The 60,948-nt window shown below is 46.5% G+C and overlaps 4 protein-coding genes across 8 annotated transcripts; all 4 read right to left on the bottom strand.

The window, feature by feature from the left end:
• Positions 1 to 4,656: 4,656 nt before the first annotated feature.
• Positions 4,657 to 8,859, bottom strand: DHH (desert hedgehog signaling molecule). The gene is made up of 3 exons (XM_065888179.1): positions 8,557 to 8,859; positions 5,546 to 5,807; positions 4,657 to 5,282 (listed from the first exon to the last, which is right to left on the bottom strand). Exons 1-3 carry the CDS (start codon positions 8,857 to 8,859, stop codon positions 4,657 to 4,659), a joined length of 1,191 nt encoding a protein of 396 aa, XP_065744251.1.
• Positions 8,860 to 11,046: 2,187 nt separating this feature from the next.
• On the bottom strand, positions 11,047 to 23,705 carry LMBR1L (limb development membrane protein 1 like). Of its 5 annotated transcripts, none has more exons than XM_065888278.1 (17): positions 23,346 to 23,705; positions 20,348 to 20,432; positions 19,014 to 19,047; positions 17,826 to 17,965; positions 17,535 to 17,638; positions 16,759 to 16,885; positions 16,175 to 16,243; positions 15,973 to 16,037; positions 15,554 to 15,626; positions 15,377 to 15,460; positions 15,205 to 15,281; positions 14,563 to 14,640; positions 14,339 to 14,412; positions 14,014 to 14,104; positions 13,864 to 13,930; positions 11,844 to 12,005; positions 11,047 to 11,643 (listed from the first exon to the last, which is right to left on the bottom strand). In XM_065888278.1, the coding sequence occupies exons 1-17, from the start codon at positions 23,415 to 23,417 to the stop codon at positions 11,576 to 11,578; spliced, it is 1,470 nt and encodes a 489-aa protein (XP_065744350.1). In that variant the 5' UTR covers positions 23,418 to 23,705; the 3' UTR covers positions 11,047 to 11,575. The 5 variants fall into 5 exon arrangements, with proteins under 5 accessions (XP_065744350.1, XP_065744351.1, XP_065744353.1 ...); XM_065888279.1 differs by having other exon boundaries at positions 11,576 to 11,643; positions 14,014 to 14,110; positions 14,285 to 14,352; positions 23,346 to 23,417; XM_065888281.1 differs by having other exon boundaries at positions 11,576 to 11,643; positions 14,339 to 14,352; positions 23,346 to 23,417.
• Positions 23,706 to 36,174: 12,469 nt separating this feature from the next.
• LOC136130418 (tubulin alpha-1B chain) lies at positions 36,175 to 40,027 on the bottom strand. Its single transcript, XM_065886736.1, has 4 exons — positions 39,811 to 40,027; positions 37,985 to 38,207; positions 37,694 to 37,842; positions 36,175 to 37,337 (listed from the first exon to the last, which is right to left on the bottom strand). The coding sequence occupies exons 1-4, from the start codon at positions 39,811 to 39,813 to the stop codon at positions 36,357 to 36,359; spliced, it is 1,356 nt and encodes a 451-aa protein (XP_065742808.1). The 5' UTR covers positions 39,814 to 40,027; the 3' UTR covers positions 36,175 to 36,356.
• A 17,049-nt stretch (positions 40,028 to 57,076) lies between these two features.
• LOC136131219 (kelch-like protein 8) lies at positions 57,077 to 58,493 on the bottom strand. The gene is made up of 2 exons (XM_065887995.1): positions 58,281 to 58,493; positions 57,077 to 58,114 (listed from the first exon to the last, which is right to left on the bottom strand). Exons 1-2 carry the CDS (start codon positions 58,491 to 58,493, stop codon positions 57,077 to 57,079), a joined length of 1,251 nt encoding a protein of 416 aa, XP_065744067.1.
• Positions 58,494 to 60,948: the final 2,455 nt, after the last annotated feature.

Below are 60,948 nucleotides of genomic sequence, written 5' to 3'. Positions count from 1 at the left end.
ATGGGAGATGTTCATCATTAACCAAGTCACATATAGAGACAATAACAGGGAGAGGAAGGTTTGAATGTGATAATTGACCACAAAATCCCCCACAGGAAAATACCCTAACCAGCCATAGGCTGCTTCCCATAGACAGCTGCCTCAGTTACCCAAACAGGGAAGAAAGCTTCCTCCAATATAGCAGGAACCACAAAAGCACAGTCAGGGATAAACATCTCAAGGCTCTAGGTCAGAAATGCTAATTTTTCAAGCAGAGTTGTTTATCTTCACTAAGGACCCCATCTTAGCACTGGCCTCTTCTTATTTCAAACATTTCTGGAAGCTTATATTATTCTGCTAGAGCTGCCATAACAAAATATCACAGACTGGGTGGCTTAGACATCAAACATTTATTTTCTCATAGTTTTAGAAGCTGGAAAAATCCAAGATCAAGGTTCCAGCCAATTTGGTTTCTGGTGAGAGCTCTCTTCCTGGCCTGCAGACGGCTGCCTTCTCACTACGGCCTCACATGGCCTTTTGTTGCACATGTGAAGAGAAAGAAAGCAAGCTCTCTCCTATGTCTTCTTGTAAGGACACTAATTCTGTCAGATCAAGGCCCACTCGTATGACCTCATTTAACCTTAATTACTTCTTTAGAGACCCCATCTCCAGATACAGCCACATGGGCATGAGTACTTCAACATATGAATTTGGGGGGAGACACATGCATTCAGTCCATAACAAAGTGCAACATTCTCCTCCTCTAATTCAAAAAGAGCTGAGAGTCTTCTCATGCTTTCTGGCTTGGTGTACCAACCTGCCATGGATGACTGCCAGAGAGTTGCACCCACATCTGTATTTCCTTAACTGGTAGCTAGGTTGCTTTAGTTAAGGAAGCCAGTCATCCAGGCAGGAGGAAGAAGAGCCAATGAAAATGAGAGAGAAATAACTGTCAGAAAGCTAGACTTACTAGTGACCCAATGGAGGGAATGAGGAAGAGTCAAAACCAGCTTAAGGTCCCATAGGATGTGGCCCCATCCATCAAGGCATTCTTTTTTTTTTTTTTTTTTTTGCGATACGCAGGCTTCTCACTGTTGTGGCCTCTCCCGTTGCGGAGCACAGGCCCCGGATGCGCAGTCTCAGAGGCCATGGCTCACGGGCCCAGCTGCTCTGCGGCATGTGGGATCTTCCCGGACCGGGGCACGAACCCGTGTCCCCTGCATCGGCAGGCGGACTCTCAACCACTGCGCCACCAGGGAAGCCCCCATCAAGGCATTCTTATTTCGTTATGCCTGCCCCAATTTTCCTTATCTGTAATACAATCTCATAGGGTTATTGTGAGGACCAAATGAGAAAGTATGTAAAGTGCTAAAACAGGGCCTGGCCTGCAGTAAGTTCTCAGGAAATTTTAGCTATATATAGTTACATTTCCCAATTTCCTACTCTAACCAGCCTGCACATCTTCATCCCAGATTCCAAGTCCTCGCTCATGTTGGTACTTCTGTCTGGAATGGCCTTTCTAGTCTCCTCCACTTACACAGGCTACAACATCCTATTCAGGCCCTACTTTCTCCACAAGGCCTTCTATGTACAAATATGACATTTAGCACCCGTTCAACTCATCTTGATTAAGTAACAATGTTGCTTTGGCAGCTAACAGTCTTATACCTTTAAGAAGCTATCTCTTAACTTTGGTGTGTTTTTCAGTGCCTAATACGGTGCTACACTGTAGATGTTCAGTAACTCCTGCTTGAAGAAAGGAAGGGGAGAAAAATCTGGATTCTGGGCAATAAAAAGGTCACCTGAACCTTAAAGCAGTGCTTCTCAACTCCGGTTTTCCCAGTATGTGGAGAGGTCTTGCCAGGATGATCACAAAATGCTCTGCAATTCTCAAAACAAGATTACTTTTAATTATACTTTAGTTCTAAAGCAAACCTAAATCTGTCACACAGCACCTTCTGAAGAACGGAGTGTTATGAAATCAAACAATTATAGGGACAACACAATCCCCAAAGGTCTGGGAACCATTGATAATGCTGCATCTGGTAGAGTGGTAAGGACAGAAGCAGACAGACAGCAGACAGCAGCAAAGGTAGTGAGAAACGGGTGCAGAGTATATAAAACTCAATGGTATCTATTCCACATTGGGCACATACATGGATATTGTCAACAATCCTGTCAGGGAGGGATCATTATCTCCAGATCTGCCTGACTTCCTAGCCATGCCCTTCCTTTCCCTAATCCTCCTTGCCAATTCTGTTAATGAGAAGGGGTGCTGCATTTGGAGATGTTGTGTGGCCAAGTAAATATGCCTTCCTGGCCATCTTCATAGAGATGGTACTCTTTGCTGCTTGAGGGAAGGGAATGGAAGGAGACAAGAATAAGGAGGGATGGAAGTTGAGGGTGAGAGGTGAGCCTCAGGCCTGGGGAGTAATCTACAGGATGTAGTTTAAGGGAAACCAATTAGTTCTCCTTGTCCCCAGATATCTCCTGCCCAACGTATTAAGGTGCTAGGAATCAGCACCATTATGGTCTTATGGTTTAAGGCCTTATTTTCAGCAGGCCTTTAAGATATATGCATTACATGATCTTTTGATCATGTAATAGGCCTGTGAAAACAGGCCTACCAACGTAGGAATACTAATTAGTTTATTAGATTAGTCATCACCTGGAGTGACATGACAGTAGGGCATCAGGATCTGATGGAATGAGACAAGAGCAGGTTTAGAAAGTAGGAAGGAAAGGTCCACAGCTTGGACTGTGTTTCTGAAATCCCTCTGAAAGGGGGAGGGTGGTGGTAATGGGCACCTGGTGTGGACTGAGGGAAATGGGAGGTGGAAAGATTCTAAAGGTAAACTTAGCCTGCTTCCAAATGTCGGCTTTATCAAGCACTATCTGGAACCCTAAGTATGCTTTCACCTCCAGACACTGAACTCAAAGTGTCACAGGGTGAGGGAGGTGAGTGGGCAACTTGGATGCACATGGAAATCTGGAATACTACAGGCTACAACCATACCTCCAGCTTCCAGGAGCCACAGAGCTAAACCAGGTGCAAGGGATACAAAAGTGCCACTTTCCAAATGAGAGGCAGGTGGGTTCCTCGCCAGCCCCTGATACCTGTGGCTAAGCCCTGGCAGCTTAACAAGTACCATCCACCATCTCTTGCATCCTGGGAGAAGGCTCCTCTGCACAAATCCAGTCCACCCTCTGCGCAGCACTTTTCCTTTGGCCGGGAAGGGAACCGATCCTGAAGGCCACTAGAGGGCAGTATATAGCAGGGACCCTGTGCAGGAAGAGCATAGCCGCTACAGGGAAGGGTGGGCTCCTGGTGGTACCGCCAACCCCTACCATCCCCCGGGCCCTGACACTCTCCTTCCAGTGCAGTCCAACTTCCTCGGAGCTTCCATTCTTAACTCAGGGGCACTTGCCTGCCTGGATTCCAGGTGTCTGCTGCGTTGGACCCAGAGGTTCCATAAACACCCAGGCCAGGAAAGCAGAGCTAGAAATAATGGGAGAGGGGAGAGGGGAACGGTGGAGGAAGCCAGTAGAAACAGCAACCAGGACAGGTGATCAGGAAGGGGGCTCAGGTTTTAATTCCTATGTGCCCTCGCTTGGAGAGCCTGTGCCCCCTCTACCCCCATACATCTGGGCTCAGCCCATCAGGAGGGATGGGTTCTAGCCCTCTGTCCAGGTTCTTTCTCTTGATCAAGAGTGTGTGGGGACTATCAGTTATGAATTAGCTAGGGATTCCCATGAGTCATCAGTTGGTCCAGTTACATCCCCCCCAAAAAACATCAGCTCCATGTAGACCCCTTACACCAGAGTAGGATGGGGATTACGGTGATTCTTGAGGGAGGGACCAGGACTGCAGGCTAACAATTGGGGGCCAGAATTCTTTAAGTATCAGTACCCACAGTGGCCTGAGCCACCTCTGGAGCCCCTATGAACAGAAAAAGGACGTTTTTGGGTTTTCTTGTTCCTTGGGTAACCCTGGTCCCTCCAACAGTCGGTATGCAAACACGTGGGCAGAATGCTAGTCCTCTCTGGGTGGGAAAAAGAACTAGCAGCCTAGAAAAGGGCAGACTCTTCTGGTCTCTGTTGCTGGTCGATTGGGATGCCTCCTCTGAGAGGAGGAAGCAGGGTGGGACGATCTGCTGGGGAAGGAGAGGGGAATGGGAAGTAAAGTATGGTTCCCTTTCTCCGTACCCCCCTCCCCCAATCTGGAGGTAAATCACCATCTGAATAGAGATATTTCCCAATAAGCTCCTGGAAGCCTTCCCTTTATTAGCCCACTTGTAGGAAAATGTCAGATGTCAGATTGGCTCCCATGTCAGATTAACTGTTAATGCTGTGCCCCAGCCCCTCATCTTGCCAGGCGGGGCAAGCAGATTATTATATTACAATTTATAAATAGAAAATAAAATAAAATAATCGGGTGGGGCTGAGGCACTGGGGAAGAAGAGGAGAAATAGTCCTCGTCGACGAGTACCCATCATCAACCCCATCTACTTTAGGACCCAACCTCTCAGTTAGAGGTTGCTCCTAAACCATCGCGTCCATTTTTCTCCCTATCCCTCCCTCCCTCCCAATCAGCATCGTCTGCTGCCCACATCTCCAGATCTCAGCCCGCACACTCCCGTTTAGGCGGATGCCACGAGGTTTCTATGCCTGGAGCGCTCAGTCCAGCAGCTCCTCCGCCAAGCGATAGAGGAACCGAGAGTACCAATGCATGCCAGTTGGCTGGACGGCCCCGCCCGGAAGCAGCGCCCCCAGCGCGTGCAGCAGGCGCAGAGGAGCAAAGGCGCGGTGCGCCCACTGGTGACTCTCCAGAACCGCGTAGCACGAGGCCAGGACATCGTTGACCAGCAGCGTCCCGTGCGCTGTGAGCGGTGCGAACACGCCAACAGCTTCCTCCCGCGCCACTCGGGCCACCCGCGCAGGCCGAAGGGCGTCCCCGCCTGGCGCCAGCACCGAGTCCCCCGCGCGCAGCCGGCGCGCGAACACCGGTGCAAAGTCGCCTGGCTCGGGCGCAGGCCCTCGAGCGGCGAACACCAGGTGCCAGGGAGTGAGCAACAGCTTGCGCGGGGGCCGCTCGGTCTCCACAGCCACGAAAGAGGCCCGGCGCTGCAAGTCCCGGTCCAGGAAGAGCAGCACGGGCGTGGGCACCACCCGGCCTGCCGCGTCTGCCGCCAGCACCCAGTCACCGCGGTGCAGTTCCCGCAGCCCCTTCCGCTCGCCGCTCCGCAGGCGCACGGTGGCATTTCCCGGAAAGCAGCCGCCTGCCCTGACCGCCAGTGAGTTATCTGGAGGGGACAAGCAGAGAGAGGATTGCATGGAGACCAGTTCCAGAATGTTAGTACAGATTGTCAAAGACGTGGGTCAAGCCCAGCGCAGACCTCACCAGTCCCGGAACAACATGCAAGTTCCCACGGATCTGGTCCTAACCTGGGCAGAAGTGGAAGGGGGGTTTACAACACTAACGCCCGCCTGGGGTCCCCTAGAGTCGCAACAGGGCTGCGTACCCTCAGTTTCCCGGAGGGACCTCACCACCCACCCCGTACTGTACCGGCTTTGACAGATACGTGGACGTGGTTGCGGGACTCGTAATAGACCCAGTCGAAGCCGGCTTCCACTGCCAGGCGCGCCAGCAACCCATACTTATTGCGGTCGCGGTCGGACGTGGTGATATCCAGGGCACGTCCTTCGTAGTGAAGTGAGTCCTGAGCGTGGTGGCCGTCCTCGTCCCAGCCCTCGGTCACCCGTAGGCGCACTCCCGGCCACATGTTCATCACCGCAATAGCCAGCGCGTTCACCCGCTCTTTACAGCGCTGGCGGGGAATAAAGGAGTCAGTCTCCTCAGTACCACTACCACCAGCATGGGGGCTAAAGCGACCTGGACGGGCGGGTTAATTCTTTGTTTTCCCGACACCCCTCCAGTCCCTCCCAGATTTTGAGTGTCCTGAGGAAGTGAGAATCTGAATGGGTGTAGTCGCTAATCTATGCTCTCCAGAACGTCGTTGGCGAACTGTGGGGTCACCCCTGAGATTGAGAGGGAGCGCCCAGACCTAGTTCTTTCCCCCACTTTTAATTTCCGCCCCTCATCCCTAGTTGTTCTGGGACCTCAGTTCAACCTGGGAGAGGGCAAGAGTGGAGAGAGCGGGTGTAAGCTTGGTCAGGGAGGGGTTGAGCAGCCCGGCTCCGCGAGAGGAGCCCCTGTTTTGGCCTGGCCCCCGCCCCAAGCCCCGGCTGCCCTCCCTCCGCCTGATTCATCTTTTGTTTCGTTGCCTTCCCTGGCACCGGGCATCGCTTCCTTCCTTCCTTCCTCCTCCTCCTTTCAGCCCCTAGCATTAACCCTTTCGTGGTGCGAGTGCCCCCCACAGAGGTGCCCAGGCGGAGCCGTGCGGGATCTAGGCTGCTGGAAAAAGGGTTGGGGCGGCGGGGGCTGCGCGAAGTACAATGGCCATTCTCCCGGATGACTTAACCGAGCGAGAATCCCGGGCCGAGGCCGGGGACGCGCCGGGAGAAGCGGACTCAGCAGCTCCATCCACAAAGGCGCTTTTCAGCCGCCCCGGCTCAGAGAGAGGAAAGGGCAGAAAGCCGCGCCCCCCATCCCTGCTCCGGCCCGCCGGGTCCCCTCCCCCAGCGCGGCCAGCCGTCCCAGTTCCAGCTCGGGCTCCGCCAGCCCTGAGAGCCCCCCCATCTCTCCGTCTCTGCTCCGGAGGCAGCGCGGAAAGGCGTGGGAGTAACACCTGAGAATAACGCGAGCAGCCCTTGCGCGGATCTGGGGGGCCCCCTGCAGGGTGGGAGTGGAGAGGAGGAAAAGCAGCAGCGGCTGGAAGCCTGCGCCGGGGGAGTGAGACCACGGTTATCTCGGCCGCTCCAGTCTGGGAGCCGGAGACCTTGGCGCGCACCACAGCACGGACCTCGCGGGAGGAGGCACAGAGAGGACAGCTTCCTTTTCTTCTCCCCGCTCTGACCTCTCCTCGGACTTGGTTTTCTCCTAACTGCCAGAGGGACGTTTCCCCCCTGCCCTTCTTCCCGAGTCTTCTACACCTCCGCAGGGTTGGAGAGGAGGGGAGGGGGAAGACAGGAAAAGTGGTAACTCCTTCCAACTTTTTGTCGTTTTGTCCCCTAAGGAGGCCCTGAGGCCTTGACCTGCGGGGGCAGCAGCCCAGTGCAGAGCCAACTCAATGGAGGCCTTTTGCAGCCAGGGTGTGGGAGATAAGCAGGACCGAGGGGGGTTCCCAGGCCTGTCAGAGCCTCTCCTGGGCCTATCCCTTGTCCTGCCCCCTCTGCTGCAGGTGGAAACCAGAGGAAAGGGCCAGTATATTCCATCCCTGGCCAGGAGGGAAGGAGTATCCCCTTCCCAATCTCTGGGTAGGAGGAATGCTTCAGGGCAAGAGCGAGAAGGAATTCTTTCTCCCCTGGACAGGTTTTCCTAACAAAGTAACCTGGAAAACTATGGCAGTTAATCAGAGGAAATCCGTACCCCTCCCTCTCCCCCCACCTCCCCACTCCATACACAATTAGGTGGTGTAATGGAAAGTGCATAGGACTTAGAATCAGGAGTCCTGAATTCTAGTCCCAGGCATGCCACTAATTAGTTTCAAGATTTTGATTAAATCACTTTTCCTCCTGGGGCCCAGCTCTCATGTAAAAATGGGAGGCGGGGGTGGGGGTGGGGTGGGGGGGTGGAAGAATGTGACCTCCAGGTTTCCTTCCAGCTCGGACACTTGAGATCACAGGGCAGAGGTGGTCCTTCACACCTCACCATAGGTTGGTTAGGTTCTGGTCTGCAGCAGGTGCTTAATACATGGTAGTTGAATTCATTTTAACCCTTTAATTCCAAGGAAAGTCCCTGAGCTACACTGAGTTTGAGGGACACAGGAACCCTTTGATTCTCAGGTGGGCCCCATCTGTTCTTCCCATCAAAGATCACTTTTCACCCCAGGACAGTCGTTTAGACTCTAGAATAGCTTTACCTTGGTTCTGAGATGCCTCCCCCATGCCAAAGACAATTCTTGCCCAGCCCCTCCTCAGGTAGATGGCCTGATGACCTGACCCTTGGTCACCCCTTTCCCAGCCCCTTCAGTCTCTTTAGCCCACAGAGCTTTAACACAATCAGGTCAGGAGCCAGGCTAAGGGTAGAGCTTTCTGTCTGCTGCCTAGCCAGCTCCTGGCCCCCAGCTCACCCCAGCCCTTCCTGCCTGGCTCGGTAGCTGACCCCCGGTCCACGCCTCAGCCATTTCCCGTCTCGCCTGCCGCCATCCTCCTTTCCCCGCCCTCCCTGTCTCTCCCAGCTTCACTCTCACTAGTCCCTTCTCCCCCTCCCCATGCAGCCTCTCCCTGGATCCCTCCTGATCACTCAGTACAGCCAGCAGAGGTGTGTGTGTGTGTGTGTGTGTGTGTTTTGGGGTGGGGGGCGGGTGAGGGGTGAGGAGTGTAGGTAGGTCCTTGAGATCAAGGTCCCTATAGATGAAGTCCAGCTCACACCATCCCCCGTCCCCTCCGCCAGCTGCCAGAGGAGAGCAGAGAAATTGGCGGTGCCCTCGAGCAGGTGGGGAGAGGCCTCCTTACCTCGGTCATCAAGCGGTCTGCACCACTGTTCTCCTCATCCTTGAAGATGATGTCGGGGTTGTAGTTAGGCACCAGGTCCCGGAAGCGCTCAGAGCCTCTTGTCACCCTCCCCTCGGCCGGCCCACTGGCGCCCAGGGTCCGCTCGGGCACGCTGGGCACAAATTGCTTGTAGAGCAGCGGCACGAGCTGCTTGCGCACGTAGCGGCGCCGGCCAACCGGCCCCCGGCCCGGCCCGCAGCTCTGGGCCGGCAGCGCCAGAAGTGCCAAGCAGCACAGGGGCACCAGACTGGCCGGCAGCGCCATGGATGCAGCGGACTCGGGCCAAAAGGGAACGTTCTTGTCCTCACCAGCTCGCTCGTCAGTTGGGCATCTCCCCCTGCACCAGAGAGCGCAGCAGGCAGAGCTGCCCCCAGAGTGCCCTAGAGCTCTTGTGGCTCAGCACACCTGGCCGCCGCCAGCTCTGCCTACATACCCCCGGGGGGTCTGGAACCTGCTACTGACCGGCCATCATAGCAGGGAAGGGGGGTCGTGGGTAAGTGCCAATCCTGCCGGGCTCTGCCGTCAGGCTCCGGCTCTGCCAGAACGCCGGGGCTCCGCCTTAAGTGGCCCCTGGCCCCGCCCCCCGCCCTTCTCCCAGGACCGTCCCGCCCCCTACCACCGGGGCGGGGGCTCTAGTCGGCCACCGCTGGTTCACTTCGTTTCCACCCTGGAAACCAGGCAGGCACCTGCCTAGGAAATTCTAACAGCTGTACAGTCCTTGGCTGCCTGGATAAGCATCCCTCTACCTCTAAGCCTATGTGTGGCACCAAACCACCCTGATACTCGAATTGGATCTTTGCTCTCCCCAAGCCTACCTGGCAGGCCATGTCCCCGCGCTATCATCTAGGAGCTATGGGATCCAATTTCTGCCCAAGGCCAGCCAAGCCCTTTGGGCACACAACCAGAGCCTCCCTTCTGTGGTCCTCCCCCAACCTCCCCCACTTCCATCTCTCCTCCTTAGCAGTAACCAAGACTGGAAGGGCTGGATACCAGGGGACCATTTTCCCTGGTAGCTTTGCAGTCTTCTGCTGGGAGCTTCCCCAGAATCAGGAACAGAGCTTCATACCTATAGTCTGGTTTAGGACTTCAAACTTTTGTCCCCTCTCTTATCCTTGCCAAACACCCAACTTGTGGATTGGAAACTGCTGGAGGGCAGTGGGTACTTAAAGTCATAGTATCTAACAGTCTGATGATCTCTTCCCTTTACCCTCCATCTAGTCACCTCTTTATCTTTCTCCTTCTCTGCCCCCGCTGGAGCCATTCGGGTCTTATCTCAGAGGCTCTGAGCCTGCAACACTTCACCCATTAATCTACTATCATTTAGAAATCTTTCTCTTGGGCTTCCCTGGTGGCGCAGTGGTTGGGAGTCCGCCTGCCGATGCAGGGGACGCGGGTTCGTGCCCCGGTCCGGAAGATCCCACATGCCGCAGAGCGGCTGGGCCCACGAGCCATGGCCGCTGAGCCTGCGCGTCCGGAGCCTGCGCTCCGCAACGGGAGAGGCCACAACAGTGAGAGGCCCGCGTACCGCAAAAAAAAAAAAAAAAAACACCTTTCTCTAAGAAGCCCTCCCTGATGTTCTGACACTGGACCTCTATGTTTCCTTGAGAACCAGTTATTAACTGCCATCCACTGTGGTATGGTATTAAAATTATGTCACCCTTACTACACACAGCAGTTCTTAAGCACAAACTTAAACACAGTCTTAGCTGATCACCTGGCCTATAGTAGGGTGCTCAGCAAGTATTTGTGGCACTACACTTTTTTTTTTTTGGTATTCCATACTCACTCCTCACTCAGCTCTATGGCTAACATTCACAGTAACTGTGTACATTAGAAAAAAGCAGCCCTTCCTCAAGCCACCTGATTGCCATTTGCAAGAAAAGTCATAGTAACTATACATACAGTGACTGTGAGGTGAATGGTGCCTCTAGCAGTTGGGCAATGTACAATCTACATAACCATGAGCGGAAACTTTGCCTCTACCCCCAACATAGCAGGGGGGCTTGCAGAGTATTCAAGACACTGATAGCCTTGGGAAAGATCGAGTTAGGTTCTTCTCCGAGAATCATAAACCCTTGTCAGGCAGCCACTTCTTTTACTCTACATCCAATAGGCAGGTCAAGGAGGAAAGGGCTGGTGTAGGGGGGAAGGGGATATTATACAGGGGGATGTTATCCCATTCCTACACTGATGCCCACCTACCCCCAATAACCAAGGCACAGAAATAAGGCCTGGGCATAGGGAAAAGTCAGGTGACCAGCCAGCTTTAAGGAAGGCTAAGGGAAGAGGAGCTTCCCACTGCCTAACACCAGACCCAAGTCCCCAAAGGTCACTGAGGATACGGATGGAGGGGAAGGGAAAGGATGGTGGCAAGGACCCCTCTGTTTCTCTCTGCAGACTCAGGACTGGTGGGAGCAAAGCTGTTCAAATAGACAGAGACAGGCCCTTTATAAAAACAAAAGCAGACCCTGGGATCAACTTTATTGCTGATGGTTGTGGCCTCTCCTCCCTATGACCCTGTCTCTCCAGTGGTCCATAGCTCCTCCAGGATAGCACAGGGCTTAGGCTCTGCTGGGCCAGAGGCAAGGGAGACAATCTGCCTCCCAAGTCTGCCCCCAGCACAGTCCCTCCCCTGCCCCCACCCCACCCTATTGCACATCAAATCATGTAAACATGGCTATGGGCATGGCCCGGAACAGCAGTGAGGCAGATTGATGTGTAAACGAATTTGGGACCGGGAGCCAGACCCAGTCACCCAGCCCCACCTCACGCTGGGGCCCACAGTTAAATCTGGAAAAGCTGGGGGGCCTGGTCCCAAACTCTGGCTCAGATGATGCAACAGTGCAGACAGCTCAGCTCCCCTCTGCCACCCACCCTCTCAGATTCCAGGTCCTGAGGTCCACCCACCCCTGGGCACCCCTCCAGGCCTGGGCAGCAGATGGCAGTGTCCAGTTTTCTCCCTCCCACCCCCAGCTGGAGGTCACTGGTGCTGGGTCTTCCTAGATGCCCGGGGGAAACCGGAAACCGGCAACGGCAGTCTGTCCAGCCCTGTGGAAGAGGCAGGGTGGGCAGTCAAAAGCGGGATATAGGTTCAGTCCTCAGGGATAAGACAACCAAGCCACAGAATGGGTGGATGAGATACGCTGCAAACAAAGCAGACAGCATGCCATCTCCCCTGCTTGGGATGACCACTGTTCCAGAGGGCTCCATCCCACAACCCCACCAGCCTCACCCCCACTCCCTCTCACCAAAGGCCCGGATCAGCTCTGCCCGCACAGCTGCGGTGAAGGTTTTCACCAAACAGAGAGTGGTGAGGCCCGCGAAGGCTGCGTTGTAGAGGAACACGATGTAGAAATTGCCCAGCCAGTTGAAGCGTCCGAAGTCACCCAGAAGGTCCAAACGAGTGAGCCCTGAAGTACAAAGGCCAGGATGGGAGGTAGGCTCCCCAACCCTTCCCTGGCTCAGAGCCCAGCTTTCTGCTGCCTCCTGGTGGCCACATCTCAACACTGCAACTAATAGGTTGGCTTCTATTCATTCGTTATTCCTATCTCCCAAGCTCTGTCTCAGGGACAGTTCAGGGCTATTGAAGAAAGTGTCAGCAGCTAGGCTTGCTTTAACTTCCCTTCCAGAGTTTGGCATCTTCTCCCATGGGGGGGTGCCCTCTGGCTCCAGGAGTCCTGAGGAGCATCCTGGGCCTGCTACTTGTTCCTGGGCCAGGAGCCTACAAGCCAAATGTCACCAAATGTTTTTTTTAGTAGACAGAGCAGTGTGGAGGCTAAGACCTCTGACTCTGGTCATGGCTGCTTTGGTTCATATCTGAACTCCACCCTATCTAACTGTGTGATCTGGGGCAAATTCATTAAATATCTGTGCCTCAGTTTCTTCAACTATAGAGAAAATAATGCGACTGTGAGAATTAAATGAGACAACACACATAAAGCACTATATGTGCCAGGCACTATTCCAACACTTACCGAGCCCCTAACAGTAATAATATAATCATCACAAATTAAAATTCTGGACGGCTTCCCTGGTGGCGCAGTGGTTGAGAGTCCGCCTGCCGATGCAGGGGACACGGGTTCGTGCCCCGGTCCGGAAGATCCCACATGCCGCGGAGCGGCTGCGCCCGTGAGCCACAGCTGCTGAGCCTGCACGTCCGGAGCCTGTTGCTCCGCGGCGGGAGAGGCCACAAGAGTGAGAGGCCCGCGTACCGCAAAAAAAAAAAAAAATTCTGGAGCCCCGCCCCCCCCCACTTAAAAAATATTCCTACCAGCATCCAACCTTAAAGGAACTAACTGGTGGACCCACAGGCCAAGTTTCCTAAATCACCATGGCATAAGTACAAATGGTAGAGTAGAGAGAATATGAACTTAAGCATCAAATAGAACTGACTTAAATACTAAATCATGTACAGTATATGGATGATGATGGTGGGGAGGAGGGGAACCTATGCAACTCCCCTACTACCTTGGGTGAACCAGTTACACTTTTGAACATTTTTACCAGGTAATGCTAGATCATAGCTAAAGATGGGAGAAGAATTGAGCATGTTATTTGATGCCCAGTGTGTAGAAAAAGCACTGGACACTGGACTGGGGTTCAGGAGACAGAGGTTCTAGCCTGACTTGGCCTTGCTTCAAACAAGCTGTATAACTCTGGGTAAATCAGTTAGCTTTTCTGTTTCTCTTTTTTTTTTTTCTTTTTTTATCTTAGTTTGGCCACGCAGCGCGGCAAGCCAGGATCTTATTTCCCCGACCAGGGATGGAACCCACGCACCCTGGAGTATAAGTACGGAGTCTTAACCACTGGACGGCCGGTAAAGTCCCTATTTTTCGTCTTTTAAATGAGAATGTTGGGACTTCTCTGGCAGTCCAGTGGTTAAGACTCCGTGCTTCCACTGCAGGGGGCAAGGGTTGATCCCTCATGCCGCAGAAAAAGAAAGAACTGTTTATCAGATGATCCACCGCAAAAGAAGATTTTGGGGAAAGTGGTGCTTCTCCACCAAAAAAAAAAAAAAAAAATGGAAGTAAGTAGGGGAGGCTGTGGGATGGATGTAGCAAATGGAAAAAGTATGAGCTTTGAAGCAACACTACTCTGAAGCTCAGCATAGCATTTTATAGAGCCTCTGTTTCTCCATCTGTAAAATGGAGATAATCCCTCCTCATAGGTTTGTTGTGGGAATTAGAGAGAGCATGAATATAATGTGTCTGCTTAGTACCAGTGGGTACTCAAAAAAAGCCAATTCTCTTACCTCCTTTTGCTACTTACCCAGGGTTCGAGAGAAGACAGGAAGTGCTGAGCTTAGGACCAGGAGACAGACACAGTTGCCAATTATCTGGGTGGGATTAAGGAAAGGGCAGGTCAGGGTAGCAGAGCTGCCAGCACCTAGTGCCCAGGCACGCCCCCCAGGCCAGCTACCTGCGTCATGGCTGTGTCATGCCATCTGGGCCGCAGTCCCCAGAAGAGTGGAGAGCTGTAGAATCCCATGACCGAGGAAACCATCAGGTAACTGTCACTGGGTTAGGGAAGAACTGGTCTGCTCCCAAGGATTAATGCCTCATCTCAAAGGGAACAGACCTCTCTCCCCCAGCGCTCCTTTCAAATCAAGTCTTTTCCTTCTTTCTGAACCCCGGGTTGGCCAAGTCTTGCCCCCTTCCCTATCACTCCCACTGTAGCTCTGCCCAGCAACCCAGAGGAGACAGGTTTGGTGAAGAGAGGCAACGGTGGGTTTCCAGAAAGATACAAGATGAGTACGACCTGAACGACGGCACCAAAGGAGCCCAGCTTGGAGAAGGAGACCTGGCCCAGGGAGGCACCCTGAGAGATGGAGCAGTGTCACTGTGCAGCATGCCCCACCATCATCAATGCCACCCGCACCCAGCCTACCCTCTGGCCTCAGCTTCTGCCCCCTCACCCAGCCTTTCTTAGGCCCTCCCCAAAAGACACGGTGGGAGGGCAGCCCAGTACCTGCATGCCCCGGGGCATGGCAGCCTCATCGATGAGCAGCTCCAGGATGTGGATGGCCACAGTGAGCACAGACAGACCCTGTGTGAGGCAAGGTCATGGACTCCCATCCCTGTCCCAGCCCACGGTTGTATCCAGAGTTGAATGTTAAGAGCAGACACTCTGGTCCAACATTTTCAGTTTCCAGTTAGCTGTGTGGGACCTCCTGAAGGCTGATGCTAGCAAGAGAGCACCTTTGAGGGTATTATAAGATGCACCCTCTCCAAATGGGAAAGATTGCAAAAAGGCCAAATAGAAAAATATACCTCTTCCTCCAGACAAATAAGACTTATTCCCAAGTCCAGGATGTAGCAAATGGGGGGATGGACTGGATTTCGACCCTTATTTTCACCCCAGAGCAAAGCTGCAAAACTGTTTAGGCCCTGCGTGGCCTTGGGCAAACTCCTTAACTTCTCAGTTTCATCATCTACAAAATGGGGACGGATGTGCTCAGCACAAGGCGGGACACAAAGTAGATACTAGTTGAGAGACAACTACTATTATTGATGATAACCAGGTCCTTGCATCTCCTCCCTGCTCCCTGAGAAGGTCTAAGGTACTCAAGGGCCTACTACCTCCCACCCCCACCAAGGCTGGTATCCGTACCGTCAGTACCAGCAAGCACAGCATGGCCAGTGGGTAGCCCAGGTTCCGCTGCCAGGCTGAAGCCTTCCGCCGCTTCTCTGTGCAGGGATGGGAAGCAGTTAGCAAGGGCCTGGAATGAGGCTCTCTTCTCCTTGGGGAAAGCAGGCATCCCAGTGCCTACCAACCCACATACCCAGCAGGACCCTCTGTGTCTGCAGAGCCAGGACCCGTCTGTGCAGCAGTTCCATGTCCAAGGGCAGCCAGCAGGAAGTGGGATCTGAGGGCAGAGAAGATGGTGCTGTCCCCGAGTCCTGCACAGGCCCTGCCCAAGCCACGCTCACCATCCCAACTGGGAAGAGCTGCGTCTCACTGCAAATCCTGCGGGTCAAAGCTGCCTCCTCAAAGGCCGAGCAGTGCAGCTGCTCCTCCAGGTCCTCCAGCAGCTGTGGGCAGGGGAAAGGGAGGGATGGGCTGTCAGAGGCTCCCTGATCCCAAAGGCCCCAGGCGAAGCCTGCTCACCTCAGGCCTCCTTTGTCCTACTCCTTCCCCTTCCCTCATTCACCACCCTGCGGCCAGGCTCTTTATGCAGTCCCTCCCAGCTGCCATGTCTTCTGCTTTGTATGCCTGGTGACCAGCTCCAGGTGATGAGGGTCAAGGATACAGGAGCCAGCAAAGGCTGTGGCCCTCTGCAAGGTGTGCACTGCACAACTGTAGGGTTGCTTCATTGTTTGGCTCCAGCTTTGCAGGAAGCCCGCCCTGCAGGATCAAAGGACAAGGGGCACTACATACCCGGGGCTTGACCAGCAGCTTCCCAGTGACCGAGAACATGCGGGCGAGACCTAGCGGAGTACACACTGTGGGGACAGGAGCCAGTCACCTACCAGACCCTTCTCTCTACCGCTTCCCCGTCCCACCCTTCCATTCCGTCTTCCACCCTGGTTGCTCTGGCCTGAGGACCTTACCCATTCCCTCCCAGGTCCTGAACACTCACCCAGGAGCAGCAGGACCCCGAGGAAGGAGATGCAGGAGTAGAGGTAGGGGAGGTAGTACTCCCAGAAGTCTAAGGGTTAAAAAAAAGTATGTCAGCCCATCTCTCTCCTCCTGCTTACTGGGGGATGACAGGCCTCAGAGTCTAGGCAAAGGCACAAGACAAAAGCCTATAGGGGTTAGGAAAGTAATGTAAATGAGGAAAGCTGGCCAGCAGAAGAAGGAGCGACAGAGACTATAGCAAACTGGAGATCCTATCTAAAGGGCACAACCACTATTTGGCCCAAGTCACTGGGGCCTAGTGTGGCCAGATCCTCAACCTTGTCAAGCAAAGCCAGAAACCTGGATATTAATGTGAAATCTCCCCGTTTCAACGGACTCACATTCTTTGTAATCATTGCATGGGCCCAGTGGAACACTTCTACAGGTTGGATTTGGCCTGAAATCCATCCATTTGAAACTTCAGTCTAAGGGGGAAGGTCCCAAACTGCTCCACTTTAGAGGGATACAGTTGGTCCGGGCAAGGGAACATCGGCCAGCTGAAGAGTCAGCCGGCCTGGAGGGTGGGGAGGAAGCTGGCCTTCTCACCATACAGGGACTCCATGCTGGCCTTACTGTTGTCCACAATGGCTGACGCCACCCACACCATTCCCAGCACCAGCAGAGTGAGGAACATCAGCATCACCACCGTCTCGTAGACCCGGGCCAGGACACCCTACAGGAGGAGGCAGTAGGTGGGGGGCGGGCAGTGTGGGGAAGGAAGGAGACAGCAGAGATGGCAGCTTGGCTGGGGACCCGAGAGGACCGGATTCAGGAGGCAGCAGAGGGCGTTTCCCGCTTACTCTGCTAAGTCACTCTGTCCTCCTGCCCCACAGTCCCGGATCATTCCCTCTACTGGATATCCTTCATTTGCAATCCCCCTCCCCAGATCCCTTCTCCATCCCTGTCTTGCCCTCGGAGGCTGACCCCGAGGTCTGTGCCACATAAGCTCTTTGCCCTCTGGTTTCCTGTTCACCTTGCCCAATGGGAAGGGCTGGCAGGAGAGTGGAAGGTAGGAAGAGAAAGAGTCCAGGGTAATTTTTTGTGTTTCCTCCCACCTTGGGTACCTTTGACATTAGCTCCTCTCCTGGGTGGCCACACCTCCCCAGCTTCCACTATCAGTGGGTTCCAGAAATTATTTCTTCCTCTGGCTCCCACAGGCTTAGGGGTGGTAATGACCTCCTGTTGTCACTAGCGCCTCAAGCCCCTTAGTGCTGATTAAACGTCCGCAAATAGTCTCTTCATTAAAATCTCTTCAGTTGAACCCTCTCAGTGGAATTCTGTCTCCTGTCTGCACGGATTGATTGACACATTCCCCCACTCACCTTTCTGGAGCCAGCGAAGCCCTCAGACTCAGTGAAGAAATATGCAAAGGGCATGAGGAAGATGAGGGACAAGTTGGAGAAGAGGAAAACGAGGTTCCAGAGGCCTAGAGCAAAAAAGGAGAAGCAGAGATGGTCATTAAGGGGGGACCCCAACCCACTGGGGACTGACCATGTGGCAGGGAAGGCGGGAGGGATGGGGTGCTCTATGAGTGATTAGCCCAGGCTGTCTGTGTCTGCCCTACCCAATCTGCTCTCCATCCCCACCCTCAGCTGCAACCAGGATCCATGTACCATGGATGAGGGAGCCGTTGAGCCACTGGATGTAGTAGTTCCGAGACAGTGAGAGCAGCACCTCGTTGCTGATGATGGAGAAGGGCAGGAGCAGGACAGCACCCAGGGCGACTGCCAGGGTGAAGGTGCACAGCTCGAGCCTGGGCAGAGAAGGGGAAGTGCCTCTGATTAGCTCAGACACTCACTTCCCTGGGCCCAAGAAGCCCCATTCATCCCCACAGGCACTTGTGACTTCTCCTAGAACCAGCTGTAGCAGTGACAGACCTAGGGAAAGAGCTGTCTAGCTGGGGCTCTACCCACTGCCTCCCCACCGTAGCCCTTACCTCCAGGAAAGCCTTGGCATGTGGGATGGGAACACCTCAGGCATTTATGGGAAACTGGTCGCCTGCCATATCACTTGCCCAGACTGTCCCCAGGAATGAGGTCCTCCTGCACTTGCCTATAGGGTGTGCCGGGCATGATGCCAAGCTAAGGGGCCTGACTTCTCTGCTCAGCTCAGGGAAGTGGATTTCTGAGCTTGCCTTCTTCAGCCTAGACAGAGCAGGGTCACTCCATATGGCTATGCCCTATGGGAAGGTACTAAGGCAAAGCGGGGACAAGGGAAGTTGAAACCCAGCTTCATAGCCAAGGCCTGTGCCCTGGGCTGCATCAGCTGAAATGAAGGGACAATTATCTAGTTGGCCCATGGGAGGTGAGAGGGGGGTTGCCTTTTAATCTGTTGCCTGTTGAATCAGAGGGGTCATCTCTATATTTTTCTCTTTAGGCGCTAGTGAATAATAACAGCCTAGAGTAAGGGCCATCCTCTCAGAAATAAGCACGCCCCGCCTTTGGGGGTTCCACCTTCCCCATCCCCTGCCATTTCCATCAGTCTGTATCCCCACCCCACACCCTCTCCAGTGGCTGCTGGGAGGTGAAGCCAAGCTGGAGCCACTTCTGGTGACTTAGGCCCGCAGAAGAGGCTTCAGAGTTCCTGGCCAAGAGGCTGCTTGAAGCTCCTGGCCTAACCTGGGAGACAGGAACAGCAGCTTTTCCAAGCATCCCTCGGATAGCGTAAAGCCAGAAGAAGCCAGAAATGGGGCGGAAGCAGAAACTCTCTCTTCTGACACCTTACTCTCCCCCAGCTCCAGGGGTCTCAGATCCCAGCTTCTAAAGGCTACTAGTGCCAGGTGCTGAGGCAATGACACTCACGCAATCTTGTTGACTGTAGCATCTTCATCATCCGCTATAAAAGACAGAGGCATGGGGAAGAGGCAGGCCATCAGTGTGCAGCTCTGGGAGCCATCTGTGTTGCAGTGTGCTCTCTTGCTCCCTCCTGTCTCCTGAAAGAAGGGCCTGGGCCCACTGAGGCAGAGCTGGGCAGGAGGCCCTGGGAGAGCTCACACTATGAACCCCACAACCTATTCTCTGGCCAGGGTGGCAGCTAAAAAATCAGTGGTCCCAGGGGCTTCCCTGGTGGCGCAGTGGTTGAGAGTCCGCCTGCCGATGCAGGGGACACAGGTTCATGCCCTGGTCCGGGAAGATCCCACATGCCGTGGAGCGGCTGGGCCCGTGAGCCATGGCCTCTGAGCCTGCACATCTGGAGCCTGTGCTCTGCAACGGGAGAGGCCACAACAGTGAGAGGCCCGCGTACCGCAAAAAAAAAAAAAAAAAAAAAATCAGTGGTCCCAGGTGGAGAGAGTATGGACCAGAAATTCCCCCACTTCCCTCCTTCCCCAGCTCTCCTCCATCATAGGTTCCTCTTTGTAAGCTGCAAATACAATGAATGACTGGTCTGTGAAGTTGGTTACATCAGTGGCTAGGTATAGCAAAGGGAAATGGCGGGGGCGCAGCGGGGGAGGGAGAATCATGGAGAAAGTCCCCAGGGAAATCACACTGAGGACTAGCTGCCTTCTTGGCTGAGGGTGCATAAAGCCGTCTGGAGGGGAGGAAAGCTTCAGGCCAGGACAGGAAGATCTGGACAGGCTGGAGCTAGGAACTGTGGTAAGTGTGTCCCTCCCCTTAACCACACAATGCCTACAGAAAGCTTTCATCTGAACTCTCTACCAAGAGAAAGGTCACCATCACCAGGTCCTGGGGCCCCAGTGGTCAGGGAGGTCTCTGGCCCTGGGTATAGGAGCACTAGGACAGGAGATGACAGAGCTTGTGCCCATGATAACATTCACCCTGCAGCTGCCTGCTTTAGGTTCACAGAGAGCTTTCACATTAGCCATCATATCTGCCCTACACAATGACAGTGGACTGGGTAGAGACTGTTAGGCTCATTTTGTAGAGGATGCAACTGAGGGTCACAAGAGTTGCATTACTTGCCCTGTGGCTCTGTTAGTTGAGGGACTTCCATCTAGACTTTCCACTCTACCACCTTGTCTCTGCCTGTGGAGGGAGGGAGGCAGAAAAGGCAGAGGCTCCAGAAGGGCCACCCCTCCTTTCCCAGCAGGCACCATAGGACGCTTCCCCTGAGGCTGGTGCCATGGCAACGGGAACACTGGCAGAGGGCGGGCAGAAGGGAGGGAAGTCACAGGTACCTGTGGTGAACTCAGCAGGCTTCTTGAAGCGGGTCAGGGCGATGTGGCAGAGGATGTAGAGTGTCGCAAACAGAAGTGTTGAGATCTGTGGCAGAGTATGAGCGAGATGAGAAGCTCTAAGCCCCACACATTTCACAGCCCCAATGGCCTCTCTTAATTCCACAGGGACACTTTCCCAAAACTAGGCTCCATACTTCCAGGGGTTCCATCTTTCTCCCCAGTACTTCCTTCTAGTCAAGGCCTCAGGGGCCTACAATAAGCATCAGACAGGGGCTGTCCCATGCACTTGGGAAAACAGTACCATGCCCAGCTCTACAAGGGTTTTCTCCCAGGAAAAAAATAGTTCCAACTGAACCCTGGTTGGTAAATTGTCAGAGAAGACTCCTAGAGATGCACATATCCGCACACCTGAAACAGGCCACAGAACCAGAGGGAATTGACTCCTAGCACATTATTGGAAAAGGAAGCAGGTTTGAGGGGAAGAAGGGGATGTCTGCATTGTCCTGGTGCTGCACCCCCCTCTTCCTCCACTCCCACCTTGATCCAACTCTAGGAGAAAATAAGTAGGAATCATGTTCCTAGACCAACTCAGAGCTTCCCCTCTGTTTATTCAGGGGCCCTGAAAGATCAGGTCTGCTCTGGGCCAAACTAGAGCCTCTTTGATGCCCTGTCCTTAATAGTAGGCTTTAATTGGGGCCCCACATCTATAAAGTTTCTAGAGCTGGCATCAGCCCCTTTAAAAGCTATCAATCCCTGGTCCCTACCTAAGGTGATTTGCAACTGCAGGGTAGGCCTCAAAGGGTCTGTCCCATGCCCCTGGGGGACTACTCCTCCAATGGACAGTTATGGCAGGACTTGGCCAGGTTATTCTACACATGCATGCATCCCTACTCTACCGCAAGTAAGCTGCTATTGCCCAGGGAAGGAGCCTCTAGACAGCTTGGCTCCACAACCAGGGCCAGAGAATCTTGAGATGTTATTGCGTTTGAAGTAGGCAGGATCAGGGACTTCCCTGGTGGCGCAGTGGTTAAGAATCCGCCTGCCAATGCAGGAGACACGGGTTTGAGCCCTGCTCCAGGAAGATCCCACGTGCCACGGAGCACCTAAGCCCGTGCACCACAACTACTGAGCCTGCGCTCTAGAGTCTGAGAGCCACAACTACTGAGCCCACATGCCACAGCTACTGAAGCCCGCACATCTAGAGCCCATGCTCCGAAACAAGAGAAGCTGCTGCAATGAGAAGCCCATGCACCGCAACAAAGAGTAGCCCCCACTCGCCACAACTAGAGAAAGCCCACACGCAGCAACGAAGACCCAACGGAGCCAAAAATAAATAAATCTAAAAAAACAAGGCAGAATCAGTCTCATAGGTGCTCCAGTCCCCAAGAGGAGCTGACCCTACAGGGAATCTGCATACAGCTCTCTATGCAAAGAGAGAAGTCATAGACCCCAGGAGAACCAAGGGTCCAGGACAAAACTGTAGCTTTTAATATCAGGGAAGTAGGGTAGAATGAGCCACTCAGATTGTAACTGCAAGATTTTTACTGCCTAGTGCTCTGCCCTGGGCTTGCTTAATAAGCAGGAAGGTGGGAGGGCTCAAAAGGTCAGACTGGAGTTCCACGCAGTTCCATGCAGTTCCAGCAGAGGCTAGGTCATTTTCTAGAGCAGGGGATTGGAGCCAGATGGGGGAGGTACTAGAAGCCTTCAGGCTGCCCTTGGCCAGCACTGATGTCCTCAGCTAATGGGACTAAAGGATGGGGGAGACATCCAGGAGGCTGCTTCTCTGTCCAAGGTCTCATCCCTCCCTGTTCTCCAGGAATGTGGGTCTCTGGTTCTACACTGTCTCAAGGCCTGGGTGTGCCTCCACGATATGCCCAACCCTGTCATGTGGAACTATCCACTAAGAAACACACAAGGAAAGCTTCCTGAAAGCAGATCTGGAGCTCTACACATGGACAGATATACTGCCTACTTCTCAGTCCTCACAGATAAGGGCAGACCTAGTTATGCCATGGCTCACTTTAGCCCTCCTCCGATCTGAGGCTGCCCAGGTCAGACTAGGGACAAGTCTGAGAAAAATGAAGGATGACCCCATCAGTGGGTTCTCCACTCACTAACTTCTATTCTTCTAAACCCTTCCCTTTCCCTTTAGTATTTGTGGGTGAGGGCTACCCAGGGGAGCTCCAAGGGAGGAGACAGAGAAGAAAGGAGAGAGATGAGAGTTCAGAGCAGGCCTGAGAAAGATGCGATCCCCTAAACTCCACTGGGTGCCCCTGGCCCAGAAGTGAGGAGTCCCTTGCTGTGTGGCAGTTTCAGCTGTAACTCTAGGTGGCAGTGAGGCAGTAAGGAAAGCAGCCAGGTGCCCTCTGTAGCACCGGGGGAAACCACTCACAGGAAATCCCTGAATGGCTGGGAAGCTAGGAAACTCGGCTTGCAGGATTTCTAACAAACACCAATAAGGGGGAGGAAAAGAAGGGCAAACTTTAGTTGTTCCCCATCTCTACACAGTAGAATCCACCTCAGCAAGAGTACTTTCTTCTAAAGTGGGAAACCCACCAAAGTCCACTGTTCGTCTCCCCTTCGTCAAACATTATTTGGGTTTGAGGGGTAAGTGCAAATAAGCCTCCCCCCAGCCAAACCCATCCCTCTCCAACCATCTGACTAAAACCGGCAGGCTCACCAGACTCCCAGACACACGAAGACCTGCACTCCGAACACGGGCGGGGGTGGGGGACAGGAGGGGGGGAGGGGCGTGTCGAGTGGGAGGAACGGAAACCGATCGGCTTTGTTTATCGCGCAGCTACCCAGCTGACCCGATCTAGGGATTCGCCAGCCCGAGCACTGGTCGGACCAGGGCCCTTCGTCGTTAGCCCCTGGACCAAGCATTGTCTGCCGGCACTCTGAGCCCAGGTGGTCTCACTCCGACCCGGACTCTCCCTCTCCCGCGACTCCCGTTCCCCACTTGGTCCTACCCTTCCTGCCCGGGTCCCGCACTCACAATGCACTCGCGGACCTTCTCGTGGAATAGCTGCTCTCGCACGGATAGCAATTCGTAGTCAGCTGCTTCCATACTCTGCTCAGCATGACTGGGGCGGGGGTGTCTCCGGGCCCGGGGAGGACCAGCGGGGATGAAACCGCCGCCGCCAAGCACCCGGACCCAGCGAAGGAGCCGTTTCTTGCAGCCTGTGACGAAGACTCGGGGTAATCTGGGGCTCAGGTTCTGTCGTCTGGACGCCCTTCCCTTAAAGGGGCAGGCACCCGCGGGCCTCGTTTAAAAGGGCCCCGGCCCCCCGCTGCTCCCTCCCCTTTAAGGTCAGGCTTCCGTAGAGTTTCAAAGCAGACCCCAGCCGATAGGCACGCTAAGAGGAAGCGCAAGTCCCGGTTCTATTTTGCAAGAGGCAGAGTGACAACACAACGGATGGGCGGGATCATTCCAGGGAGCGGAACTCATTGGGTCCTACTGAGCTGCCGCTCTTCGCTAGAGGAACGCTGATAGGCTCTCCCCGTGGAAGGCGGGATCTTTGGGGCTTACCGGTGCTCGTTCTAAAACTAAGCAACAGTCTTTTTCACCTCCCGTAGTTGATAAGCAACGAGTGTGACCTTGGTTAAATAAGCCATTTGGATCAGGCCACCCAGGTGGAATGTGAGCGCACCATAGGGTTCTGAAAGGTACGGCTGCTCAGTAACAAAAGGCCCGTAGTAGCATTTTCTTTTTTTCTTTTTTAATTTATTTTTTTATACAGCAGGTTCTTATTAGTTATCTATTTTATACATATTAGTGTATATATGTCAATCCCAATCTCCCAATTCATACCACCAGCACCACCACCATCCCCTCCCGCTTTCCCCCCTTGGTGTCCATACGTTTGTTCTCTACATCTGTGTCTTTATTTCTGCCCTGAAAACAGGTTCATCTGTACCATTTTTCTAGGTTCCACATATATGCGTTAATACAGGATATTTGTTTTTCTCTTTCTGACTTACTTCACTCTGTATGACAGTCTCTAGATCCATCCACGTCTCTACAAATGACCCAATTTCGTTCCTTTTTATGGCTGAGTAATATTCCATTGTGTAGTAGCATTTTCTGAAAGTGTTTATTGTGGGGTGAGGAACCCACTGCCGCCAAGTTTTCACTCAGTCACTTTTGTGGGAGCCCTAGTGTGTGCTAGAACAAATACCAAAGAAAAGTGGATAAGAAACTACAGAAATATCCATCTGAAACTTTGTGAGGAAATGCCCACAGGGGATCATGGGCTGAGTCAAACATTAGCTGACCACCTACTATGTGCCACTCACTTTATAGATTTTATCTCATTTTACCCAGGGAAAGGTATGATTAGCATTTTAGAGATTAGAAAATGGTGAGATGTTGTCACAAGGGATGCAAGTTACCTTCCTATGACCTTGATACATGTACTGTTTGGGAAGTCCCACCTTCGTGGAGTTAAACCCTTCCTCTAAAATGGAGGGAGCAGTACAGGGAAACTTAAAAGAAGGGCTGAGTTTTGCAAAGCCCCCCACTGAAGAATAAGAGCGCAATTCTAAAGGACTAGACTGTGTCCCGTTACTATCTGAGCAAGAGTCAGGGGCCAGAATGAACAAATGAATTCTGTACTCTTGAAACAGGGCATGTACCTTTATCTCTATTCTGTTTCCCCAGTGATTTGAAGTAGAACCTTGGGAAATAAAAAGCATATACTCGTATATACATACATATTTGTATTTGTGTGTATGTTATATATAATATACTACACATGTGTATGTATGTATGTATATATATATGTCTTTGGTAGTAGCAAGATAATGAGAGGACGTGAATAGCTGATTTCCCTTTTAGCAACCAAGCTTGGAGTGAAGAGAATCCAATGAGGAGAGTGGGCAGAGATAGAAAGAGAATATAGCTGGCTGGGTCCTTGGCTCTGTTGCAGGGAAGGAAAGGAGAGCACAGGGAGGTGGCTTGGGCCTGTTGCTGACCCTGGTGCTTAACTCTTATCTTTATCTCAAGCCAAAGTACTTTAACAATCTTGTTAAAACACAAATAAGATCTGCCCCTGCTCAAAATCCCTCAAAAGCAATCCATTTGCACTTAGAAATTCACCTGCCTTATAGTAAGAATACCAAGCCCTGGGAATTCCCTGGCAGTCCAAGTGGTTAGAACTTTCACTGCCGAGGGCCCAGATTCAATCCCTTGTCTGGAAACTAAGATTCCACAAGCCTCGAGGCGCTGCCAAAAAAAAAAAAAAAAAAGGCCCTCAGGGGTTACCAAATGGTGGCCTCTGGGCTGCATTAGACATGCTGTGTTTTGTTTGGCTCACAGAATCTTTAATAAATTTGAACAAACATGCCCTTGTCAGCCCAGCTGTGCATTTGAGTTTGTGACCTGTGAGCTAGCACCTCTCTACTGCTTCAATTTGGCATCATCTTCACCCTGACCTTTGGTCAGTTCCTGGTGGACCCTGCGAAGCTCTTTTCTTCCCCAGGGCTCTGCACTTGCTGTTTCCTCTGCCTGGAAGAGCGCTCCCCTTCCCCCTGCTTCTTCCCAATTCACTTTTGGTTGGCTCTGGTCTCCTTCAGGTTTGAGCTTAAATGTTACCCCACTGCCTTATCTAAAGCAACCTATTTTTGTAATTTCATTTATCACAAGTTGCCATAATTTAATTTGTTTGCATTTGTTTGTTTCCCCCGTATAGGCTCCTAAAGGGAAATAATCATATTTGTTTTGAATGTGGTTATTTCCTTAGCTCTTAGCCCCATGTCTAATTCATGTAGGTGCTCAAATATTGGTAAATGTAGTGAGAAAGATGGCAGGCATTGCTAATTATCAGAAGAGCTGGGTTCTGGTTCTAGCACTGTCATCCTGGGCTATGCTTGATCTCATTTGCAAAACTGGAAGACCCTTAAGATTACTTCCAAATCTATGAATCTAATGCTCACTGTCCTTTACAGTTTACAAGGTGCTGTGACATCACCCAAGTCACAGACTATTACAGCTGATTCTTTCAACAGTTGGCTAGCATAAACTCTGCTTAGAGACTTATCATCATCCAGAATGTACAACTGAAGTGAACTTTAAGAGGCAAAATATCAATAAACAAATAAACTGGAAACCTCATAGTATAAGACAAACTTGAGCTCAGAACTGAGAGAAAGAATCTAGAAGACTTCCCTTGAGAAAGTAGTTTTGAGCCCAGCAGCAATCTGATTTATTTGCCCACAGGTCCTTGAGTCCTTGTTTACAAATCCATGGGAAGCACAATAACTTTTTTCCATTGCCTATGTTTAGAATTGGTGAAAGCTTTTGTTTACTAAATTACCACTCAGAACACTATGCAAAAAGACACTACACGTTCTCTTTTTTTTTTTTTAACACGTTCTCTTTTTAAACTTACCAAATCTTGTAAAGTTGCAGGATACAAAATTAATGCACAGAAATCTCTTGCATTCCTATACACTAACAACGAAAGATCAGAAAGAGAAATTAAGGAAACAATCCCATTCACCATTGCAACAAAAAGAATAAAATACCTAGGAAAAAACCTACCTAAGGAGGTAAAAGACCTGTACTCAGAAAACTATAAGACCCTGATGAAAGAAATCAAAGATGACACAAACAGATGGAGAGATATACCATGTTCTTGCATTGGAAGAATAAATATTGTGAAAATGACTATACTACCCAAAGCAATCTACAAACTCAATGCAATCCCTATCAAATGGCATTTTTTACAGAACTAGAACAAAAAAATCTTAAAATTTGTATGGAGACACAAAAGACCCCAAATAACAAAAGCAATCTTGAGGGAAAAAAATGGAGCTGGAGGAATCAGACTCCCTGACTTCAGACTATACTACAAAGCTACAGTAATCAAGACAATATGGTACTGGCACAAAAACAGAAATATAGATCAATGGAACAGGATAGAAAGCCCAGAGATAAACCCACACACCTATGGTCAACTAATCTATGACAAAGGAGGCAAGGATATATGATGGAGAAAAGACAGTCTCTTCAATAAGTGGTGCTGGGAAAACTGGACAGCTACATGCGAAAGAATGAAATTAGAACACTCTCTAACACCATACACAAAAATAAACTCAAAATGGATTAAAGACCTAAATGTAAGACTGCACACTATGAAACTCTTAGAGGAAAACATAGGAAGAACACTCTTTGACATAAATCACAGCAAGATCTTTTTTGACCCACCTCCTAGAGTAATGGAAATAAAAACAAAAATAAACAAATGGGACCTAATGAAACTTAAAAGCTTTTGCACAGCAAAGGAAACTATAAACAAGATGAAAAGACAACCCGAAGAATGGGAGAAAATATTTGCAAATGAATCAACGGACAAAGGATTAATCTCCAAAATATATAAACAGCTCATGCAGCTCAATATTAAAAAAACAAACAACCCAATCCAAAAATGGGCAGAAGACCTAAATAGACATTTCTCCAAAGAAGACATACAGATGGCCAAGAGGCACATGAAAAGCTGCTCAACATCACTAATTATTAGAGAAATGCAAATCAAAACTACAATGAGGTATCACCTCACACCAGTTAGAATGGGCATCTTCAGAAAATCTACAAACAACAAATGCTGGAGAGGGTGTGGAGTAAAGGGAACCCTCTTGCACTGTTGGTGGGAATGTACATTGATACAGCCACTATGGAGAACAGTATGGAGGTTCCTTAAAAAACTAAAAATAGAATTACCATATAATCCAGCAATCCCACTACTGGACATATACCCAGAGAAAACCATAATTCAAAAAGACACATGCACCCCAATGTTCACTGCAGCACTATTTACAATAGCCAGGTTATGGAAGCAACCTAAATGCCCATCAACAGATGAATGGATAAAGAAGATGTAGTACATATATATACAATGAAATATTACTCAGCCATAAAAAGGAACAAAATTGGGTCATTTGTAGAGATGTGGATGGACCTAGAGACTGTCATACAGAGTGCAGTAAGTCAGAAATAGAAAAACAAATATTGCATATTAACGCATATATGTGGAATCTAGAAAAACAGTACAGATGAACCGGTTTGCAAGGCAGAAATAGAGACACAGATGTAGAGAACAAACGTATGGACGCTAAGGGGGATGGTGGTGGTGGTGGTGGTAGTGGGATGAATTGGGAGATTGGGATTGACATGTATACACTAATATGTATAAAATAGATAACTAATAACCTGCTGTATAAAAAATAAATTAAATTAAATTTCAAAAAAAGACAATCTGGTTAACAAAATAGATTGAATCAATCTGAATAAGTAAATAATAATAAACTTACCAAATCTCCTTTTGTCCAAATCCTATCTACTTCCAAGCCTCAACCCAAATATCTTTTCTTCCAACTTTTCTTGAAGGGATTTCCTCCTTATCTAAACTCCCAAAGCAACATCCAGTTGTATAGTTCAGTGACCAGTTAGACATATATGCACTGTCTCGGACCATTCATTACCTTGAGGTGTTATTTAAATCTTTTGTGTTGTTTAACTTTACCTCCATTTATGTGTTTTCTCCTTTCCTCTCCCCTTACAGAGTTGGAAACCTGTATTTGGCATCTAATACACCCCTTTCATTCCAACACCAGTTCTTAACCCAGTGCAGTTCTCCCAGTGAACACTTGAAAGAATGTTTGTGGATTTGATCTGTCCAGGAGATAAATTACCTATTCTTAGTAGGAAAGGGGCCATCTTGACTGTAGAGAGTACATTTCAATGTTCTCAAGCAACACAGGGAAGGGAACTAATCCAGACTGAGCCTCCTCTAAGTGCTAAGCATTAACAGATACTTTACAAAGATTAGTTTATTTGGTGTCACAAGGATCCTACAAAATAGACTTTATTTTTTTTTAATAGATGAGGAAACAGTTCAAAGAGATTAAGTATCTTGTACAAGGACCTACAATAGTAAGTGGTGTAACTGGGATTTGAACTTGGTCTCTCTGACTCCAAAGCCTCCTTTTTTCCCAGTATTCTGTAGTTGCCTCTTAGTAGATATACCCCCCTAGTTCTGTATTCCCTTCATTACTCTACTGCTTAGATACTTAGTGTAATAGAAGGCTAAAACTTGAACTTCAGTATCCTCAATAACCCTGGTACCTTCCATTTGTATCTAGAGGGCTCACTGTTCTGCTCCTTCCTGTGGGGCTACCTTTGAGCTTCCAAATGATGAAGACTTATTGCCGAACAGCACTTTGAGAGGAGCAGACAGAAGGCCCAGGGCCACCCATCCCACAGGTGACTGGGTTGGGAGAGGGACAGAAAGGGGCATTAGGAAAAGTTGCTCTTTTCTTTAAATGAAAACTTCAAAAACTTTTCATTCAGATTATAGGTTATTTTCATTTTCTCTTTGCTTACCTACATGTCCTAATTTTCCCACAGAAAACACAATAAATACGGAAAAATTCCTGCTCACTCTAAGAATACCATGGACTGAATATGTCCCCCAAAAATGTATATGTTAAAACTGTGACCCTCAATGTGATGTATTAGGAGGTGAGGCCTTTGGGAGGTAATCAGGTTTAGATGAGGTCAAGAGGTACAGCCCTCATGATGGGATTATCTTTTTTTGTGGGGGGGGACAGCCACTGCTGCAAGATCTCCCACCAGGGCTTGAACCCATGCCCCCTGCATTGGGAGTGTGGAGTCTTAACCACTGGATGATGAGGGAAGTCCTGGGATTATCATCTTTATAAGAAGAGGAAGGGAGTAAAGTTTTATTTTCTTCTCCACATGAGGACGCAGCAAGAAGACCGCCAGCCATCTGCAAGCCAGGAAGAGGGCTCTCACTTGACACTGAATCTGCTAGCACCTTGATCTTGGATTTACCAGTCTCCAAATCTTTGAGAAATAAATGTTTGTTGTTTACACTATCTGATCCATGGTATTTTGTTATAGCAGTCCAAACTAAGACAGGCTATAAACCTTCTTCCTTATCTCTGATGGAAATTGGACTAATTCCTAGAAATAGACCAGCAACTTCGGAATTGCCCTCTTGTCTAGGTTGCCAGGGAAGCCAGAAAACCAGAGGTTCCCATTAGGCAAGGCCTCTCTGGGTCTGAGAACTTTTGTTGTTTTTGTTGTTGGCAGGGGTGAGGGAAAGGGTTTAAGAAACATGTTTTGAGAGATTCTGTTCCTTTGTTCCTACCTATCTCTGACTTCTCCAAAAATACTTGAGAGAATAGTCATAATTAAAGATTGGCTTGAGACACCAGGAAAATTTGTGAAATCTTAGACTCTGGGAATCTTAGAAGGATACTAGAAGTCTTCAGTTCTGCCTGTTTGTCCTTCATGACGTGGATGGCGCTGTGGTCCATTGTTGGGCCTAGCTAATTGTTACAAAGTGAGCTGCATTGTTCTTCCTCATCCTTTACTGTGCTCTCTGGGTTTTAAGGAATGAGTCTGCTGCCATTTCTGGACAACAACTCTTCATGGGTTTCTCTTGTAATCTAAACATCCTCATTTCTCTGAGTTGCTTTACCCAGTACCCCTTGCCATTCTACTTACCCCTTGGAGGAAACTCGCTTGTCTGTCCGTATCCTTCTTGAGGTGCCCAGAAACGGGTAACAATTTGCATGGTAGGGTGACCAGTGAAGAGGATAGTGGGAACGCTCACTTGCCTAGCTTTACACAGTGTTGTATAGAAGGAATGTCTAAGGTGACATCAGCCTGTTCTGGCAGCTGGGTCACACCTTCACTCATGGCACACATGCATTTGACCAATGTGAGCCAGTAGAAGTTCCTGCATGCTAGTACCATGAGACATTAGAGCTGAGACCTTAAAGCTGGGCCAGAGACAGGCTGAAGCACTTTTTTAAAAAAATATTTATTGGGCTGCCCTGGGTCTAGGTTGCGTCTTGTGGGATCTTTGTTGAAGCATGTGGGGTCTTTTAGTTGCGGCACACAAACTCTTATTTGTGGCATGTGGGATCTACTTCTCTGACCAGGGATCAAACCCAGGCCCCCTGCATTGGGAGCATGCTGTCTTAGCCACTGGACCACCAGGGAAGTCCCTGAAGGATATTATTTATGAAGAATCTTTAGAACAGAACAGCAGCTTTCCCTTCTACCTCCATTTGATATCACTGTCCACCCTATGGTGTCTTCCTGAGGCATCTTAAATCTTTGGGTCTGGGGAAGAAATGAAGGTAGCATAGGGACAGTCACCTCTAGCTTTCAGAGTTAAAAGTATGAATCTGCTTTTGCTCAAAATTAATTCTTAGACTATGAAAATATATAATCGAGAATCTGACCTAGTCTTACCTAGCCTTCAAGGCCTTGAATAGGAGACACTTGGGTTTTCATCATCAAAGGAAGAGAGTATGAGTTAACTGGGCAAAAGTGGTGGGATCAGTTACGGTTGTAAAAGGTATTATAGGCAGAGAGAAGAGTGTTCGAAGGCCCCAGGAATGAGGTGATAGGCTTAATTCCATCACTGCTGGACACAGTAACATACAGCAGGCTGTCAGTTGGGAGATGGGTTGGTCAGTTGAGGGATGGATGGGTGGGGTAGGGTATTTATTTTGGCAGAGAGGAAGAAGCTGGCCCCTGAAACACAGTGACATCTGTATCTACATGATGATGTCCACATCATCAGGTGGTTATTAATTTTGTATCCGTATTGAGTTCAGTTTGATCTGGCAACATGCTCCTCCATTATTACATGTTGACCCCAAGGCCATATTTTTAAACTCATTCCACCCTGGGAAGCACCCTAGAGGCAGGAGCTGAAGTCAAGAGCTCCAGCAGTGTGGGGATTCCTGTGGCTGACTGATTCACAGTGACCTAGCAGGAGGCTCAGCTGCCTCCAGGAATGGACAGAACAAAAAGTGACAAGCCCTTGAATGGCAGGAATGCCAGGTCAGTCACTTCCTGTTTGTGGTGTTATCTTTTAGGCTCAGCTCCAAAGTGACAGGGAGAGCAGAGTTCACAAATCCGAGCTTGACTTTTCTGGGCAGAGAACTCCTTGTCAGTGGTGCCATCTGCAGGGCATTAAGGAATTTGCCAGGAATTTGATGGGACTGGGAGGGGAAAATGGCATCTCTCTCCTCCCTCCCTCAAACTCTTAATCTGAGCGTGTCCCTAAATCATAGCCCTGGTCCTCCATAGGGCTAAAAGACCCCTATTTCTTGTGGCTTTTTGGCAGGCAATATTTAAGGAACCTGGTCCTACAAGGTAGGACCAGGGCTGTGGTATCACTTCCCTTCTTCCCTGCCAACTGAATCTGTCCTCTGTAAAACACGAAGTGGGCTCCTCCCATTTTAAGGTCACCTCAGTGAGGTTGAGAATGCTGGGTTGTGAAGGCACTTAAGCATTATATTATGGTGTTAAAATTTTGTAAAATGTGGACTTCCCTGGTGGCGCAGTGGTTAAGAATCTGCCTGCCAGTGCAGGCGACATGGGTTCGAGCCCTGGCCTGGGAAGATCCCACATGCCGTAGAGCAACTAAGCCTGTGCACCACACCTACTGAGCCTGTGCTCTAGAGCCTGAGAGCCACAACCACTGAGCCTGCATGCCACAACTACTGAAGCCCACATGCCTAGAGTCTGTGCTCCGCAACGAGAAGCCACCGCAATGAGAAGCCCGCGTACCACAACGAAGAGCAGCCCCTGCTTGACACTAGAGAAAGCCCACTCGTAGCTATGAAGACCCAATGCAACCAAAAATAAATAATTATAAATTAAAAAAATTTTTTTAAATGTGGGTGGGTGTAAATTGAAGGTTGATGTTGTTAACAATCATTATCAGTATTATCACCCTCACCATCTCTAAGTAAACCCTTCTTGGGCTTTATTTCTATTTCTTTTCTAAATAAATGGTTCATTCTTCCTTGGCAGTAGCTCTGGTGTCCTGCTGAGCAGAGCTGTCAGGTCCTGAGGTATCCTGCCCCTCACTTCCCAAGCTTGGACACACAACTCTAAGCTTACAAGTCCTTCCAGACTTGATTGCCCTATTTGCCACCCCTCAACTCCCCACACACCTGGAGAAAGACAGGATGGAACTCTATAGTGCAAAAGGGGAAACAGGCCCAGAAGGTTCAGAGAGCCCGACTAGTGACAGAACAAGGAATCAAGTGTCTCAGTCAATCTGTTTCCAAGGCCTCTCTACCCTGAGGCTCAATTTCTCAGAGGGTGCTAAGAGACTTGGGCCTGGAAAGAAAGTGAATGTGTTTTACAAAACTCTAGAGTTTGCTGTTTATATTAAAGAGAGCAATAAAGAATCTGGCTTGAGTGAAATAAATAATCATTATTTATTTTGACTTCCATTAAAGTACTCTGTGAGCCCTAAACCTTACCAGGCACTGCGATTGCTGCTGGGGCAAAGATGTAGATAATAAGACTCCCAATCCCCCCACCAAAGGAATGCTTGATGGCATTTCCTGATTGCCTCAGCATTTCAATATAACCATTTCCCACCCCCATGTCCCACACTTAGTATCTCATATTACCAAAGGCTTTGACTACTAGTACCTGCTAGTTATCATCTTGACCTATAAGATTGGGAACAGAGGGGACAGAGGGAAATACTGAATATGAGCAGCAAGTCAAATCAACAACCAAATAACTAGGGTATAAAGGGGACTGGATAGTTTAGGAGTGTAGGTAGGAGGTGTCTGTTCTAAAAAACAAGCAAAGACACTGAAATTGGAGTTTGAATTGTAGAAAATGGAAAATCCCTTCCCTCTATAGGTTTCTTCTCTTTTAAAAAAAAGAAATATTTCAAGCATACAGGAAAAAAGGATATAATTGGTATTCTATTTGATAGAAACATTAACCCTTAAGGTTTTGTATATAACTCCCACTGATCCTTGCCTCCTATCATTGTGTAGTTTCCTCCCACATTGAACAGGACTGACATGTGTTACAAATAGGATATTGTAGAAATGAGTGTGACTTTCGAGGTCAGGTCATAAGACTGTGGTACTCAACTTACCTTCTCTCAGCTCACTCTGGGGGAAGACTGCTCCCATGTCATGAGGACACTCAAGCAGTCCTATGGAGAGGTCCATGTGGTGAACTAAGGCGACCTGCCAACAACCAGCACCAACTTGCCCGGCATGTGAACCAAACCTCCAGCTCCAATCAAGCATTCAGATAACTGTACCCTCAGTCAACAGCTTTACTGAAACCTTATGAGAAATCCTAACCATCCAGCTAAGATGCTCCTGAATTCCTGACCCTCAGCAACTGCATGAGGTTTTATATATAGTTTTTTCTTTTTTAAACACATACATTAAGCCACAAAGTTTTGGGGCAATAGATAACGGCATTGAAAACACCTATGTACCTACCACCCAAGCAGTCATAACGCTTTACTTACTACAGATCTTTTCTTAAAAATACAAACACCCCTCCCCCCAAACAAAAAAACAAAACATTAGATATAGTTGAAACCCTGGCTTCTTCTCTATCCTGCCCCTGCCTTGCACCTCAAAACTCCTAAAAAAAAAAAAAGCACCATGGCACACTGGATACCTAGTGTGTGCTTTTCCTGAAAAGCTCTTCTCTGTAATTTCGTTTCCCAGGCTCCAGCCTAGTTCTTTCCCTCTTGTACTGCAGAAAAGAACAGAACGACTTCCCAAAGGTTCTTTAGTCATCTCTCAAGATGGTCTGAGAGTTCAACAATAACTCAAAATCCTAACTGCATTTGGTCACTAATTCCCTTAGGATTCCCCTCAGTGCTTTAAAGTCCTGGGATCTGCCTTCCCCTGGGACCTGTGGTATCTGGCTATATGGGTGTTGCTGTGCCACCCAACTGAGCTTTCTCTCTGAAATGTCTAGACTGACTTTTTCAGTTGAGGACAGCTATTTTTAAGTCTATAGGATTTATGGACTAGGGAAAAAACTGATAAAATTTTGGTCTTCTCTACTCTTAAACCAAAACATCAATGTCTTCAGACCTTAATAATCCCTGTGCTTCCTGAATTTGAAATGTACATCTTCTTGGAGGCAAATGAGATGCAGAGGATTTGACCTATCTCTATAGTCAACTTTAGATGTAGCCAAACTATACACCGCAAAGAATGCAAACTATGCCAAGTGCTATAATTTGTAAACTTTTATCCTAACCTTTGCAAATGTTGCCATTTCATCCCTTGTAAAGCCCCCACTCAGCCGCTTTCCCACACGTGCACAAAGCTTACTCCCTTTTTTCTATACTAGGATTTTTGATTACCAGCATTCTGATCCTGCAACTTTTCTTCTCCCATCCTCCCTACAGGCAGGAAACAGCTTTTACATCTTCCTGCTCAAATATTCTCCAGCTTGATGTTTACCTGTTCAAGGGTCACTAAGATTTTTTTGTTCCCGATAGGTTAGCAGGCCTCTTTAAACAGCAGTATTTGTAGCATATTAAAAATTACTTCCCATACCTAACTTGTAATTACCCAGTAACTTGAAGATCTAGATTAGCAAAACCACTCTCATCTGAATTTACATCTTCCCAAGTCCCCTGACCTGGATTTCAACACTGGTTGATCCAAGAGTGGATGTATGTGTAAGTGATTCACTGTGCTATACACCTGAAACACAACATTGTAGATAAACTATACTCCAATAAAAAATTTTTTAAAAATTAGGTGTACGTCTGAAAACAAAGAATCTTGGTTAAGGTGGTTAAGGTGAAGTTAACAGACCAGTTTCAGAATCCAGCTCTTCTGTTTTTCCAGACCAATGTGCTCCTTCCCCCCCATAGAGACTTCTAGAGTGAAATCCTTGATATTACCACCCTGTTGCAGACTTTCAGGTGTAGCAGTGGTAGCACATCTTGAATTGGAGAAATCAATTTAGAAGAACAGAATTTTCTTTCTTAAAGCCTTTACTTTTCAGACATGACAGAAAAATCTTACAGGTACACATGGAAAAGCAATACATGATCACAGCTCAAAGTGAAGACAATCTAGTCAGAAAGCTTTTACTCCTGTCAGCTAATGTTGCTGAAGTTCTGCATATGACATGCTGCAGGGCTGAAAGGAACGGTAATTAGTATTCCTCTCCTTCTTCCTCTCCCTCTCCTTCAACAGAATCCACACCAACCTCCTCATAATCCTTCTCAAGGGCAGCCATGTCCTCACGGGCCTCAGAAAACTCTCCTTCCTCCATGCCCTCACCCACGTACCAGTGAACAAAGGCACGCTTGGCATACATCAGGTCAAACTTGTGGTCCAGGCGAGCCCAGGCCTCAGCGATGGCTGTGGTGTTGCTCAGCATGCACACAGCTCGCTGTACTTTGGCCAGGTCTCCACCAGGTACCACAGTGGGAGGCTGGTAATTAATGCCAACCTTGAAGCCAGTGGGGCACCAGTCCACAAACTGGATGCTGCGCTTGGTCTTGATGGTGGCAATGGCAGCATTGACATCTTTGGGAACCACATCGCCACGGTACAACAGGCAGCAAGCCATGTATTTACCATGGCGAGGGTCGCATTTCACCATCTGGTTGGCTGGCTCAAAGCAAGCATTGGTGATCTCTGCTACAGAAAGCTGTTCATGGTAGGCTTTCTCAGCAGAGATGACAGGGGCATATGTGGCCAGAGGGAAGTGGATGCGGGGATAGGGCACCAGGTTGGTCTGGAATTCTGTCAGATCAACATTCAGGGCTCCATCAAATCGCAGGGAAGCGGTGATGGAGGAAACAATCTGGCTAATAAGGCGGTTAAGATTTGTGTAGGTTGGGCGCTCAATGTCAAGGTTTCTACGACAGATGTCATAGATGGCCTCATTGTCTACCATGAAGGCACAATCAGAGTGCTCCAGGGTGGTGTGAGTGGTGAGGATGGAGTTGTAGGGCTCAACTACAGCTGTGGAAACCTGAGGGGCTGGGTAAATGGAGAACTCCAGCTTGGACTTCTTGCCATAATCGACAGAGAGACGTTCCATCAGCAGGGAGGTGAACCCGGAACCAGTTCCCCCGCCAAAGCTGTGGAAAACCAAGAAGCCCTGAAGACCTGTGCACTGGTCAGCCTGTTACAAAAGAAGAATAGAAAAAACAGTTATTGCTCTTTGTGATACCATCATAATAATCATAATAAGTATTTTCACTTTTTATATTAACTCCAAAGACTTAGGTTGTATTCTGACAAGAAACACTTTTTTAAAAATGTAGACCTTCCTTAAATTACTCAGCATTTATTAAAAATATCTCCATTAATGTTTATAAAATGACATCAATAGTTCATATTTTAATTGAACTTTAAAAAAACTTTAAAGGATTAACCTCACTCTTTATTACATTTCAATTCTGTATTTGAAAAAAAGAGCATATTTCAAATATCTCCCTTAGATTCATTAATTTACTTTATTCTTGAGAATAAACATACCAGTTTCCGAATTCGGTCCAAGACGAGGTCAATGATCTCCTTGCCAATGGTGTAGTGACCTCGGGCATAGTTATTGGCAGCATCTTCCTTGCCTGTGATGAGCTGCTCAGGGTGGAAGAGCTGGCGGTAGGTGCCAGTGCGAACTTCATCTGGAAAAGGAAAACGAAGCAGCCACCCATCACTAACAACCTGCACAAGTCTGCTCGACCCCAGGGCATCAGTGGAGCCCCCAGGACACACCTTCTGTCCCAGACCTCCAGGATCTCATTGGGGTTACTGAGGTCAACTCACCAATGACCGTGGGTTCCAGGTCTACAAACACTGCCCTGGGCACATGTTTGCCAGCGCCTGTCTCACTGAAGAAGGTGTTGAAGGAGTCATCTCCTCCCCCAATAGTCTTGTCACTTGGCATCTGGCCATCAGGCTGGATGCCGTGTTCCAGGCAGTAGAGCTCCCAGCAGGCATTGCCGATCTGGACACCAGCCTGGCCAACGTGGATGGAGATGCACTCACGCTGTGAGAGGGAGAAAAAAGAAACATTTAAAACCAATTAGTGGGGCTTCCCTGGTGGCACAGTGGTTGAGAGTCCGCCTGCGATGCAGGGTACACGGGTTCGTATCCTGGTCCGGGAAGATCCCACATGCCACGGAGTGGCTGGGCCTGTGAGCCATGGCCTCTGACCCTGTGCGTCTGGAGCCTGTGCTCCGCAACGGGAGAGGCCACAACAGTGAGAGGCCCGCGTACCGCACAAAACAAAACAAAACAAAACCCCAATTAGTGGTGATTGTGAAGCAGAACAAAATGTTTATGGAAACAATCTTACAAATTTTCTTTCAAAACGAATTACAGTGTAATGCTTTTTTTCTTAATCTAGGGAGAAGGGCTGTACTTTTTATCTCCATTAGTTTTAATTAATTTCCTCTTCCCCTCTAAATTGGGAAGGCCTCTTTCCAGACCAAGAACAGACCTTAGTCATTGCTTCCTCCTTTGGAGGATCAAGATACGGAGGAGGTCATCCATCTAGCGCTCAGGCCCCAGAATCCCATTTTAGAGTAGGTGGCCAGATTTCTGGGCAGCTCCCAACATGGGAAGCACGTGGCCAGAAGAGCGCAGAGGAAATGTCTGGCTGCAGAGACCAGGGGTGGGGCTCTGCGGCAAAGGATGAATGAGCAATTCCGGGTGCGCGCGCCCGCGCCCTCCCCCCCTTCCCCGCCGCGGTTCGTGGAGCCGCGCAGCTGCAGAGCCTCTCAACAGCCACGTCTGCAGAGGCGCAGCCATGCCCAACCATTGAGTTCTGTCCAGCACCTCCACATGTGTCACGACGCAGCAGGGGATTATCGGCGGCCCAGATCTGGACCAAGATCCGATTTCTGTTCCCTCAAAACCCCTCACCGCTACCACCTGCTCCCACACGCATTCCTAACACAGCAGAGGGCAGGGAGGGACAGATGGCCTCTACAGGCTGTTGGAGCTAGCTGCTCTAATACACTGGCGTAGCGCAGTACACCAATAAGGAGTCCTTCTCCACATTCATCTTACTGATTTTATTTTTTTAAAAGAAAGAACTCTGGGAAACAGGAGACACGCCCTCCAGCCATAGACCTTCAGCGCGCGTGCGCACTGCAGTGGCGGGCTCCCGTCCACTCCCTGGCGGGAAGGTAACGGTCGCGCGTGCGCTTTTGTGTCCAGCTCCTTCCCGCCTCCGCTTTTCGAGCTGAGGAGGAAGTGAGGGCGGGGAGAGCCGCGCGCGCGCTCGCCAAAGGCTGGGGGGAAGAGGGGGATGGGAACGCGCGGGAAAAGAATGCAGTCTTCAGGGCACCACGCCCAGAAGTTAAGGACTAAATGAGAGCCCCAACCACGGTGAAGGAGAGCTAGTGTCCCGCCATCCCCTTCCAGAGTCCCAGAAAAAAAGGCGGTGGGCTCCCTCCGTTCCCTCTTCCCGGGCCCCACCCGTTCTCCACAAACGGGATCTATCTACTCTCATCCTCGGCCCTCGCCTCGCTCTTCGCCCTCCAAATGAACAGCGGTGGCGCCAGCCCTCTCTAGCTAGAGGCCCTCCGCGCTCCCCCGGGCTCGCTTTTCCCCGTTTTCCCGAGCGAGGCCGGCGGTCCACTCACCATGGTGGCTACGGGTCAGCAGGCGCAGGCAACAGGAGTAGACGCCGGGTCCCGGTTACCGTCCTCGACAAGCTAAGAGTCGAGGTAAGTAACGCACTGAGGTGGGGGCGCTGCGGGAGCCACTTAAGTAACGGTCCGGGGAGGGGCTGGCGGGCACAGGCGGTGCCATGGCCGCAGGCCCCTCCCCCGGTCCGGCGTACCCACTCGGCTCCCGGCTAGGCCGCCGCAGAGGCGGGCTCCTGGCCCCGAGCCCTTCCCCGCGCCGGGCGTGCGGGGCGGGGTCCGCCGCGCCTGCGGGCCGTGAGCTCCGGTGCTGCAGTCTTTGGCGCATGACCGCCAGGGCCGGGGCGGGGGCGGGCGTGGGGGTGGGGGTGGGGATGGGGGATGGGGCGCAGGTTCGGAAGAAACCAACATGAGAATGGGGGCTCGATTGCTTTAATTTGGACGAATCCTAAGATTGAAGAAGTCCACACAGTTTTTTTTTTTTTTTTTTTTTTTTTTTTTTTTTTTTTTTATGCGTTACGCGGGCCTCTCACTGTTGTGGCCTCTCCCGTTGCGGAGGACAGGCTCCGGACGCGCAGGCCCAGCGGCCACGGCTCACGGGCCCAGCCGCTCCGCGGCATGCGGGATCCTCCCAGACCGGGGCACGAACCCGTGTCCCCTGCATCGGCAGGCGGACTCTCAACCACCGCGCCACCAGGGAAGCCCCCACACAGTTTTAAAGATAGCACCATGAAATGGAGAAACTTCTGGTCCAGATAGCTCAGCTGATTATTTTCACGTTGTCACCATTTGTCAATGAGTTTTGTTTTTCTCTTCCCAGTTCCTTTAAAGGCAGTACAGAAAGCATTTACCTGATAATGTGGAGGAGCAAGGTTTAGAAAAAATAGTTCTATTTGGTTTACTTGTTATTTAAACTAAAGCTACCAAACAGTATTTCAGTCATTCAAAGAGTAAGCACCTAAGCACTGAACATCTAAGCTGTTAAAAGGGTAGGGTAGGCCCCATTTTTAGACCTAAACCAACCAACTTTATGAAACAGCTCTAGGGTCTTTTAGAAAGAGATTTAAAGACACATTTCAAATTTGGTAGCTGAATTGAAGGAGTAAGGACAGAAAGTTGGGGAGGGAGGCAACTGTTTGATCCTGAAGGATATTTAGGAAGTAGGGATTCCTTGTGCTATTTAGAGTTTTGTAAAACGTTTTTAAATTGAAGCATAATTGACAATGTTACATTACTTTCAACTGTACAACATAGTAATTTTATATTTATATACATTGTCACCCTCAAAAATAAAGCAACCAGTTATTTTACCAGCAAGGTGGGTTTATTCAGGAATAGCAGAGAATCACAATTCGGGACAAGCAAGCAATGGGGAATCATAGGCAAATCCAGAGAACAAAGGAGAGTAACTTGCTTTTATTAGATTTTAGGAGGAAATTGCGGGGGGACCGTTTGAAGAAAAGTTCTCTGGAGAAGAATGAGAGTTCAAGATTGTGGCAGTTTTCTCTCTGGCTGCAAGTGGTGGTTAGAGTGTTGTTGCTGGAGTTGGGAGGGATCTTCCTTCTTTTAAAAGCAGGAGGTGAAATTCCTATGTGAAAATGTCCTCCCTTGTACCAGAAGAAAAGTAACATTCTTATCTTCCTGCTGATTATGCAGACTGCAACTGGTGCTACCTGTACTGAGAGTCCCCCCTTTAGGGCTTCCTGACTCCATTTAAAATGAAGTTTCCTTTATTTATGTTCACATTTACCCCTTTTGATCAAGACCTTTCCTTAAAGGGGGCTTCCCTGGTGGCGCAGCGGTTAAGAATCCGCCTGCCAATGCAGGGGACATGGGTTCAAGCCCTGGTCCAGGAAGATCCCATATGCCGCGGAGCGACTAAGCCCGTGTACCACAACTACTGAGCTTGCGCTCTGGAGACTGCGAGCCACAACTAGTGAAGCCTGCGCGCCTAGAGCCCGTGCTCAGCAACAAGAAAAGCCACCGCAAAGAAAAACCCGTGCACCACAATGAAGAGTAGCCTCCACTCGCCGCAACTAGAGAAAGACCGCGCGCAGCAAGGAAGACCCAACGCAGCCAAAAGTAAATAAAATTAAAAATAAATAAATTTTAAAAAACCAACTCTAGGGCTTCCCTGGTGGCGCAGTGGTTGAGAGTCCGCCTGCCGACGCAGGGGACACGGGTTTGTGCCCCGGTCCGGGAAGATCCCACATGCCGCGGAGCGGCTGGGCCCGTGAGCCATGGCCGCTGAGCCTGCACGTCCGGAGCCTGTGCTCCGCAACGGGAGAGGCCACAATAGTGAGAGGCCCGCGTACCGCAAAAAAACAAAACAAAACAAACAAACCTCTATATCTTACCAAGGTCTTAAGCATTGGAGATCATCTTGAAGTGTTGAGCTAAGTTGGGCAAGTTATTTCTACAAAGATTTAACAGGCAACAGGCACAAAGCTTAAAAATGATTATGTGAAGCATAATTTAATATAAGTTCAGTTTGTATGATGGTGCTAAGCCAGGAGCCCACACCTGAAGGTAATCAGCTAAATAGGTCAAAAGACCAGGCAAGGGCCGGCCATCAGGTGGAAGTTGTAACCAATGGGCTTGTTCCCTGATTTTGTGTAACTGAGTTTCTGTTTTTCCAGAGGCACTTATCTATGTGCAACAGGTACTTTTTTTTTTTTTTTTTTTTGCGGTACGCGGGCCTCTCACTGCTGTGGCCTCTCCCGTTGCGGAGCACAGGCTCCGGACGCGCAGGCTCAGCGGCCATGGCCCACGGACCCAGCCGCTCCGCGGCACGTGGGATCCTCCCAGACCAGGGCACGAACCCGTGTCCCCTGCATTGGCAGGCGGACTCTCAACCACTGTGCCACCAGGGAAGCCCAACAGGTACTATTTGCTGTAGTACAGATGCCTCCTTGCTCAGCAAGTTGATAATCAAAGGCCATGCAGTTATCCAAAATTACTTTAGTCAACGAGTCAAGTGGTCATTGTTGGGTTGCTATTTCTTTGGCTGCGGAATCAGCTAGCACTCCTGATGTTCAGGAGAGATCTCTGATCATGCATTTCATTGGCACTTATTCTGACCCAAAGGAGAAAGGTTCTCCCTATGGAGGCATACTTGAAGTCATGTATGCCTCCTTGAAGTTCTTGTTTAAGGTGACCATGGAGGCTTAATGGGGTGGAACAATGGGAAGCTTCAAAAATCTTACTGTATAGCTGTCATCAAGGAACACCAGGTGAAATTAGCAGTAGCACTTGGGAAAAGTGAAAAAAAATTCATTACAGTGTGGACTAAAGGTTCACTATTGTGAACAGATCAAGGTTTCTGGTGGCAAACCCAACAATTAGATAAGTTTTCCCCTTTTGTAATAGACTGAGAAATACAGATAAGAGCATTTCTTCCCAAGAAAAAGAGGGAAAGGATAAGGTAGGAAGTAACAGTGGGAAATGGTATACAGGCCTGGTCTGGTCATCTTGGGAAAGCTGTCCCCTTCAGCTGTCATTTGCTTCAGTTCCTAGTCGGTTTGATTCAGAGGTCTCCAGTGCTTGTACAGGACTGGATGTCAGTTGGAGCCTTCTTTAGCTGTGAAATGTGTACCCAAAGCTTGGGCCTCAAGTTTGGCCGTTCATCTGTGTAGTGAGGAGGACCTATTAGAGTCCCTTCCAAGGAGATTTAAGGGCAATTGTTGTTTTTATTGATTTGAAATCAGAAGGGTGAGAGAAATTGGAAACGTTCGTTTGGAGATTTGTAGTCAGATATGTGATGAAACTAGAAGAGTTTAGGATCCAGTCCAGCTCAGGTGTATAACCTTAAAGATAATTAACAGGACAAGAATCTAGTATCTACAAAGGTGCAAACAATTTCTCTCTTCATAATCATCCTCCTTTTTTTCAAAGATAATCATAGTAAAACTAATTTGGTTGTATTAAATTTGGCCTGATTATTTACATAAACACAGCGAGAATAGTGATTGATCATATAAGCTCTTTTTAAGCTTATCTTGTTGGAAGCTTGAAAGCAAGGTACTAGGCCAATTTTTACAAGTAGTTCCTTAAAACTGTCTGATTATTTCTGAGTCTATGTATATCTCTCTTGAGTATGATAAGCTAGTCAAAGCCTTCGTAAAATAGCCAATATTTCCAATTGTTTTCTGTTACAAGGAGAGTAGATTCTTATTGAACTTATGCAAATACATATATTGTGATTAACAATAATATGAGTCTCTGAATTCTGGAGGGATCGGGAAGGGAAAAAAAGATATATATTTGATCTTTGCTTACAAAGATATCTTTTACCAAATTGCTGTAAGTCATAGATGCTTAAGAGAAAAAGTTTCCTTAAATCTGGAAAAATAAAACAGAAAAACAGCATAAGAAGTCAAAATTTATAATCATCCTCATAGGTTCATTTAGTTTCCTGTAATTAATTCTTGTTGATCTTGATCTTGGGTTAGCAACTTTATGAATCAATCAGTTTGCCATTAAAGTCTTAGAAATTTTTATCCAGTTCAGTGTTATGATCTTAAAGTTATCAGAAACCTGCATTCCAGGGACTTCCCTGGCGGTCCAGTGGTTAAGACTCGGCACTTCCACTTCAGGGGGCACGGGTTTGATCCCTGGATGGGGGAGCTATGCACGGCCAAAAACAAAACAAAACAAGAAACCCTGCATTCTAGAGTACTTGTCAAGGTCTTTCCCATGAATCTCCTTGAAAATGAGATTCCTTCAGGTTGTGGGAACATTTTTGCAAAGCATCAGAGTAAAACAATTACTATCTATAAATGACAAAAGACTTAAAAATAGCAAAAGTTAAAGATCTAAGAGTTCATTATAATGCAGTTGACAAGAGAATTTGGTTATTTCTGTGACATACAACATTTAAAGATAATAGCTGAAATTACAAATGATAATGTTATACCAGGACATATCAGATTCTCAGGAATGTCATATGAAACGTATACCTATACAGATATAATGTAAAGAAGGCTTAGTATTATTTCTTTTTTTAAAAAATTTATTTATTTTTGGCTGAGTTGGATCTTCGCTGCTGCACGCGGGCTTTCTCTAGTTGCGGTGAGCAGGGGCTACTCTTGGTTGTGGCGCACGGGCTTTGTTGTTCCGCGGCATGTGGGATCTTCCTGGACCAGGGATCGAACCCGTGTCCCCTGCATCGGCAGGCGGACTCTCAACCACTGTGCCACCAGGGAAGCCTGCACTGGCTTATTTAAATCGAAACTTTTTGGTGAGATAGCCAGGAAGCGAAATATGAGGAGTATAAAAGAACTAAGTTCTCAACTAATATGGTGAAAAGTAAATAGGTAATGTCTAAAATTAATAAATCAAGACATAGCTGCATAGACACATTATTTAGAAATAATTTAGTTAATTCCAAGGGAAATGATTAGATGAATTGCAGGTAATTGCCTCTGGTGAACAGGTCTAGAGTAGAGGAGGAATGATACAGGAAGACCATTGTTTTAAAATAACAGTACTAGATTTATGGTTTTCGTAAATTTTTTATTGAAATATATATGTAACAACCTACATACAGAAAAGGGTACAACTCATAAAAGTACAGCTTGATAAAGTAACCTAAAGTGAACAAACCTGTGTAAATTAGCGACCAGATCAAGAATGTTTCATTTTTAAACCATGTACATATATTCTTTGACAGATATTTAAAATTAATAATACTAAAGAGTTAAGATATCAGGAGAGATAAAAATGCTTTTGCTAATACTGCTTTTGAAAATACTACTAAAATCTGGAGCAGTGCTGTTCAACGTGGTAACCTCTAACTACATGTGGCTATTGAACACCTGAAATGTGACTAGTCTGACTGAGGAACTGAATATTTTATTTTTGTAAATTTTAATTTATTTAATTTTTTTCAGTGTTTTTTCAATTTTTATTTTATATTGGAATGTAGTTGATCTACAGTGTTGTGTTAGTTTCAGGTGTACAGCAAAATGATTCAGTTATACATATACATATGCATTCTTTTTCAGATTCTCTTCCCATATAGGTTATTACAGAGTATTGAGTAGAGTTCCCTGTGCTATACAGTGGGTCCTTGTTGATTATCTATTTTATATATAGTAGTGTGTATACGTTAATCCCAGCCTCTTAATTTATCCCTCCCTCCTACCTTTCCCCTTTGGTAACCATAAGTTTGTTTTCTACGTCTGTGAGTCTGTTTCTGTTTTGTAAGTAAGTTCATTTGTGTCATTTTTTTAGATTCCACGTGTAAGTGATATCATATGATATTTGTCTTTCTCTGTCTGACTTACTTCACTTAGTATGATAATCTCTAGGTCCATCCATGTTGCTGCAAATGGCATTATTTCATTCTTTTTTATGGCTGAGTAATATTCCATTGTATATATGTACCATATCTTCTTTATCCATCCATTTGTTGATGGATCTTTAAGTTGCTTCCACATCTTGGCTATTGTAAATAGTGCTGCAATGAACATTGGTGTGCATGTATCTTTCCAAATTATGGTTTTCCCTGGATATATGCCCAGGGGTGGGATTGCTAGATCATATGACAGCTCTATTTTTAGTTTTTTAAGGAACCTCCGTACTGTTCTCCATAGTGGCTGTACCAATTTACATTCCCACCAACAGTGTAGGAAGTTTCCCTTTTCTCCACACCCTTTCCAGCATTTATTATTGTTTGTAGACTTTTTGATGATGGCCGTTCTGACAGGCGTGAGGTGATACCTCATTGTAGTTTTGTTTTTTCTGTGTTTTTTTTTGCGGTACGCGGGCCTCTCACTGTTGTGGCCTCTCCCGTTGCGGAGCACAGGCTCTGGATGCGCAGGCTCAGCGGCCATGGCTCACGGGCCTAGCTGCTCTGTGGCATGTGGGATCTTCCCAAACCAGGGCTCGAACCCACGTCCCCTGCATTAGCACGTGGATTCTTAACCACTGAGCCACCAGGGAAGCCCAGTACAATTGATTTTTATTTATTGATTTTGTACCTAGCAACAACCTTGCTAAATTCTTAAATTCTAATAGCTTACGTGTGTAAGGTCGGATCTTAACAAAGGGCACCACGAAACAGAGGAAAGCTTCAAGTGAGCTTTATTAGGGAGCGCTCCCGGGCGAGGTTCACTGGTCCAAGAGAAAGGGGGCCAGAGAAGTTGGGCAAGATTTTATAGGGGAAGAAGGGAAAGGGGTGTGGTGAATCTGGGAGGGCGCAGGGTATTCCTTATTTGGTGGTCTTTTCGGGTATCCTGGGGGACCGTTAGTCCCGCCCCTCGAAAGGCGGGAAGGCTGGGCTGGGTTCAAAGCCCCCAGGTCAGTTCCTGGAACTGGGTGGTCCGGAATGGCTCCAGGGCAGTTTCTGGAACTGGATGGTCCGGAGAATTTCGGTCTGATGCAACCTGTGAATCTGATTGTGTTCCCCTGCCTCGGGCCAGTTGGCCTTACAACGTGAACATTTTGGGGGGAATTTTTACATTACATAAGCATTCTGTAAGTTTTTTTCTGACACTAAATACATGGTGTTTTCCACATCAATTCTCTCTTTTTTTCTTTCTTTCACTCTTTTTAAGATTCTTTTCCCATACAGTCTATTACAGAGTATTGAGCAGAGTTCCCTGTGCGATACAGTAGGTCCTTATTAGATATCTATTTTATATATAGTAGTGTATATATCCACATCAGTTCTCTAATTCTTTGACACCAACTGGAAGTTCAACAAGTCATTTCAATTCTGACACCAGCTATATGGAGTTCTTGCAGACTCCACTGGTTAAGGACTCAATCACACAGACTGTCATTACTTCAGGTGTTGGTCACAAGTCCCAGTTTGCCATCTGTACTTCTGACCCACAGGCTATGAATTCAGGGGTTTCCATGACCCTTTCTCTCAGGTTCAATAATTTGATAGAAGGATTCATGGAATTCAGGAAAACACTTTACTTATATTTGCCAGTTTATTATAAAGGATAACTTGGGAAGAGCCAGAGGAAGAGATACCTAGGGCAGGGTGTGGGGGGAGGCATGCCCTTTCCTGGTACACCACTCTCCCAGTACTTTGATGTATTCACCAGCCCAGAAGTTCTCCAAACCCTATCATTTAGTTTTTATGGAGATTTTATTACATAGGCATGATTGATTAAATCATTGTCCATTGGTGACTGACCTCAGTAGCCAGTCCTTCTCCTCTCCCTGGAGGTGAGGTGTGACTGAAAGTTTCTGCCCTCTAATCTTGGTTTGGTCTTTCAATGGACCAACCCCCATCCTAAAGCTATCTATTACCACCCCCTCCCCATTATCTTATTAGCATACAAAAGACATTCTTCTTACTCAGGATATTCCAAGGACTTTAGGAGCTCTGTGCCAGGAAATGAGAGACAAAAACCAAATATTATTTTTTATTATACCACAACCATTTAATTTGCATTTACATTTATTCTTTTGCATTCCTTATTCCTCTTATTTGCTTTTCTTGATTTACTCACTGGGACCTTCATTAGAATGATCAAAGAAGTGGCGATAATGAGCATTCTTCCCATGTTCCTGCACTCAGAGGGAATGGTTTTAATGATTCATCTTTAAGGATGATGTTTGCTGTAGTTTTTCTTATAGACGTCTTTTATCAGATTGAGGTTTCCTTAATTTGGTGAAAGTTTTATCATGAATGAATGTTGAAGTTTAGCAAATGCTTTTTCTGCATCTATTGAGATCCTCTGATTTTTCTCTTTTACTCTGTTACTGTGGCAAGTTATACCAATTTGTTTCCTAAAGTTAAAATGACCTAGAATTGCTGTGATAAGTCAGACTAGGTCACAATGTATCATATTTCAGAACATATTACTAGATTCAGTTTGCTAATATTTGCATGGATATTTACATCAATGTTTATGTGTGAAATTGGGTGTAATTTTCCTTATATATTTTTATCTTTCAAATTTTGGTGTAAGAGTTTGATAGATTCATAAAGGAATGTGCCATCTCTATTCTTTGGAAGAGTTGGTATAATATTGGAATATTTTTCCCTTAAAATTTGGTGCAGCTTTCTAGTAGAGCAGTCTGAACCTGGATGGTGCTGGTGGTATTGTTATGGGAAGATTTTTTTTAAACTTCTAATCAGTTTCTTTAGTGGTTATGTGATTATTCAGATTTTTAATTTCTTCTTGAAGTTTTTTTCTCAGTTCATCTTTAAATACAAATCTATTGGATTAAATCTTCATAATACCTTAGTTTATCTTTTTAATGTGTATGACTTCTGTGGTGACAGCTCCTTTTCTTTTTTTTTTGGCTGCACTGGGTCTTCGTTGCTGTGCGCAGGCTTTCTCTAGTTGCAGCGAGTGGGTGCTACTCTTCCTTGTGGTGCGCGGGCTTCTCATTGTGGTGGCTTGTCATGTTGCGGAGCATGGGCTCTAGGCACGTGGTCTTCAGTAGTTGCAGCACGTGGTCTCAGTAGTTGCCGCACACAGGCCCTAGAGGGCACGGGCTTCAGTAGTGCCGCTCACGGGCTCTAGAGCACAGACTCAGTGGTTGTGGCACACAGGCTTAGTTGCCCCGCAGCAGGTGGGATCTTCCCGGACCAGGGCTCAAATCTGTGTCCCCTGCATTGGCAGGCGGATTCTTAACCACTGCGCCACCAGGGAAGTCCCTACAGAAGGTGTCTTAATGCTGTTCTCTACTGTAGCTGTAGAATAAAATATTCTACTTAATAAACCCAAGTAGGGAAAAATCCCTGCATCTTATCACAGATGTAAAAAGCCATCCCAGTGGAATGATCATATTGGATCCCTGATGAGTACAGAGAATATGTTGTGCAGCACAATAGTGTTCCTTCAGGGAACATTCATTATAACTAATACTTCTGTCTAACATTGGATAATATTGCATTTAACATCATCAAATAACTATAAAACATTGTGGAAAGAAATTAAAGATGATCTAAATAAATGGAAAAATGTTTAAGTATCGGAAGACTTACTATTGTTAAGATGGCAACATTCCCCAAATTGATATACAGATACAATACAATCCCTATCAAAACTCCCAGCTGGCTTCTTTGCAGAAATTAACAAACTGATCCTAAAATTTATATGAAAATTCAAGGGACCAAGAATAGCCAAAAAAACTTGAAGAAAAACAAAGTTAGTGGACTCATATTCCCTGATTTCAAAACTTTCTACAAAGCTACAATAATCAAGACTGTGTGGGACTTCTCTGGTAGCACAGTGGTTAAGAATCTGCCTGCCAATGCAGGGGACACAGGTTCAAGCCCTGATCCGGGAAGATCCCACATGCCTCGCAGCAACTAAGCCCGTGTGCCACAGCTACTGAGCCTGTGCTTTAGAGCCCACGAGCCACAACTACTGAAGCCCGAGTACCACAACTACTGAAGCTCAAGTGCCTAGAGCCCATGCTCTGCAATAAAAGAAGCCACCTCAATGAGAAGCCGGCGCACCACAATGAAGAGTAGTTCCACTTGCCGCAACTAGAGGAAGCCCGCATGCAGCAACGAAGACCCAATGCAGCCAAAAATAAGTAAATTAATAATAAAAGACTGTGTGGTGCTGGCATAAGTATAGATATATGGAATAGAATTAAGAGTCCAGAAATAAACTTGCACACTTATAGTCAATTAATTTTTGAAAAGGTTTCAAGATAATTCAATGAGGAAAAAATAGTCTTTTCAACATATATTGCTGGGCCAACTAGATATCTATATGTAAGGGAATAAAGTTAGATCCCTTCCTCACACATACACAAACACGTATACACGCATTAACTCAAATGGATCATAGACCTAGTGTATGTAATAGATCAAACAATAAAGCTCTTAGAAGAAAATATAGAAGTAAATCTTAATGACCCTGGGTCAAAGCCTTCTTTGATATGACACCCCAAACATAGGCAATTAAAAACTTCTGTGTTTCAAAGGACTGTATCAGGAAATAGTATGGGGACTTCCCCGGTGGGCCAGTGATGAAGACTCTGTGCTCCCACTGCAGGGGGCGCAGGTTCTATCCCTGGTTGGGGAACTAAGATCCCACATGATGCGTGGCCAAAAAAAAAAAAAAATTATGTACATAATATTATCCATTTTATTCATTCTCACATAATGGGAGAAAATATTTGCAAATTATAAGATATTCATAACTAGAACATGTAAAGAATTCTTACAACTCAATATAAAAGACAAATAATCCAATTAAAAAATGGGTAAAGAATCTGAATATACATTTCTCCAAAGAAGATATACAAATGACCAATGAGTACACGAAAAGGTGCTCAACATCATTAACCATCAGGGAAGTGTAAATCAAAATCCCAGTGAGATACCACTTCACACCCACTAAGATGGCTACAATCAAAAAGAAAGATAATAAGTCTTAGTGAGGGTATAGAAAAATTGGAACTCTCCTACACTACTGGTAGGAATGTAAATGGTGCAACCACTCTGGAAAATAGTTGGGCAGTTCCACAAAATATTAAGCATAGAGTTACCTATAAACCAGAAATTCCACTTCTAGGATTATATCAAAAAGAAATGAAAACATATGGCCACACAGAAACTCATATACAAATGTTCATAGCAGCTGTAGGGGAGGAAAAAAATATTTTCCTTTTACTCTTCTAAGTTCTTGGCTGGAGTTCTGTAACAAAAGACAGATTAGTAAGAGAAAAACAAATAGAAGTTTATTAACACGTATATCTCATATATACATGGGAGAAACTCAGGAATAGTAATTTAAAGGTTTGTTTAAAACTTGGGCTTATATAGCATCTTAGCGAAGGAGCAAATTTTTAGAAAAGTGACAAAGGATCTTGAGTCTCTAGGGGTGGCAAATTGTGGGAAGGTAAATATGTGAGGAACTAATGGAAGATAAGGGCTCGTCAGTAAAGTTTGCTGTAGAGAACCTCTGGTGCTGTCTCTGGGCTGATAAAGGTCTGGAGTTATCAGTGATTAAATTCTGTGCAAATTTATGTCTTGCCTGCTTTTAGGCAAATGGGGGAAAGCAGAGAGCTTTTTTGTATCTGCTTCTTCTTAGTTGCCTTCAGTTCAAAATAATCTTTATGACAAAGTGGCATGTTTTGGGTTGGCAAATTCTGCTATCTTTCACAGAATTATCATAATAGCCAAAAATTGGAAATACCCCAAACACCCATCAACTGATGAAAGGATAAAGAAAATGTTGTATCTCTATACAATGGAATATTATTTGACAATAAAAAGAAATGAAGTACACACTACAACATAGATGAGCCTTGAAAACATCATGCTAAGTAAAAGAAGCCACATATTATATGATTCTGTTTACAGGAAATGTCCAGAATAAGCAAATCCATTGGTACAGGAAATAGATTAGTGTTTGCCATAGGCTAGGGGGAGGTTTGAATGGGGAGTGACTGCTAAGAGGTACAGAGTTTAGGGGTTTATTTGTAGAATATGAAATTGTTCTGGAATTAGATGGTGGTAATGTTTGCACAACCTGGTGAATATACTAAAAACAAATTGTACACTAAAATTGTACACTAATTAGTGAATTTTATGGTATGTGAAGTATATATTGATTAACAAGACAGAAATTGCTATATTTAAAAATTTTCTTGCCCTACTGGTGTTTCCTAACCCTATAACAGTCTGGAGTACTTTAAAAGAAATATTTCAAAAATATGTCTATTTGGGACTTCCCTGGTGGTCCGGTGGGTAAGACTGCATGCTCCCAATGCAGGGGGCTCAGGTTCAATCCCTGGTCAGGGAACTAGATCCCACATGCGTGCCGCAACTTAGAGCCTGCGTACCACAACTAAAGATCCTGAGTGCAGCAACGAAGATCCCATGTGCTGCAATTAAGGCCCAGCACAGCCTAAATAAATAAATAAATATTTTTTAAAAAATGTCTACTTGACTTTTTTTTTTAAAGAGGAAGAAGCCAGTTACACCTACATATTGTGTACTCTATTTATTTCACTTATTTACTTATTTCTTTATTTATTATTTTCCCCCAGGACTTTATCCTGTGCACGTGGTGGGGAAAGGGCGGTGAGGGAAGGGAGAATGGGTCAAGGAAGACGCCCACCCGTGCTACACTGGTGGGGTGGTAGCAAAGATTGTTGCCTTGGAGAGGAACATGGCAGGGGAGAGGACCTGTGGGTTGTTCTCTGCAGCCCCAGACGCCCAGAAGGGTGGAGAGAGGAGGAGGGTTCATGTCCATAAGGAACCGTTGGCTGTTGGGGAAACTTTCCTGCCAGGTCAGGCACAGCACTGGGGGCTGTGTTTGGAGCTTGGGTCTTCTTTATGAGTTTACTAATGTTTACAGAACTGTGCAGCAGGAAAATGGAAGACTGGGGGCAGATGAAAATCGAAAGCTGGCCGGAAGGGCATGGGGAGCCCCTGATGGGAAGGTGTGCCTGTGGGCTTTCAGGACTCCATTATATGAAATGTCCAGAATAGGAAGCTGTAAAGAGACAGGAAGTGGATTAGTGGTTCTTTAGGGGTGGGGGTTGCCTAGGTTACAGAGTTTCTTTGCGTGGGGGGTGGGATGATGAAAATGCTCTAATACTGATTGTGGTGATGGTCGCACAACACTGAATATACTGAAAATCATTGAATTGTACACTTTAAATTGTATGACGTGAATTATATTTAAATAAAATTGTTATATTAGGGGAAAAAACCTACAAGGGATAAAGTGTGAGGGGCAGACATTAACCTTGGGGTAGGGAGAATGGATGCTAGTCTATCACTGTGTACTCTGATTTTAATGTCTCAGGATACTTGAAATAGCTACCCAAAATGTCATCTGCTTTGCCTAAGACAGTGCTTAAAATTCTCCTGGTGATTTTTTAAAAGTCAAACCTTTAGTTCCTAAAAATTCCCTGTTTAAATGCCAGTACTTTAGTAAAAGATGGTATTTTAATTAATCAGTTACTATTTTTATAGATACTAGTAGGCTGTTGATAGAAATTAAAGCTTTGGGTAAGAGAAACAGAATGGGGTATTAGAGTATGGGTAAGGGTTGAGAGTGGCCAGTACCAGAAAGTGAGGTGCTGAATAAGGATGTGAGACTCTTCAGAAGAAAACTTCATTTACATCAGAGTATTCCTAAAGTTGGTGCTATTATTTATGACTACATTGCTTAAACCCTATACTCTTTTGATAAAATTAAGATTTTTTGCTCTTTACCAAAAAAACTGAAAGAATGAGAATTGCTCAGGCTCAAGGTTGCAGGTGAGACATTTGCTTAACATCTTTTTTAAAAATATATTTTTAAGATATTTATTTATTTCATTTGTTTATTTGCTTTTTTGGCTGCGTTGGGTCTTAGTTGTGGCGTGTGGGCTTCTCTCTAGTTGTGGCACATGGGCTTCTCTCTAGTTGTGGCGTGTGGGCTCCAGAGCATATGGGCTCTGTAGTTGTGGCATGCGGGCTTAGCTGCCCTGTGGCAGTTCCCTGACCAGGGTTTGAACCAGCATCCCCTGCATTGGAAGGCAGATTTTTAACCGCTGGACCACCAGGGAAGTCCCATGATTAGCACCTCTAATGTGTTCTTTTAAGAAAATTACTTCCTAATTCATTGCCACAAAGTGATTTATAAGATAATGATTTGGAGAGGTTTTTAACTGGGAGTGGCATCTAGAGCATGCTAGCCATCAGCTATAAATAGACTTGTAAAACTAAGAGAGTGCATCATTGAGAATACCCTGGATTTTTTTTTTGACACCCAGCCTATATAGCCAGTATAAACATTTTTTTAAGTTCATATCAGAAAAATTCCTTTCTTTTTAAACATTTCCTCTTTCCTTTGTTCTGTATACTCATTCTAGAAAATTCAGACAACTTAGAAAGTTATGATGAAAGTAAAATTTACGTGAAATCTTGTCATTAGTAAAAATACTGTAAGATTTGATAAAGATCCTTTAGGTATCTCTCTATGTATGTACATATATGTACATAATTTTGTATAAATGGATTTATACATACTATATATTGTGGAAAAAGAAGACTTGGAATTGTATTTGGTTATGAATCTGTTAGAGGCATTTCTTTTCTTTATTTATAATTTGCAAGCTTGCCAAGAGAAAACTAGATCCAAGATCTGTGATTTTTCTAACTAGGGAATCTATACAGCATATATGGTTATTGGTTAATTAATATAAAGCTAGTAAGAGCATCTTAATAGCTTATTTGATTAATGCTGGTACAATTTATAAACTAACAAAAATCTGTTATAGACATATTTGTGACTCTCTTTAATTCTCTAAATCATATTGTAAAATTTTGCTGTTAGCCCAAGTCTTGGAGTGAAGGGGCTACATTCCAGAATGGTAAAGATAGACTCTGTAGCATAACGGTTTGACATACACACACACACAAAATCCTTGTCTCTTTACATGATCTGTCAAGAAAATTGTTATAACAGAGAAAGTCTGAACACAGACAACAGAACATAGTCAAATTTAATCTTACCTAAGTCCTTCACCTTAGCCTGAATAGCCACATAAGAAGGATCTGTATTTAGCTTTCTGAGTAGTAAATATTCTTATCCTTCAATTTTCTTACAGAGAAAGGCAATTTATAGCATAGTGTCTAAATAAACATAGTGCCTGCATAATTGATATTTACCCAAGCCTTAGAAGGATGAGGAAGTCTGCTCTAGAAGAGCAGACCCCCTGAAAGCACTTTGTCTCATGATGCCACTATTCCCTGTGTTGTATAAAATGGTCCACAGGAACTTTTATTCATTCTGTATTAAAAAAAATCTGGTATGGTGCCATCTATGATATATGCTCTTTGTCAAGTGCATGCTTAGATGACATGTGCAAACGCACACATGGAACTTTTTGTGATTTTGATTGGAATTGCATTGAATTTATAGATTGATTTGAGAAGAACTCACATTTTATTAGGTGACTCTTCCAACTCACAGACTAAGTCTATAATTCCATGTATTTAAGTGTGTTTTAGTGTTTTTCAATAAAGTTTTATTAAAATATGTCTTGCATATTTTGGGTAATTTTATCCCTAGGCACTTTATATGTTTTTTGATACTGTTATGAACAATATCCTTTGTAAAGTTAAAATTTCTAATCATTTTTGGTATATAAAAATGTAGTTGATTTTTGTATTTTTTTTGGTTTGTTTTTATAATATCTTTTATTGGTAATGATGGACTTGAGGTAATCAACAGTTCAACTACAGTCTATAAAGGGTTTTTGTAAAAATGCATTCATTTTCTGATAATAAATAAATCCAGACTCTGTACAGTTTAGAAAAACTATGATGGTGGCAAATAGAAGAATAGAAAGATAATAAATCTTGGGTTCAAAATGAAATGATTAAATCAAAGAAGAGAGTTAAACATATTTTTGGAGTCCCCTCATTGGGGAGTCATGTAACGGACACCATTCCCTCTCAAGGCTCTTGAGTGGGCACTAGAATAATGTTGACTTTAAAGCCTTCTCCTCTAGTATCCCCTCTGGTTCAATTTTTGATTATGAAACAGATCCTTTCGGCATGAGATGAAAAAATAAAAGTGCAGATTCGTTCAGGTGGAATTAGTTCAGTTAGATCTTTTTGTGTCCTAACAATTCAAACTGAAATTAAGGGCTTCCTACAGCATTCCTATAAGCTTCTGAAAACACAGCCAAAGGGCACTCGGAAAGATGAAACATTTTTCCTATTTCTGTAAATATTCAAGGGATTGAAAAATCAACACCTAGAAAAAAACAAGGCAAAAATTCATCAGCACCAAGTAGAAAAGATCTTCAAATGGAGCAGGTCTGTTATGTGTCCTGATATCCTTGTGTTGATGAATAGGTTCACAATCTCCCCCTAGGAAAAGTCCACTGCCTAAGGTTAACACCTTTAGGCAAAAGGTAAAGCTCAGCAAATGACTTCATTTTACATTTTGATTCATCCATAGTTTTTTAAAAGAAGGAAATTGAAGGTTTTGGCACTCCTTTAAACACATTTTCTTTGGAGGATGTATGGTTTCAGGTTAGAGTGTCTTCCTTCCCTACTTCATTATTTGTTAAAGTGGGAAGTATCAACTTTATTACTAGTAGTTTCAGCTACAATTTCAAAAGTTGCACGTAGTCACAATACAACAGTTTACGTTTAAATCAGACTCTAGTAGTAGTTAAAACTGTTCAAAGGTGGCCATTACAAAATCCTGGTAGCCTTTCTTGCCTATCAGATATGATTGAATTGTTGGTGGCTAGAACTCAAGTCACATACAGTCAGCCACATTATTGGATCCACGACCTACATCTCAAATTTGCCTAGTTAGGCACACACAGCTACACCTGCTCCAGCTCTGCAGTGAGACACAGATCCAACAAGCTCCCACCTATTCAGCACTGGATCAAATGCATCTACTGTATTTAAGTATGCATTGCCATTATGACCACCAACTGCAAAGATTTTGCCCATCACTGTTGCGATCCCCACTCCACCCCCAGGAGTGGTAAGGGCTGCTACATAATCCCACTTGTTGCTTCGAGGATCATACCGCTCAACTGAACTCAGAGAATTATCATCAAAACCACCAACAACATGTAAGCAACCATGGAGCTCACTAACTCCATTGCCTGCTCTTCGCTGACCCATTTCTTTAACTTCTATCCATTTATCGAGATGTGGATCACACCTCTCCACACTAGATAGAGAAGCTACTCCATCCTTGCCACCTACTGCATAAACATGGTTCACAAGAGCCACAGAGCCAACTCCTCCACGGGGAGTATTCACTGGTGCCACTGTACTCCACTGATCAGATTCTATGTCATATCTCTCAACATCGTTGACGCAAGTGTTGTCATCTAACCTTCCAATTACATAAATTGGGCCCCCCAAGGAAGCCAAGGCAATTCCTCGCCTCTTTGTGTTCACTGATGCCTTCATCATCCATTTAATAGTGAGACAATCAAACATCTCCATACTACCTAAATGTTCATTTCCATCATGTCCACCCACTGCATACACTTTACCTTCCACTGAGATTATACCCACACGTAGCCTTCGACTGTTCATTTCTGGTCCAAAGAACCAGCTGTTTTTGTTGATAGAATAGCATTCGATACAGCAAAAGGGGTCACTTGATCCACCTCGACCACCTACACAAAATAGCACATCAGCAGTATGTTTCCTTGGGGTAGTCTGGAAGGAGTATTCAAAATCAGGTACTGCCGTGCTACTCAAGTGAAGGTGGTAATTTCTTGCTTCATCCAATAAACCTCTACATTTTACGTTCTGTTTGACAATCTGTTCTTTTGCCACAGCACCCATAAGAAAATCAACTGGCAACAGCGGCAAACGAACAGTCTTCACACTCCACCACTTCAGGAAAATGCTCACAGGCATACTGATCTGCCATGTCCATTAAGTATATACGATTGTGACTTTCTGCAAAGGCTCTTACTGCCAGACAACTGGAGGGATGAAAATGTAACTTCATGTATTCACAGCAAGCTCTAGCCACCAGTTCAACCTTCAATGTGATATCACAGAGTTCTCCATTTTCATAAAACTGAAGAAGAGAACCATGAAAATCTTTCCAAGCTTCATTGGCATCAGAGATAAAGGAGTCTTCTCCATCACCATCACCAAGTGAAGATCTGTTCTTTATTTGCTGGTGCTGTTGCCTTTTCCCCTTTGTGAAGCGATTCCTAGCTTGTTTTGCATTCATAGGTTCTGAAGCCATTTGTAACACTCTTCTTTTAATACAGCTCTCTTCTCAAACATCCCATTAATCTTTTGTAAAGGATGGGGAAAAGGCAGAATGTAGATGCAGTTCACTAAACTTCAGACATTTTCCAAAACCTACTTAACTGCCATTGTCCAGTTAGCTCAGTCCTCGGCCCGTCCCACCGCTCGGTTCCTCCCGGCCTCGCCAAGGCTGCAGCCGTGCTACCAGGTTCTTGCAGCCCTGAGCAGCGCCGTACCAGCCCCACGCGAGCACCTGACGGACGCGCACTCTTTTGAGCCTTTGTATATTTTTGTATACAAAATATTTGCAATCTATAGTATTTTTTAAAGTTTTGCCATCTGTTGTTCTCTTTTCTCTTCTGGAACTGCCAGTATTTGCGTATTAGGTCTCCTGGATCTATCCTCTAAGTCTTGTATTTTCCATCATGATTTCTGTTTGTATTTAAGGTCTTTGCTTTGAGATAGTCCTTCTGCTTAATTTTCCAGCCACAATTCAGATCTGGACAGTAAACATTCTCTCCTTTAATTCATCTGCAAATTGTTTTCCTGGAAGATCATAGCTTTTCATTCCATAAATTCTTTATTTTTACCTGTTCTCATATATCCTTAAATGTCAGCTCAATATTCTTCAGGATTTACCTTCTTATTTACCCTTTTTATTGCTAAATTTCTTCTTGCTTATCTGTGCTTCCACTTAGGATTAGTTTCCTTTTATTCGAAGAATTCCCTTTAGTATTCCTTTAATTCAGGTCTGTCAGTGGCAAGTTCTCTCAGTTTTTGTTTGTCTGAAAATGTATTTAATTTGTCTTCTTCTCTTTTACTTGTCTTTATTTTTGAAGGACATTTTTTATTGAGTATAGAATTCTAGCTTGGCAGTTATTATCTTGCAACACTTTGAATGTGTCATTCCATTATCTTTGGCTTTCCTCACTTTGTTGAGAAGCCAACTGTTAGCCTTACTGTTGTTCCTTTGCGCAGCTTGCAGGATCTTAGTTCCCCAACCAGGTATTGAAGCCAGGCACCCTGCAGTGGAAGCAAGGAGTCCTAACCGCTGGGCCACCAGGGAATTCCCATTCTTTTTCTTTTTTATCTCTGTGAGCTTCAGTCTAGATGATTTTTCTGACCTGTCTTCTAGTTCACTAATTATCTTTTTATTTGTGTGCAGTGTGCTGTTAAGCACTGTTGAGTTCTTAAATGTGATTTTTTTTCAGTTCTAGAATTTCCATTTCATATTTCATACAGTTTCCTCTATGGAATTTCTCCATCTTGTCATTTAATTTCTCAAACCTATTCATTATGGTTATTTTAAAGTTCAAGTCTGATAATTCCAGTATCTGGCTCTTCTGTGGATCTGTTTCTCTTCTCTGATATCTCTTCAGTTTTTGTCATTTGATCTTGTCTGGAATACTAGTAATTTTTTGTTTAATACTGAAAATGGTTTATGAAAAATTAAAGAGATAATTTGAAGCCCTGAATGGTGTAGTCTTCTTCTTGCAAGGGTTTGTTTTTGCTTCTGACAGTCAGTTAGGGTAAGCTTAGACTCTCTTAATCAAGCCAGGGATTTTGTAATGAGAAGGTGAGCTTTAGTATTTATAGGAGCTGGTCTCTCCTTAGGTGTAGGCCTTTGAGGGTTTCAACTAAAAGTAAGGAGTGATTGCCAGGTTTCCTCTATCTTCTTAGGTCCTGAACCTCCAGGTTTTTTCCCCCCCACAAGTTCTGTAAGACTACAGGAAGACCAGTTTAGTTTTTCAGCCATTTAGCTACTGCTTTTTGCTCAGCTTCTCAAACTTTCGTTACTACTTTTGAATCAGTGATGCCTTAAGGGGAAAAGAAGCACTGAATGTCAGGCTTATCTCTTAGAACTCCTTTTCTGTCTGAGATTTTAGCCCCTCAAGTCCTTGCTGCCTTGGTACCTCTCTGATATCTACAAATCGATTTTTTTAATTTTAAATTTTGTTCATATTTTCCAGTTGTTTTTTGCTGTAGTCTTGGTCTGCAAGAAACTCCACCATTACCGAGAGCAGAACTCCCTACAGAATAACTTTAAAAATAAGACAATCGAAGCAAAGCAGTGATACTCAGAGCCTACCTTAAGTTATTTGCCTTTATGTAAATATTATGTCAGTGTCAGCAAAGATGATTTTCTATTTACCTTTGAGACGCCTTGACTTTCAAGGACATCAAGTGAATTTTTCTTTAAAAATCTCTCCTTTTGTTGGTCTTATTTCTGCTATATCTGTTTTCTTTACTCTCTCCCCCACTACTTCCTTCATAATTCTGAGAGTCTTCTAATTTGACTTAGACAAGATGTGTCTAAATTGTCCCATTAAATTGTCTCTGCAGGTGATAAAATGATGGCTCACTCTCTCCCTTTAGCTCTAGAGAATAAGGCAATCATCATGAGACTGAGTGAAAACATTCCTTAGCTTGATTTCCCAATACTAAATCTC

This window comes from Phocoena phocoena, chromosome 11 (genome assembly GCF_963924675.1).
Source record: "Phocoena phocoena chromosome 11, mPhoPho1.1, whole genome shotgun sequence".
NCBI lineage: Eukaryota > Metazoa > Chordata > Mammalia > Artiodactyla > Phocoenidae > Phocoena > Phocoena phocoena.
Note: the sequence above shows the minus strand (reverse complement) of the source record. Positions and strands in the feature narration are given on the sequence as shown.

Excerpts from the sequence above, each read along its gene's own strand:
- DHH (XM_065888179.1), bottom strand. The coding sequence starts at position 8,859 with ATGGCGCTGCCGGCCAGTCTGGTGCCCCTGTGCTGCTTGGCACTTCTG. Across the intron at positions 5,808-8,556 it reads CAGACCGCTTGATGACCGAG|CGCTGTAAAGAGCGGGTGAA; the intron begins GTAAGGAGGCCT and ends ATTCCCCGCCAG. Across the intron at positions 5,283-5,545 it reads CCACGTATCTGTCAAAGCCG|ATAACTCACTGGCGGTCAGG; the intron begins GTACAGTACGGG and ends TGTCCCCTCCAG.
- LMBR1L (XM_065888278.1), bottom strand. The coding sequence starts at position 23,417 with ATGGAAGCAGCTGACTACGAATTGCTATCCGTGCGAGAGCAGCTATTC. Across the intron at positions 16,038-16,174 it reads CGGGGTCCTGCTGCTCCTGG|TGTGTACTCCGCTAGGTCTC; the intron begins GTGAGTGTTCAG and ends CTGTCCCCACAG. Across the intron at positions 11,644-11,843 it reads AGAGCTGATCCGGGCCTTTG|GGCTGGACAGACTGCCGTTG; the intron begins GTGAGAGGGAGT and ends CCTCTTCCACAG.
- LOC136131219 (XM_065887995.1), bottom strand. The coding sequence starts at position 58,493 with ATGGCTTCAGAACCTATGAATGCAAAACAAGCTAGGAATCGCTTCACA. Across the intron at positions 58,115-58,280 it reads TCTGTGATATCACATTGAAG|ACTGTTCGTTTGCCGCTGTT; the intron begins GTTGAACTGGTG and ends TGGAGTGTGAAG.
- LOC136130418 (XM_065886736.1), bottom strand. Across the intron at positions 37,843-37,984 it reads CCTGGAACCCACGGTCATTG|ATGAAGTTCGCACTGGCACC; the intron begins GTGAGTTGACCT and ends TTCCTTTTCCAG. Across the intron at positions 37,338-37,693 it reads TGGACCGAATTCGGAAACTG|GCTGACCAGTGCACAGGTCT; the intron begins GTATGTTTATTC and ends CTTTTGTAACAG.